This window comes from Pan troglodytes, chromosome 3 (assembly GCF_028858775.2).
Source record: "Pan troglodytes isolate AG18354 chromosome 3, NHGRI_mPanTro3-v2.0_pri, whole genome shotgun sequence".
Taxonomy (NCBI): domain Eukaryota; kingdom Metazoa; phylum Chordata; class Mammalia; order Primates; family Hominidae; genus Pan; species Pan troglodytes.
Window position 1 is genome coordinate 95,507,825 of NC_072401.2, and position 59,439 is coordinate 95,567,263.

Below are 59,439 nucleotides of genomic sequence, written 5' to 3' on the forward strand. Positions count from 1 at the left end.
ATTCAGCAGAATATTCTAAAACATTTAAGGTACTTACCATCTGACCGAACAATTCCTCTTAGGAGCCTCTATCTGAAGACTGTCATACCCACACACAAAGATGTATACATAAGTATTTTCATTGTGTTAATGCCTAAAGTAGCAAAAACTGAGAAAGTCACTGTTATAGGTTAATGTATGTCCCCCAAAAAAGATGTGTCAAAACCCTAACCCATAGTACTTCAAAATAGGTCCTTGGTTGGAAATAGGCTCATTGCAGAGTAGTTCAGATAAGGTCATACTAGAGTAGGATGGGTCCTTAATCCAATATGGCTGGTATCCTTATAAAACAGAATACCTTGTAAACACAGGCATGCACAGAGGGATAACAATGTGAAGATACACACTGAGAAGATGGTCATGTGACTAGAGTGATGCCTCTACAACCCAAGGAAAATAAAGGATTACTGGCAAACACCAGAAGCTAGAAGAGACAGGAAGAATTCTCCCCTAGACCTGTCAGAGAGAGCATGATCCATTGGGCACCAGGATTTCAGGCTTCTAGCAGCCAGAGTATGTGACAAATTTCTTTGTTTGAAGTGACTCAGTGTATGGTATTTTGTTACAACAACCCTAGAAAATGAATACAGTCACTTACTGTGTAAGGAAACAAGTAAATACACAATGGTACAATTATACCAAAAAATAACACCCTTAAATGTAGACCAACATGCAGGCACAGCAATCATAGCAATGAATTATTTTCAAAAAAGGCAAGCCACTGAAAAACGCATATAAATAAGACAAATATATATACACTACTTGCATATATCTGTGTGTGCATGTGTGTGTATATATATACCTATTCATATATATGGATTATACACAAACATGCACACACATGCATACACACACACACATACACACACATATATATATTTGTAAGTGGATTAGAAGGATCTAAACCAAATTTTTAACTGTGTTTCATGCTATCATCTACATTGTTTCAAATTTTAACAATAATAATGTAGTTGAGCTGGGTGCGGTGGCTCACACCTGTAATCCCAGCAGTTTGGGAGACCAAGGTGGGCAGATTACTGAGAGTCAGGATTTTGAGACCAGCCTGGCCAACATGGTAAAACCCTGTCTCTACTAAAAATACAAAAAAAAAAAAAAAAAATAGCTGAGCATGCTGGCACACGTCTGTAGTCCCAGCTCCTTGAGAAGCTGAGGCTTGAGAATCACTTGAGCCCAGGAGGCAGAGGCTGCAGTGAGCTGAGATCACACCACTTCACTCCAGCCTGGATGATTAGGTGAGACTCTGTCTCAAATAAATAAAGAAATAAATAATGTAGCCGTAAAATATTCATATAACTTTAAAAATAAAAGTATTTTCTTGAAACTTTATAAAAAATTTTATATATTGTTGACTAGATTGACTGGATACTGTAAAACTAAAGTCAAAAGAACTTTACATAAACATTACACCTAGATGGTAAAGTCATTTCTCATGGGAATACAGGTTAATAATTCTGAAACTGCTCTACATGTATACTGGTTGAACAAATAAGTAAAAAGTAGCTGACAGTAGAAGCCAAGCTGCTGCTTATTAGAAAAGAAGGAAATAAAAATGCAAGAGGCAAAGGCAAGAATGAACTATGTGGTACTAGGTTAGATTTGAAGACATCAGTATGAACTCGTTTTAAGTTAACAGGATAAATAATTACAGATATGCATGTATACACAGATTAGTATACATATACACATTTTCCAGTTCTGTTCACTGAAGAGGGTCTAGAAACAATGACACCCCAGTTGCAACAAACATATCTAGTACCCAGAATTTGGTTTCTACTACTATTTGTCAATAAAAGGAGCCAGGGATCATTTGTTGAGGAGACTGTCCTTTCCTGCTTGAATGGTCTTGGTATCTGTGTTAAAAATCATTTGACCATACATGCAAGGGTGTATTTCTGGGCTCTCTATTCTATTCCATTGGTCTATATGCCTTGTCTTTATGCCAGTACCACACTGTTTTGATTACTATAGCTTTGTAATAAGTTTTCAAATCAGGAAGTGTGAGACATCTAATTTTGTTCTTTTTTTTTTCAAGAATTTTTTTATTATTCAGAGTCCCTGAAATTCCATAAGAATTTTAGCACAATTTTTTTATAAATCTAAAAGTATTCTAAAAGTTTTATTTGTAAAATAATTTATTATTTATAAAATATTTTATTATTTGTTAAATAATTTATTATTAATGTTTTTTCTGTCAACAAATAGATATTGCTATTTCTTTTAACAACTACAAAATGCACTATTGTATGTATGCACTATTTACACAATTTTTTATTGATGGATATTGGGTGTTTGCCAATGTTGTGCTCTTTAAACTGCTTCAGTGAACATCCTTGTACATACACCTTTTCTAACAAGTGTAATTATCTTTTCAGAAGTCAGTGCTTGAAGTAGGATTACTAAATCAAAGGATATGCTCATTTTAAATGTTGATTTATACTACCAAACTGCAGTATAAATTACTATTATCAGTTTATATCCCACCAACAGTTCATAAGAGAGATTGCCCTTCTCTCCATGTAAGTTTCATCTTTTTCATCCTTGCTAATTTGATAGGCTAAAATTTGATATCTCTTTCTTGCTTTAACCTTCTTCATTTAAAATCAACTAAAACCTTAAAGTTGAGCATTACATCCTCAGATCATCATATGAACTTAAAGCTTTAACTTTTTCCATTTTCTCCAGTAGAAATGTTTTCAGAGACTAGCTCTTGATCTAGCATAAAGTTATAATTTTATAGAAATCACAATGAGGTTTCTTTGCTACATGCCTTAGAAAGCAACTGTGATTAACTTTAGCAGAAGATAACATATTGAAAGCATATCATAAGGGTCACAGAAGTGACAGACAGCTGGAGAATTAGTTTTCTTAAAATGAGGGGCAAGGACTCCTAAGAGTAAAGCCACAAGAACCCTTAAGCAAGGAGAATGTGACCAGCATATTGCCACAGATGTAATGAATAAACTTCTGCAATCCTTTGTATCTTTCACTCAATTTTCAAAAGTCCTGAGAGAAAGTCTGTAATTGGTCAGGTTTAAATCACATGGCTATCCCTTGACTGCACCAAAGAGAGGGAAAACTGACCCCTTCAGTTTCCACAGTGTCATTGGTGTAAGTACATTATTAAACTAACTTATTTGATGGGCAAAATAAATAACCAACAAATCTATTTAAATATACTAACAGGCTGGGCACGGTGGCTCATGCCTGTAATCCCAGCATTTTGGGAGGCCGAAGTGGGCGGATCACCTGAGCTCAGGAGTTCAAGACAAGCCTGGCCAACATGGTGAAACCCTGTCTCTACTAAAAATACAAAAATTAGCCAGGCGTGGTGGCACATGCCTGTGATCCCAGCTACTCGAGAGGCTGAGACAGGAGAATTGCTTGAACTCGGGAAGCAGAGGTTGCAGTGAGCCAAGATCACACCACTGCACTCCAGCCTGGGTGACAGAGCAAGACTCTGTCTCAAAAAAAAAAAAAAAAACCTAATAAAAAATTAATTATATTTGACTTTATCAATAATCATGAAATATAAATTAAAATATTTCTAATTGGCAAAGTATATTTTAACTCTGAATAAGTAATTCAAAATAGGTGAATATGTGCCTGTTATATATAACTCAAAAAGAATAAATTCAATGTGAATCTCTCCAAATCATTTATGTAGTAGTATTATCAAAAATAATTAACCTGAATTTAATTATGAGATAATCAGAAAAAATCCAGATTGTGTAACTTTACATAAGACAATTGACTGGACTCTTCATAAACACAAAGATCATGATAAAACAATAAATAGTGGGAGCAGGAATATTCTAGACTAGAGGAGACCAAGTAGTGTCCTTTCATCTAACTATATACAATGCACTATCCTTGATTGGACCTTGGATAGGAAGGAAGGAAGGAAGGAAGGAAGGAAGGAAGGAAGGAAGGGAGGAAGGGAGGGAGGGAAGGAGGGGAAGGAAGGAAGGAAGGAAGGAGAAGGAAGGAAAGGACGGAGAAAGGGAGGGGAGAGGAAAAAGGGAGAAGGAAAGGAGGAAAGAAAGGATGGAAAAGAGGGAGGGGGAGGGAAGAAAGGAAGTTATAGCTACATAAAGGGCATTTGGGGGACAACTGAAGAAATTTGAATATGGACTATATATCTATAAACTATTATTATGTTACTGTTGAATTCTTTTAAAAATAGTATTAAGATTTTGTAGAAGAGTTTCTTTGCTTTTAGGAGACACAGGCCAAAATAGTTAAGAATGAAATATCATGATATCTGCAACTTACTTTCAAAAGGTTCAGCAGCAAAAGCAACCACATGAGATTCCAATATAAGGCATTAATCACATTAATACTTATAATACAAAAATAATGGTTATAGTCCAAATGTCCTTAGTGGAAATGTCTACACAATGAGATTATAGACATTAAAATAGTTTTATGATTTTGGTTATTTTGCCTCCAAAGAAAATGTATTATTTAAGGGGTTCTTTTACAAAATGTTGCTTTTTTAAAAGGAAATATTTTTAAAGTGATTTCTTTGAAATACAATAAGCACAAAAGAATCACCAAGCCTAATGCAAAGAACAATACATTTTGGAAGTAGCATTCCAATATTTTATTTATCAATTCTTTCAGATTTAAGGATTGCATACAAACAAATCCATTGGCAAGAATGTGATTTTCAAAACTTATATGGTTTCTTCTAACTTTGGTTTCTGTAGTGCAAACAAGAACTAAGTAGGAAAGACAGAAATAAGAGAGTGAACAGCCAGTTATGTACTATGCAGGTTATGATGGCTGAAATCATAGATGTAAACACCCTTTAAGATATTTTGGAATAGGTCAGACACTAACCATTTATCAGCTAACATTTTACTTCTAAAAGGCAAGAAATATTCAAGAAGGGAAAACATATGGAAGGAAAAAATTAAGTCCTGAGGCATAAAAAGTCATAAAGATAAACTTTACCTACCACACTTTTTTCCTAGGTTCAGTCCTGGCGTTTACATAAAACCCTCCCAAAACTCCTTTCCACTGTACACTTAACAATGATCTCATGTCATCTTTGGTATATGTACATAGGTTACTGATTTGTTCTATCTCCCTGTTGCCAGACAATAGGAAGAGCAGAGAGAGTTGAGTTGCTATGTCTTAGGCCTACAAATGGGACCATTTGGAAAGGCATTTTTCCTGTGGAACCTGTCTTCTCTGACTGAAACCTATTCAGTAAGACTGTTCATTCCTGACCTCCTGGCCCCTTGACACTGATCGGTCCTAAAGAGGATGGCAATATATTGCCTGTCAAATTTATATTAGAAAGCCATAGCATAAGGTCGTTATTTTTATATTGCACACAATGCTTTATGTCAAAGTTTGATAAACATGAAATCACATTTTCAAAGGCTAAAAAACAAGTGTCAGTCAGTCAAAAATAGTTGACCACTGTGAGTGTCTCACTGGTTGACCTTGAACTCCTCCATGACTCGGAGGTCAATAATATGCCATTAAAGAAGAAATCTCTTATAGGTTTGTGATAAGCTCATTTCTTAGACTAAGATCTTGACATTAGAAACAATTTTAAGTTGTCCATCTTTAAACACCTACCTAGTAAATTAAAACATAAACCTATAAAGGGATCAATGTTCCTTTCAATCGTGTAATGAACTAACAATTTTCATGCAATGAAATTGATGTTAGTAGGAGTTAAACATGCATATCTACTACACAAAGAACACTAAGATTTCAATAGAAGTTCAGACCCAATAAGAAAGGCAATAAAGTAGAAGAAAAATAAAGAATGTCCGACATTTCACTTCTATTTTATTTATGCATGATAGAAGAAAATTAGCAGGTAGTATTATGCAAGCATCTTCAAAAGTCTGAAAGAATTGTGAAGTTTACCATTTATTATATTATGTCTATTATATACCATTTAAATATTGTTCTTAGGTTTATAATATATCACACAAATAATTAATGCTATTCAAAGATTTTCAGTGTCAGTTTTTAATATCAGATATTAGGGAATTAAATGTAACCCAAGACAGGCTTACTCTGTTTAGATAGTAGAAAACATCATGTACAATCCTTAATTACTTTCAAAATGCACTTCTTTCCTAGAAATAATGAGTTTTGTTTGCTAGTTTTTTGTTTATTTGCTTGTTTGGTTTTGCCTTTCCGAAAAAAAAAAAAAAAAAAAAAAAACAGAGCGACAAAAGGAATTAATTTGTATTTCCCTTTCTTCAGTTTCTCCAAATATCAAAGTCATGAGCAGAGAGATTTTAAATGAATAACACAGATCTGTTACAGACATTTACAGATTATTATAATGACCATCCTTTTGTGTTTTTCATCCTCTGAAGGCTAAAAGTTAGCTTACCATCCTCCCAGGTATGTTCAATGGACACAAAATATATCTTATAATTTCTCAACTATGATTTTTTAAAAAGTTATATCCACCTGAATATTCTGCAGAAGGACAAGGGCATGGATATAGGTTACTGTCCCTAAATATTTGTCGAGTATGTTTTGCAAATGTTTTCAGCCATGTGATAATCTGTACTGTGTCTTCCATATCAGATGAACTGTGACTGAAAATGCTGGGCAGCTTTATGATTATTTAGCAATCAGAATTCTTTATCCCACTTGAGTTTCCAATTCAGATAATCAAGTTCACTACACTTTAGTGTCTATGTACGTTTCCTTACTCCCATTTGTTCAGACTTAAGTAAAGACAGTCACTGAGGGGAAAACAGCCCTTAAACCTTATACTTAGTAACTTTAGACTCACATCCACTTGCAGGAGAAATACATGACAGATCTATTGTTCTGTATTAGCAGGACATTGTCCCAGTATATGAACACATGCAAACTACTCAGGAAGGCCTTTGAATATTTAAGGCAAGACACTAGTGGCTCATCCCAGTGGGAACCACAGAAAAGGGGAACCTGATTAAATTTAATGTCATTGTCACTTTTTTTTCATTGGGAAGAATTATATAGGTAGCCATAGCTACCACACTGTTCAGACAGCATGACCACAATATTCCCCCTCAGAGGTTGGCGTCAAGGACTGAATTATTCACTCAAAGAATGTGATTCATTGCTGGATCTGGTTCTTACAAGATTAAAAGAGTCATCAGTACATAAAATGCATATACATCCTCTAGGAGCAGAAGTAAAACAAACCATCGCAACCTTTTGATCACTGATTAGGCTTTTAAAGAATAATATGTTAAAAATTATAAATAGTTATTTGTATAATTTAGACTGTGAGCTCAAGTATTTCCTTTCTCCCATTAAAAATCAATTTAAAGTTAAAAAGTTTTCATACAAACTATTGGAGGAGTTTAGAATGAGATCCTCTTCTTATTCTAGTCCTTCTAAAAGGAAAGTTATTGACTCGATATTTAATTATGCTCTTCTATGGTACCCAGTATCTCTGGGTAAAACCTAATTCACAAAATTGTTCAGCAACACCAAGAAGCATTATAATAATAGTGTTTATCATATACATTATCCTTTATTGAAATGTAATTTCTCTTATGTCCCTAAATTTACAATTTTCCTTTGCTTGGATATGTATTTCTAAATGTGCAGTCATTTCTAAACATTAACATTTCACCTGGATAAACCAAATAAATAAGTTTTTTAAAGTAAAACTGTTAAAAATTAAAACTTCAGAGAGTTTTTACTTATTCATCGTATCTAATCAAATAGTATTATCTCTTACAGAAGAAAACATGCTATTATTTAGCCGTCTATGTTAAATTTCTTAGGTGTCATGCCAAATTTCATATTATTTTTTATAAACATCAGGCCCTGCTCTTTAAAAGGTAATATAAAAGTGAATGCTAGCTGCTGCATAAGGTAGTCCACCAAGGAAGTAATTGATGGCTTTTGATAAATTCAAGGGACTAATAAGAAGCCTTCTCTTGCAGAATGTCAGTTCATCAGTTTAAACCCAGTCCATGTGGGCCTGAGTGAAAGCTACACCACCTGAGTGTCACTCGCTGGAGTTTATAATGTGAACTGGAGGCAGACCCAGTCTGATTAATCACGGACACAAGTCTACGACCCAGCACCCACCATCATAATTGGCTCCCTCGTTTGAAGTCTCAGGAGACTGAATGTGCTATGGAATTTGAACTACCAACTCATTCTGGTCTCACTAGGGATAGACGAAGGCTCCCTGGTGGGAATACTTGGAGAAGCTAGTAATGCTGCTATTGTGCCTTAAACCTGTCCTATAGATAGAGAGCTTCCTCTGTACAAGTACACACTTAAGCACCTTTAAAATACCAAATAATTCACTCTGCATACATAGGCTTAAAGCAATATTATTTTATGGTTGCCTAAATAAAAATGTATGTGAGCTCCTTTATTTTTTTAATCTGCTTGGTAACAATTTTTTAAGATATTAATTATATAATGAAGACCTTAATTTGTACTCTAAAACATAATCACAGTATCATCCAGTAAAATTTTATTTCCTGAGATTGACCTCACATCTAGAATTTTTTAATACAATCTTATTCCACAGTATAAAAATATGCTAATGTCAAATTCAGAGACTATAATTATTATTTAAATTAGATGCCTATAGAGAAATCACCTTATGGAGAGTAGGTTGTTTACAATGGAATTTATGAGAAGACAACTGTAAACAGAGAAAGCTTTGGAGATGCAACTTTGCCCCTGAAATACCAAATGATATTTTCCTCGGTGAAATGTTAAACAATGTGCCTTCAACAATAAACTGACAATGCCTTTCCTGAGGCTTGTGGTGTGGTCACGGTGTTGATCTTGCCTTTTCTTCTTAATGTGCTCCCATACCAGAGACATTACAATGGTCATTCACAAAAACTACAGTACAGAGAAGTTTAAGATGCTTTTTCTGTAATGTTTTTTTCTTCCAACTGCAGCTGGGGGTTTACAGCTGGTGTCTTTTTTTTTTTTTTTTTTTTTTTTTTTTTTTTTTTTTTGGTTACCTGAATGGATTTCCGCTTAACTGTACCAGCTTGCCATTCATTGCAGCAATAGGTCCAATCAGAATATTTTAGTATCTTCTGGCTTCTGAGTTACCTTTTACTCTTCAAACAGTTTTAAGGCTAGTTTTGCTAATGTGAATATTTTGTTCTTTAATGTCTTAGTAATATTCCTTTATAATTATCTGAAACCCATATAATAACTAATACTTGCAAACAAAAATGATTGAGTAAATTTTAACTAGGGTCTATTTGTAGGAAATTTTTCTTTTCAAATTGGCTATAAACAGAAAAGAGATTATTAAAAATAGAATTAACCACAGATAGCTTCCTAATATTGCAGCTGTAAATGTTTATGATAGTTACAGAAATTGGGAAAAAAAACGAGGCATAAAATAACTAAAATTAGGCTCTCTGCTTCTTAGTCTATATTCTATCTGGGACTAGCGATGCAAATGACAGTCCAAGGCCACTACTAGGATTGTCCAAAACCAAATACTAAAACAGCATAAACAAGTGTTTTAATGACTCTGTAACATGCATTTTTATAAAAACAATCGCTACCATTTATGAAGTTTTTCCTATGTGCCAGGCATTATATATAATACTTTATATTGTATTAAATTGTATTAAATTGTATTAAATTAATTCACACATTATAAAGCCTATTGGTGTATATATAAATAGGCCCATTTCACACTGAGGAAACTAGTGATTAGGCAGGCTGGGTAAATTATCTAAGATCTGAAATGATCAAGTAGAATTTGAATTCACATCTTCCTAACTTCAAAACCCTTGCTTTTGTATGCTGTATTATACAGCTTCTCCATATGTACATAATTGGATAGTCATCACCTGTGGATTTTTTATATACTACTATCCAAATATTTTCCCTTGGAAGATTTCTCCTGGCATTTGTTAACATTGGCTTTGATTTACTTGACAAACTTCATACTTACCTGATAAGTGACCTTGGGTATCATTTTATCTCTGAATTTCAACATCTCTCTGATCTCCAAAACAAGGTAAATGAACTGGATAGGTCTCTAAAAGTCTGTATCAGTTAGCTTCTACATCATAACAAACTATGCTAGAAAAAAAAAAAACTTATGTATGTATTCACTCATGATTTGGGGGTAAGAAAACTGGGTTGAACTCAGACAATGGCTCTTGTGCTAGCCTTGGCTGGGCTCAATCATGTATCTGGGGTAATCGACCATCTCAGTTTTCCTGCCAAATGAAGATGAGTTGGACACCCTACATGTGTCTCTGATCAGCTGGTATTCAAAGTTTTACTCTCATGTAGGGAGACCAGTTGATTGTCTACTGAAGCAACATGGTAAGTGAGCCATGAACCTGATCATCCTGCCAGGATTGCCAGGCTTATTGATATTGTAGTAGATATAGGATTGACAAGACCAGCAAGAGAGGCAAGCCCCCAAAAGCCAAGTCCCTATCTCTATTACATTTGCTTCTCTCCTACAGTTCAAAGCAAGTCACATGGCCCAGATTCAAGTCATGAAGAAATAGATTCCACTCTTTGTGGAAGGAAATGCAACGTTACACTCTAAAAAAAGTGGGGGGGGGGAGTATAAAATAAAAGGGGGGGAGAGTATATAAATGGATGGAAAGAAATTGTAGCCATTTTTATAATCTACTACAAGATCATTTCCTGCCCTAAAATCAGAATTTCTATGTTCATCTACAAGCTCTATGTCAAAACACCCATGTGAGTAACGGAATTCAAATAACAGCAATTATAGTTTACTTCAGCCAGTTCCAGCTGCTATAATAGAATACCACAGATTGGCTAGTTCAGACAACAGAAATTAATTTATCACAGTTCTGGAGGCTGGAAAGTCCAAGATCATGGTGCCAGTATGGTCAGATTCTGGCGGAGGTCCCTTTTCTGATTTGCAAATGGCCTTCTTTTTGTTGTATTCTCACACAGTGGGGAACAGAGAGAGGGGGGAAGCTCTCCTGTTTCTTCTTGTGACAGCACTAATCCCATTCATAAGGCTTCCATCCTCGTGATGTACTCACCTTCCAAAGGCCCCACCTCCTAATTCCATCACATTGTGGGTGATTTCCACATATTTCAACATACGAGTTTAAGAGAAACACAAACATTCAGTCCATAACATAATCTGTCTGTGGCTATACTGCTCTAAATAATAAGTAAACAATGTAGCTAGTTTAACTTGTCCCAAAACTGGTTATTCCATTGGATGAGTTTGTTTGGACCCCTTATGTGGGAAGTGGACAAGGGTTAAGTTTGCAATTATGATCTTAACATCATCTTTCTTCTTTTAACTTCTGTTAAGATTAAGTATGAAAATACATTCAAAACCAGGATATCTACACTGAGTAGCATTTTTTATGTAGTTTACAGTGTCATCTAAAGGGGCCCCAAAAGGCTCAGGGACCCCAGGCTCATAACTGAGGGCAACCCAACAATAATTGCTTCCCCAATTAGAAAGTTCTTTGCAACATGAAAGGAAAAAAATGCTAAAAAGGGAGTTTTTCATAAAGTGAAATGGATTGGATTATATTTATAACTAATGTATAAGTATACAAGTACCATATATCTACACATACAAAAATTTATGTATATTGCATATATAACATATTTTTTATATAGTACTTATAATTTATCTCATTTGTTATACAGCAGTCAGGCAGATAATGCAAATGGGTGAAATGAGAGAAGTATCTTGGTGCAATTTTTAAAAACAGCCTAAGGGGATATAGCAAAATGGAAGCAGAAGTTTCATTTAAAGGAAGAAACTAAGTTCTTGGTCTAGGTAATTATTTCCAAATAGAATCAAGGCTCACTGTTCCTTTTTGTTTTTAAAGAGAAGCCAGAGCCAGGCGCAGTGACTCACACCTGTAATCCCAGCACTTTGGGAGGCCGAAGCGGGTGGATCACTTGTGTTGGGAGTTGGAGACCACCTGACCAACTTGGAGAAACCCCATCTCTACTAAAAATACAAAATTAGCTGGGTGTGGTGGTGCGCACCTGTAATCCCAGCTACTTGGGAGGCTGAGGCAGGAAAATCACTTGAACCTGGGAGGCAGAGGTTGCAATGAGATGAGATCCCGCCATCGCACTCCAGCCTGGGCAACAAGAGCGAAACTCTGTCTCAAAAAAAAAAAAAAAAAGAAGAGAAACCAGACGTAGACATTTTTTGTGCCAGGAATAATTTCTCAATTTTAAGATACTGAAAACTGAATTTTTTAAACATGTTTTTAACAGTGCAAGCTAAACAGTATACATCTAGTGCTGAATTCAGGCCACGGGCACCAGTTTTCAACTTCTATAATAGTTGTTACTGTGGATTATTTCCTTACTTGTCAATGTAGAAAGTTGGGACAAATATTTTGAGGAGATTTATTGGTCTGTGTAGGTTTTCCAAGCACAGTATATTTGTTATCTCTTGCTGTGTTATGTATTACTACAAATTTAACAGCTTAAAACACCCATTTTTCTTACCTGAATCCGTAGTTTAGAAGTCCAGCATGGCACTGCTGGTTCTCTGTTCAGTGTCCTACAAGGCTAAAGTCAAGGCATTAATGGGACTGCAATCTTACCTAAGTTTCAGGTTCCTTTACTAAGCTCACTGGTTACTAGCAGAATTCAGTTCCTTGCAGTTGTAAGCCTGAGGTCCTCCTTTCTTGGAGGCTGCCAAGTGGTAGCCCTTCTCAGCTGTCACTCAGGCTGGAGTGCAGCGGCACGATCTTGGCTCACTGCAACCTCCGTCTCTGAGGTTCAAGTGATTCTCCTGCCTTAGCCTCCCAAATAGCTGGGATTACAGGTGCCTACCACCACACCTGGCTAATTTTTGTATTTCTAGTAGAGACGGGGTTTCACCATCTTGGCCAGGCTGGTCTTGAACTCCTGACCTCGTGATCCACCCGCCTCGGCCTCCCAAAGTGCTGGGATTACAGGCATCAGCCACCACGCCTGGCTCCTTCTCAGCTTTCAGAGGCATCCCACAGTTGCGTGTCACATGGCCCTCTCCACAACATGACAGCATGCTCCTGTAAGGCCAGGAGAAAAATCTCTCCACCTTATTTAAGCACTTAACTTGATTAGGTCAGGCCTACCCTCAATCAACTGACTAGGGACCTTGATTACATCTGCAAAATCCCTTTTGCCAGGTAATGAAACATAATCAAGGAGTGACGTCCCATTATATCCACAAGTCCCAGCCTCATGCAAGCAGAAGGGATTATTCAGAACGTGTGCACCAGAGGATGGGAATCTTGAAGGACATCTTAGAATCCTGCCTACCACATATGGCAAACACTAGTTTATAATTCTCTTGTATAAGAATTTCTATTCTTCTGTTTTGTCATTAGCTTTTAGTGAAAAATGATCTAAGATACAATCTAAAAAAGATACAGTCTTTTTTTTCCTCCTTGAGATGGAGTTTCACTCTTGTCGCCCAGGCTGGAGTGCAATGGCACAGTCTCTGCTAACTGCAACCTCCCTGGTTCAAGCAATTCTCCTGCCTCAGCCTCCTGAGTAGCTGGGATACAGGCACGTGCCACCACATCTGGCTAATTTTTGTATTTTTAATAGAGATGAGGTCTCACCATGTTGGTCAGGCTGGTCTCGAACTCCTGACCTCAGGTGATCCACTTTCGGCCTCCCAAAGTGCTGGGATTACAGTCATGAGCCACCATGCCTGGCCTAATCTAAGATACAGTCTTTTAAAAAACTGTTTCTTGGGACAGGCGCAGTGGCTTATGCCTGTAATCTCAGCACTTTGGGAGGCCGAAGCAGGCGGATCACGAGGTCAGGTGATCGAGACCATCCTGGCTAACATGGTTAAACCCCATCTCTACTAAAAATACAAAAAAATTAGCCAAGTGTGGTGGCACGTGCCTGTAGTCCCAGCTACTCGGGAGGCTGACGCAGGAAATTGCTTGAACCCGGGAGGCAAGGGTTGCAGTGAGCTGAGATGGTGCCACTGCACTCCAGCCTGGCAGAGTAAGACTCCATTTTAAATAAATAAATAAAATAAAACTGTTTCTTTATGTTTTGCTGCAATAAGAAAAAGATTGCCCAAACTATATTCTGTTGTCCCTTTATGGAGTTCTATGTGAGAAATTTCTTGTAAAGCTTACTAGGAGATGTCTTGCTTTTCCTGAAAAAATAAGATTTTTTTTCTCTTTTACACTAGAAATATATAATGGACTTTATCTCTTTTCCCTTTGGCTGCCTTGAAGCTCAAAGCCAATCTAAATGGACCTTTTTTGTCTGTATACAGTGGAGGAAAATTCCTCTCTATTCTTAAATTCTTATTCATATTTTTATAGTGCTGGCTTTAGTTCTTGATTTTATATATATGTTTTCTCTGTGCTCATCTCAAATAAAAAAGAAGAAACATGACAAATATATAGATTAGATAGATAAAAGAGGGATAGAAAAATAATAAAGATAAATGAAATAAGTAGTGATAAGAGAAAGAGACAAAGTAATGATCATGTATTCTTCCTATTTTATAGGCTACCTATTCAATTCCATAAATGTGTATACCTGTCGTTGTACCAATATCCCACCATTTTATTTTAATAGCACTATAAGACTTTATTGTCTAGCAGGGCCTTGTTTTCACATTGCAAAATTTCTTTCGCAAAAAAAAATCAGTGATAAAATCAACAATAATCGATGACTTTAAATATTAATTTTAGCATTTAATATTCACTAATAAATTCTCTTCACTTTGAGCTCTTAATCAATTTTGTACTCTTTTGAAATATATTGGGTCTGATGCCTTACAGATGTGACTTGGCCAAAATTTTGGAGGTATGATCCTTTCCTTGCTACATTCATATCTCTCTACATGCATTAGGCCAGTTTTAAATCCACAGAGTTTATATCTTTTTCAGACTATTTCTACCTTGCACTTATATAACCATATTCATTTGGCATTAGACTCCATCCTTTTATTATATGTGAACTGTTCACCTCATATAAGGTCTCAGAAGAATTTAAGCATTAGACCTGGGATGGAGAGAGACAGAAAGGACTTGAAGGAATTAATGGTGATCCCATAAGGAAAGTGGAAGATTTCATACAAAATTTGGGTTCACCTATACACTTCTTGGAGAACCCGGTGAGAATGCCAACTCACAACAAGACATTGTTTGGGACAAATATGTTCTGGGAAACAACTAAGCTCAAACTTGTTTGCCATCAGTTTAGTGATGATCTTGGAAGGAAGAGTAATATTTCCTTTAGGGTAATTTTGAGGACCAGCCAAATCTTAAACCTAAGAGGTAACCTGCTAAAGATTTAACTTCTATTTTCTCACCATTTTTATAGATAGTTGGTTGAGTCTGCTGACTGTTGGGCAGGGTAGTGGCAAGGGACAATAGGCACAGAAGAGCAAATACAGATAATGATATTTACTGACCCAGGGAAACCAAGAAGGCAATTTGAGTGCCCAAGATCTAGGCCCTTCTTGTCTTCGAGAAAGATATAAAGAACTTTATGACTTTCTAAGTCCTCCTTTTGTACTCAAAGACCTGGAGGGAATGTGTATACATAGTAAGGAGGTAATGAATATTATTATTATAAAAAATATAATTATTCAAATCACTCTTCTATAATATACACATACCTATAGAAAAAGTATCAACACTAACTTACTGTACTCCAACTTGAGACCTTACTTAAATATCCTATTAATACTTCTGTATTGTTAGAAGAGTTGAACAGTGAAGTGTTCTACTATTAGGGTTTTCATTTTTTTTTTTTTTTTTTTTTGAGACGGAGTTTTGCTCTGTAGCCCAGGCTGGAGTGCAGTGGCGCCATCTCGGCTCACTGCAACCTCCACCTCCCGGGTTCAAGCAATTCTCTGCCTCAGCCTCCCGAGTAGCTGGGATTACAGGCACCCACCACCACGCCCAGCTGATCTTAAACTCCTGACCTCATGATCCATCCGCCTTGGCCTCCCAAAGTGATGGGATTACAGGCGTGAGCCACCGCGCCCGGCCAGGGTTTTAAATTTTTAAGATATTACTGATTGCTTAAGGAGAGCATCCCCCCCCACCCCAAGACATACACCAGGCTGCTGCCCTGCACCCTTGACCTAATTTTTTAGCAGGATCCAGATCTAAACACATTCTAACTTTCATCAACGTGCAGCCGTGTATCTTACCTCTAACTTTTAAAAAGAATTCTGAGGATTTCATTTATTATTCTCCTCAATGCCTAGATGATGCAAACCATATTCTTGCTGCTCAGTTACATTGACTGCCAGCAATTTTTTTTCTGGATGATTTCTGATACAGATACATTTCCTAGAAAATGAGAGGGTTAAAGGTAAAGTGTATCATTAAGGCAGAATCCACTTAACTCTTAGAATTCAATGGAAATAAGTTACAGGACAAATTATAGTATCTCTACCATACTTTCATCTTTCAGATGAGGAGAAAAAGTGTTTTTTGAGGACTCCAAGTCCCCAAGATTTCTTCATTTCTAAATAGCCCTTTGGGCTTTTTAATGTATACTATTAAATAGTTAATAGTGTATACTATTAAAGATACTCATAGAGACACTAGAATTTACAGACAAAATCTGTTCTTAGATCAGCTTTTAGGAGGTGTCAGAATTATCTCGCTTTGTTTACTTGAGCCCTTTAAACAGAGCCATGTTTGGATTAATTTATTTCTTCAAGTTTCCTTGGGAAAATGACCACAAATTGTTTAAGTTTCCCACTTGATGAAGTATTTAACAACAGATGCTATGTTTGTGGGAAAAAATTACTAGGAATGAAAAAACGGTAATTTATTTTGATAACCTCCTATTGTATATATACAGATTATCTAGATTTTCCAAACAAAGCAATTGCATTGATTTGTTTGCTTTTTGTTTGCTGTTGTCATTGTTGTTTTAGATTGAAGATCTGTTTGGTATTTTCCTCCTCTCTAGAATTGATTGGCCAATAGTTTAGTTTAGTTTATGTCAGTTACAGAGAGAAACAGGGGTGAAGAAGAGAGAGAGTCTTCCATACAGGTTACAAAGAAAGGGACTGATCTGAAGATTAATTTTCAAAACACATTAATTTAGAAAAAAATACACACTAAGTGGTAAAATTCACTAGCTACTTCAACAACTGAAGTCAGATTAGGTACAGTTTTTTAAATTCACTGCAGATTTCTTAGTGATTGGATATAGTGATGAAATCCTCAAAAGATTTTGGAAGTAGGGAAAACACAGTGCCATAAAGTTATAATTGCTCTAGGGAAAAATTGCTTAGGTGACTGGTAATCTGGAGGAAGACAGAAGACTGGCCTCACACTATCACATGATTAAGATACATTATTTATTTTATATCATCAAATGCTAATCTCAGATTCAATTTCCATGGAGATGTCATAAATGACAATTCACAGCTACATCAAATACTTGTGGTTCAAGTTCAGTGTAAATATTCTCAATACTTAGTAGTCCCGTTAGCCTTGTTTCATAACATGGGGTGGGAGCTTGTGGGATAATGCCTTGTACTTCTCCTATTTACTGATTTCTATTCATTTTATTATTGAATTCAACCTACGAAAAATGTCAAAGAAAACGGAAAGACTGTTATTTTTTTCCATTTTAATGATCTCTGAAAACAAAATAAATGTGTCTCTAAAGACAATTTAGTCAGTTTCATTCAACGTAGTTTTCCAAAAAGTTAAGTTACTTCTCCTTATTATATTTTTTAAAAATTGGCCTTTCTATGTTTTTCTTGAGGGAGGAAATAGAGAATATGTATACAAAATGAAAAAAATAACATGTAAATTTAAAAATCAAATGGTCGGAAGAAAAAAGTCTTTAGCTGTCATCACAACACACACACACACACACACAGTGCTCCAAAATGAGGGATGTTAACTCTGACTTGATCTTTAAAGTCAGCAAATGTAATTCTCTGTACTTGTGCCTAAGAATCTCAGCAGAACTTTATAACGTACCACTACTAAGCAAATTTTGGATGATTAGGTATATCATAGTAGGAGCGAAAGAATGTAAGGGAAAAGACAATTGAGTTGGGGTCCTGTTACTGTTACCAAATACAGTAGCATCTGCATAAAGCTTGTCAGGAGTCAAAGTACCGCTTAACTCAGCAAAGGAAGTGTGGCATCTAGTGGACATTTAGTTTCTGCAATATTTTTCTGTATTTTGCAGAGAAATAGATCTGATACATGATAGATCTTTGTGGTTTAATGGTTTTGTCGTGATTGTTTTTGTTGTTTTAAACAAGTCATGTTTTTATTTTCCACATTGTCTGATTTTTTTAAATGAATTTGGCAGTAAAATTCAAGCTGCTCATATAAAAATAAATTGTTTAGGACCTATAGTTCTACACAGTGATACTTTTCTGTGTGCTCACTTTTTATTTTGAAAATTATTGCAACCTAAGTTTCTTAAATTATACTTACATGACATAAAATATTTTTATTTTTCTTAGAATATTTTCACAAAATATGAAAATGCTTTCACATTTGTTAGAACATTTTGTGAACTATGCAAAATATACTGCTTCATATCATGAAAATCTTACAAATCAGAGATTTCAAGTAATAACAGAGATAGTGAACTTAAAATTCACAGAGTCCTAAGATACACATGAACTTTATTTTGGAAAACAATATTTTCAAACCATGGCATTTTAAATTACAGAAATACAAAAATGTTGTAGGCTTTATTAATTTTAAGTTATTCACTGATAAAATTGTCCCAATAAACAACATTGTTCCAACAAAATCTTCTGTATATTTATCATGACCCCAAATACATTCACATACTACATTATGGAGTCATATTTCAAAATTCACCTTCATCTTCTTGTCAAATAAGTCAAGGTTTTTAAAAAATGTATAAATGTGGTATTTATTAAAAGTTGAGCAATTTCAAAATAGTTTATTGTTTTTCTAAGAATTGATAAATTTTCAAGTTATCAAAGACTCTTGGCAAGCTTTAGCTTTACTCTAAAATATTATATGTCTAATATTGACTCCCCAATATTTTCATACATTTGCTTGTATATCCTGATAGAGTTAGCCTTTTAGAAATAGGAAACACTGAAGACTAATTTGTGATTTCAAGTGGGCCATCTGAAATGGCTTGGGTTTTTCACCACCTGGAGAAATAATAGAAGCATATATTCTGTTCGTGGTTTGGTCCCCCCTAGTGGACATCAAGTAACACTGTAAATTAAAATTCTTACGTAATAATCCAGTGGTCAAAGTAATAGAGACTAGTTGTAGGTTAAACTGAGGAACTAAAATGGTCATGTTCCTGTGATACGTGTGAATTTTACAGTTCACACATAACTTAGTATCTTTCCATCTATTGTTCAAAATGTGGAGGAAAGACCCTTAAATAATCTGTAAATCCATGAAGAAAATTATATACTCCCAAAGTTAATGTCTTAATGACTTGAGAAAATTTGAAATAAGACACTTATTTATTTGGAAACCCTCTTGTTCATTTCCGAGGTAGATAAATAATCATCTATACGTTGTTCCATGAGACTTTTGTAAATTTGGAAATATCTCTTCTGCTTCCTAAAAGACACCTCACTCTAAAAGTTTTGCAGTGGCTTCTTAAGTGCACAACAGTATTTCTTAAAGGGAAAGCTCTGTGTTCCCTTATAATGATATCCCTTTGCACATAATCTTCCACATCTTTCTGAAATAAATGAATAAATGAGAAAATTTAATGGAAAGACTCAGTGAATGTTTAAGGTAATATTTGTGTTTAACAAAATTTGCTGTTAATCTACCATTTCTAAAAAACACGTTATTCCTGACCTTAGGGACATACAGTAAACTAAATGAATAGTAATTTTATCTCTTTAAATTTAGCAGCCAGGAGTGGTGGCTCATGCCTGTAATCCCAGCACTTTGGGAGGCCAAGGCGGGCAGATTGCCTGAGGTCAGGAGTTCGAGACTAGCTTGGCCAACATGGTGAAACACTGTCTCTACTAAAAATACAAAAATTAGCCAGGTGTGGTGGCAGGCACCTGTAATCCCAGCTACTTGGGAGGCTGAGGCAGGAGAATCGCTTGAACCCAGGAGACAGAGGTTGCATTAAGCCGAGATTGCTCCACTGCACTCCAGCCTGGGTGACAGAGCAAGACTTCATCTCAAAAAAAAAAAAAAAATTAAATTTAGCAAACATTCTAGCTAATTTTCACAACTCCTTACCAAAAAAAAAGCAGAAATAAGGTTTAATGATTTCAAACTTTCTGAATATTCAATTTACCTTAGAAAAGACAATAAAAATAGTCAAAAAGTTTATAGTGGTAAGCCTGCACATTAGGATCTTGGAAAGGTCATCTTCATAGAGCAAAAGAATTCCTAGAAACAAGACTTTAGGACAATTAAAATGAGCAAAATTTAGTTATAATGACTATAATGTTAGCAAAGGTATACTTTGAAAAAAGGTGACGGTCTCAAGCTATGAAAATATTCATACACTTTTTCTTAAGAATTGTTGTCTTGGAAATTTGTCCCAACAGAAAGAAAATTAGAGAGAATGCTGTAAACATCAAAATATTGCTCACAGCATTATAAAGTAAGAAATTAGAAACAACCTAAACAACAAAAGAAGAATGATTATGTGATTATGAAACTAGGTGAAATTTACTAAAATACCTATTATTATGAAAACTTAATAGCATTATAAATAAACACATTAAAAATAAAATTAGGCAATTTCTTGGGAATTAATTTTAGAATTTTTTTTTCATTTCTTTCAGCTTCAAAAAGAAAAACTTAAAAAAAAAAAAGCAGGAAAAAAAGACTACAAAATACTTAGGTTAAGTAGGGTTTTTGTAGGTAGAAGGAAAAAAGTGATGAACTGCCAGAGCTTGTGTTTTCTTCAGCATCCAAGAAACATCCTCTGCACCAGAAAGTCAATGTTTCTGTAGCTGATGGAGTGATAATGAAAATGAGTACACAGGGCCAGGTGCAGTGGCTCATGCCTGTAATCCCAGCACTTTGGGAGGCCGAGGCAGGCAGATTACTTGAGGTCAGGAGTTTGAGACCAGCCCAGCCAACATGGTGAAATCCCGTCTCTACCAAAAAATAACAAAAATTAGCCGTGCATGGTGATGCATGCCTGTAGTCTCAGCTACTAGGGAGGCTGAGGCAGGAGAATCCCTTGAACCCGGGAGGCAGAGGTTACAGTGAGCCCAGATGGCACTACTGCACTCCAGCCTGGGTGACAGAGTGAGACAATGTCTCAAAAAAAAAAAAAAAGAAAGAAAGAAAAGAAAAAGAAAAGAAAAGAAAAGTGAGCACACAGCACATGGTGGTCATATAGCTAGACTATGCTCATGAGTTCAAGGCCTGCATACCCTTAGTTCACGATGAGATCCCCCAAGTATACAAGATGTTGAAGGATGAAAAGAGAAGGAAAGAAGGAAAAAGGAAGGGAGGGCGGGGAGGAGTGAATGGAGTTGCTCTGTGACATTGGGAATGGGAGGGATTGCTCTACTTTGGCCATTTCAGCACTCTCCTATGCAAGCAGCCATGGCAAAATGCTGTAACGTAACACAAATGCATTTTATACACATAGCTACAAATTATTTTAGTATTTAGTATTAGCTGGGGCTCAGAAAATACTACCCCAACAACTTTGAGCTGAAAGAGATTGGGAGAGCCTCAGAAGCAAGATGATCACCCTGACCTTCCCCTACCTTTCTGTGTGAGAGCTGGCCATAAAGAAAAGAAAAGAAAAGAAATTCTCTGACCTACCTTCTGTGAAAGTAGGTCATAAGACCCTCATTCCAGGGAGGTCCTGCCCCATACTTTTTTTTAAAAAAAAAAAAAAAAGGTCTAGGGTCTCACTCTAGAGTGCAATGGCACCATCATAGCTCACTGCAGCCTTGACCTGCCCGCCCCATACTTTAGGGAAAGGAATCCTGCACAGAGAGGCCAAGAAGAATCTGAATAGACAGGCCTTCCTGGGTTTCCCCTGCTCAATCTATTACCATTAGATCATACCCTTTTATCCAATCATATTTCTACACTGCTGTTTATTTTTCATCAAACCTAACCATAGAAATAAACAGTTTTCCCTGGGTCTTTGGGTCTTCATTTCTGAAGGCTCCTGTGTCACATAAAACTTTGATAAAGTAAATGTGTTATGCTTTTCCCTTGTTAACCTGTCTTTTGTTATAGGAGTTTCAGCTGTTACCCTGATGGTGAATTAGGAAAGGTGTCCCACATTGGGACCCCTATACCACAGGATTTCTTTAGGTCTCAGGTATGAGAGCCTTATGTAATGTCTAAAGCACTACACAAACATGGTAGCAGTATTAGTAGAGCAGTACCCCCTTCTTCATGGAGGATATGTTCCAAGACTCCCGGTGGATGCCTGAAACCATAGATAGTACTGAATCCTATATAGACCATGTTTTTCCTATACATACATACCTATGAAAAAGTTTAATTTCTAAATTAGACATGGTAAGAGATTAACAATAACTAATAATAAAATACAATAAAATAAAAAACAATTCTAATAATATTCCAGCATCACTTCTCCTGCACTGCAGGGCCATTATTAAGCAAAATAAGAGTTGCTTGAATACAACAACTGTGATGCTGTGTCAATCAATCTGCTAACTGAGAGGGTTAAAGCAAATAACAGGCAGGCAGCCGGTTGCATCTGCAGTGTGGATATGCTGGGGAAAGGGATGATTCACGTCCTGGGAGGGAGACAGCAGGATAGCAAAAGATTTTATCACACTATTCAGAACAGTGTGCAATTGAAGACCAAACAATTTATTATTTCTACAATTTTTCATTTAATATTTTCAGACTGCAGTTGATCACAGGTAACAGCAGAAAGCAAAACCGCACAGAGGGGGAACTACTGTACTGCTGTTTTTGCAGCAGCAATAATAGCTGGGACTTAGAGAGTGCTTACAAAAAAATATAGATAGAGTTTTAAGTGGTATACATACCTAAATTAGTTCATTTAATCCTTACAACAACCTTACAATGTGGGTTCTATTTTATCCTTATTTTACATATAGGAAAATGAGGCACAGAGAGAGGTTAACTGCCCAAAGCCACACAATTAGGAAAAGGTAAAGTTTTAGCCAGTAATCCTAACTCATAAATCTGTGTGCTTCACCTCTGAGTCTCTTGAAAATAATATTAGTAATACAGGAATAGTAATAAGAATCTGATACGGAAATGCAGTCACGGGCTACAGAATGACATTTCAGTCAATGATGAACCGCATATACGACAGTGGTCTCTTAAGATTATAACGGAGCCGAAAAATTCCTATCACCTAGTGACGTCTAGCTGTCATAAAGTTGTAGCACAGTTACTATTTTTACAAATTTAGTGTAGCTTAGGTGTACAGTGTTTCTAAAGTCTATGCTAATGTACAGTGATGTCCTGGGCCCTTACATTCACACACCACTCACTCACTGACTCACCCAGTGATATAGTCTGGATGTTTCCCCTCTAAATCTCATGTTGAATTGTAATCCCCAGTGTTGGAGGTGAGGCCTGGTGGGAAGTGATTGGATCTTGGAGGCAGATCTCTCATGATGTGGTGCTGTCCTCACAATTGTGAGAGAGTTTTCATGAGATCTGGTTGTTGAAAAGTGTGTGGCTGCAAGGAGCTGTGGCTGACGCCTGTAATTGCAACACTTTGGGAGGCTGAGTTGGGCAGATGGCTTGAGCTCAGGAGTTTGATACCAGCCTGGGCAACATGGCAATACCTTGTCTCTACAAAAATAAAACAAAATAGCCGGTCTTGGTGCTGCACACCTGTAGTCCCAGCTACTCAGGAGGCTGAGGTGGGAGGATTATTTGAGCCTGGAAGTTCATGACTTCAGTGAGCCAAGATCATCCCACTGCACTCCAGCCTGGGCAACCAAGCAAGACCCTGTCTCAAAATAAATAAATAAATAAAATATAAAAAACATAAAAAGTGTGGGACACATTTTCCCCCCACCCCCCACCACTGTCTCTTGCTCCCACTCTTGCCATATAATACACTGCCTCCCTCTTTGCCTTCCACCATGATTGTAAGCTTCCTGAGGCCTCACCCAAGGCCAAGCAGATGCCCGGCACCATGCTTCCTGTATAGCCTGCAGAACTGAGAGCCAATTAAACCTCTTTTCTTTATAAATTACCCAGTCTCAGATTTTGGGTTTGTTTTGTTTTGTTTTGTTTTGTTTTGTTTTGTTTTGTTTTGTTTGAGATGGAGTTTCCCTCTGTCGCCCAGGCTGGAGTGCAGTGGCTTGATCTCAGCTCACTGCAACCTCAGCCTTCCAGGTTCCGGCAATTCTCCTGCCTCAGCCTCCCAAGTAGCTGGGATTACAGACACATGCCACCATGTCCAGTTAACTCTTTGCTTTTTTGATTTATTTTTGTTGGTGGGGGATGGAGTCTTGTTCTGTTGCCCAGGCTGGAGTGCAGTGGCGCGATCTCGGCTCACTGCAAGCTCTGCCTCCCAGGTTCACGCCATTCTCCTACCTCAGCCTCCCGAGTAGCTGGGATTACAGGTGCCCTCCACCACACCCAGCTAATTTTTTTGTATTTTTAGTAGAGACGGGGTTTCACCGTGTTAGCCAGGATGGTCTCAATCTCCCGACCTCGTGATCCGCCTGCCTCAGCCTCCCAAAGTGCTGGGATTACAGGCGTGAGCCATGGCACCCAGCCAATTTTTTGTATTTTTAGTAGAGACAGGGTTTCACCATGTTGGCCAAGCTGGTCTCGAATTCCCGACGTCAGGTGATCCACCTGCCTCGGCCTCCCAAAGTGCTAAGATTACAGCCATGAGCCACTGCGCCCTGCCTCAGGTATTTCTTTATGGCAATGCAATAATGGCCTAACACACCCAGCAACTTCCAGTCTAGTAAGCTCCATTTATGGTAAGTGCCCTATACAGTTCTGCCATCTTTAAACTTTTATATCATATTTTTACTGTACCCTTTCTGTGTTTAGATACACAAATACTTACCATTATGTTATAATTGCCTATAGTATTCAGTTCAGTGACATACTGTACAGATTTGTAGCCTAGGAGCAATAGGCTATGCCATATAGCCTAGGTGTGTAATGGACTATGCCATCTAAGTTCGTGTAAGTACACCTTATGATTGATGTCCACATGACAAAATCACCTAACAACACAATTCTCAGGATGTATCCCTGTCATTCAGCAACACATGACTGCTTATTAAGTGTATACAGTAGAACTAATTATTATAACCCAATTTTGGATAAACTCTACTTTAAAATAACAAATATCACTAACATACATTGTAGACACTGATATTATGTTTTAGATTCATTTTTACATTTGAGAAACCAACCAGCAAAAAAATGCCCTCTTGCAGAATCACTGTTTCTATACGTTAATATTTAAAATGAAACAAAAAATATGAAAAGGCTCTGCACCAACTTGTAACAAGAAAATAATGTATTTAATCCAAGATCTTCATTTATTTATTTTTTAAACTGGTTTTTTTAAGTAGTGAACCCCTTATAACCTTTCAAAGACATTGGATTAAAGGGAGATTTATCTTTTTCTTTAAAAACAGCTTGCATGTAAAAGTCTGGAAATTCCCCAGCTCTGGGTGATAAAAGTTCAAGTTTATACAAATGTATCATCCTTTGAATGTGAATTAATTATATCAAACATTAAATAATAAGAATTTCAGCGTATTTTCAAAGTAAAAGTATCAAATCTGCATATTAACACCATTGACACAATTTAGCACCAATCTTTGTTGTATTTGCTATCATTATTTTCCCTTCAATTAAAACGTTTTCCTATTTTATGATTAATTGATTTAGATTTATCTACTATAAGAACATTAATTTTAGTTATATGATCTTATATAGAGCTCAAGTTACATGAATGTCTTATACCAGAAAGGATAAAAATTGATCTTTTACAAATTTTATCTTTTGCGATTGGTGTGTTTCTAATTTCTTTATACACAGGCTTATTTGTTTTTAATAAACCTCAAAAATATCAATATAAACGTTAGAGCCAACACCAAAACTATGACAACAGAGTATGTTTTTCAAAGAATGAATGACTTTTGAGTAATAGAATAGAAGCAACAGAATAGAATCAACAATTATGAGGTACCTAGAACTGCATTAGATATTTTAATGTATCATCTTATTTCCATGATTCTCAAAGTGTGGCTACTAGTGCACTTACATAATCAGCAGGGTACTTGCTAGAAATGAAAATTCTCAGACTTACTCAATCTGAAATGCTGGAGGTGAAGCCCAGCAATCACTGTTTTAACAAGCCTTCTAACAATCCAATTTAATCTTAACAATTCGAAATTAATAATTTCTGCACTTTACAAACAAAAGTTAACCAACATTCCAATGGTACAAAATGACAGAGAGAGAGAGAGATCCAATTGTATGCTGCCTATAAGGGACACATTTTAGATTTAAAGACACAAACAGGTTAAAAGGATGGACCTGGCACAGTGGCTCATGCCTGTAATTCCAGCACTTTGGGTGGCCTAGGCGGGTGGATCACCTGAGGCCAGGAATTTGAGACCAGTCTGGCCAACCTGGTGAAACCCCATCTCTATTAAAAATACCAAAAAAAAAAAATTAGTTGGGTGTGGTGGCGCATAGTGGTAATCCCAGCTACTCGGGAGGCTGAGGCAGGAGAACTGATTTAACCCAGGAGGTGGAGGTTGCAGAGAGTGGAGATTGTGCCGCTGCACTCCAGCCTGGACAACAGAGTCAAACTCCATATCAAAAAAAGAAAAAAAGTAAAAGGATGAAAAAAATGCTATACATGCTATACAATTAATAGCCACAAGAGAAGTGGAGTGGGTATGCTAATACCACACAGAACAGAATTTAAGACAAAAGGTATTACTAAAGACAAAGAGTAGCATTTTATAATGATAAAAGCATAAATTCATCAGAAAGATATAACAGTTATAAACATACATATCTAACAACTGAGCCCCAAAGTATATGAATTTAAAGAATTAAAGGGAGAAAGAGACACTTCAAAAGTAATAACGGAGGACTCAAAATCCCTTTCAAAAATGGATAGAGCAACTAGATAGAAAAATCAACACGGATATAGAAGATCAGGATAATACTGCCAACAATCTTGACCTGACATTTACAGCAAACTCCAGCCAACAACAACAGAATGATGCTCAAGTGCACATGGAACATTTCCCAGGACAGACCATATGTTAGTTCACAAAGCAAGTCTCAGTTAATTTAAAAGAACTGATATCAGCCAGGCACAGTGGCACACACCTGTAGTCCCAGCTACTCAAGAGACTGATGTGGGAGGATCATTTGAGACCAGAAGTTCCAGGCTGTAGTGCACTATGATGATCGTACGTATGAACAGCCATTGCACTCCAGCCTCGGCAATTCAGCAAGACATCATCTGTAAAAATAAAAATAAGAATAGAAAAAATTGATATCATACAAAATATATTATCTGATCATAAGGGAATTAAATAAGTCATAAATAGGAGAAAATATGGGAAATCTGCAGATATTTAGAAATTTTAAAATGTACATCTGAATAACCTATGAATCAAAGAAGAAATCACAAGAGAAATTAGAAAATATTTTGAGCTGAATAAAAATGAAAACCTGGGCAGGCATGGTGGCTCTTGCCTGTAATCCCAGCACTTTGAGAGGCTGAGGTGGGAGGATCACTAGAGCCCAGGAGTTTGAGACCAGCCCTGGCAACATAGTGAGACTCCAACTCCACAAAAAATTAAAAAATTAGCCAGGCATGGTGGCTCATACCTGTAGTCCCAGCAACTCAGGAGGCTGAGGTGGGAAGATTGTTTGAGCCTGGGAAGGTGAGGCTGCAGTGAGCCATGATCACATGACTGCACTCTAGCATGAGCAACAGAGCAAGAAGAAAGAAAAAGAAAGAAATCAAAAGAAAAAAAAGGAAAGAAAGAGAGAAAGAAAGGAAAGAGAGAAAGAGAGAAAGAAAGGAAGAAAGGAAGGAGGGAGGAAGGGAAGGAGGGGGAGGGGAGGGAGGAGGGAGGGAGGGAGGAAAGGGAAAGAAGGAAAGAAAGGAAGGAGGGAAGGAAAGCAAGCATTATATATCACAATTTATGAGATCATAATTTAATTTATCACAGCTTAAATCAGGAATAACTAAAATGTGTAGAAAAGCTAAATAAACCTAACAAGTGAGGAAATTGAACTAGTAATTAAAAATCTTTACACAATGAAAAGCCCAGGTCCAAGAGGCCTCACTGATAAATTCTACCAAACGTTTAAAATACGACATTAATTCTTAACAAAATTCTTCTAGAAAATAAAAAAGGAGGTCAAACAGTTCAATCTGTGAGGTAGTATCTTCATATTCGAAGAGAAGAAAAAGTGACCGAGAAAAAGGAAGATACAAATGACCAAATCAGAAAGGAAAGAGGAGACATCACTAATGATGATAGGGAAATACTGTGAATGATTTTATGGCAATAAATTAACTTAGACCAGGTGCAGTGGCTAACACCTGTAATCCCAGCACTTTGGGAATTCAAGGTGGGCAGGTCATTTGAGGCCAGGAGTTCAAGACCAGGCTGGGCAACATGGTGAAACCCTGTCTCCACTAAAAATACAAAAATTAGCTGGGTGTGGTGGTGCGTGCCTGTAATCCCAGCTACTCGGGAGGCTGAGGCATGAGAATTGCTTGAGCCTGGGAGGTGGAGGTTGCAGTGAACAGAGATTGCACTACTGTACTCCAGACTAGGAGACAGAGTAACACGCTGTCTCAAAATAAAAATAAGAAAAAGAAAAAGAAAAAGGAAAGAAAAGAAAAGAAATAACTTAGAGGAAAAAAAATTTTTGAAAAAAGAAAAATATTACTAAAATTGACTCAATAGAAAATATGAATATACCCACAGTAAAAAAGAAATTGAATTTGTAGTTTAAAACCTTCCCACAAAAATAAAGCTCAAGCATAGATAACCTCACCGGTGAATTCTACCAGACATTTAAAGAAGAAAGCATATCAATCCCTCATAAACTCTCTCAAGATAGAGGAGAAGCTTTCCAACATATTGTATGAAGTCAATATTACTCTGATAGCAAAGCCAGACAAAAATATCACAAGAACACTACAGACCAATATTCTTCATGACTATACATACAAAATCTTCAACAAAATATTAGTAAATCAAATCCAAGAACATATAAAAAAAGAGAATGTACCATGACCAAGTGGTATTTAAACCCAAATGCAAGATTGGTTTAACATCCAAATATTAATTCGTATGACACCTTACTAATTAGAATTAAAAATGCACTCACACAATCCTCTTAATAAATGCATGAACATCACTTGGCAAAATCCAAGATCCATCCGTGATTTTAGAAGAAAACTATCAACAAATAAGAAATAAAAAGAAACTTCCTCGCTCGATAGAAGAAATCCACAAAAAACCTAAAGCTTTCCCCCTACTGTACTATAGGGAATAAGGCAAAGATGTCTGCTCTCATCACTCCTATTTATCATTGTACTGGAAATTCTAGCCAGGGTAATCTGGCAAGAAAAAAATAAATAAATGAATGAATGAATAAATAAAATACATAAAGATTGGGTTAAATCTTTATTTAACAAAACCAGTAAGTTCAGCAAAGTTGCAGGACAAAATTTCAATATACAAAAATTAATTGTACTTCTAAATATTAGTTATAAACCCAAAAATAAATTTTTTTAAAAAATTCCATTCACAGTGACATTAAAAAAAAATACTTAAGAATACATTTGGCCAGGCATGGTGGCTCATGCCTGTAATCCCAGCACTTTGGGAGGCCAAAGCAGGAGGCCAGGAGTTCGAAGCCAGCCTGACCAACATGGTGAAACCCCGTCCCTACTAAAAATACAAAAATTAGCCGGGCGTGGTGGTGCCCACCTGGAATCCCAGCAACTCAGGAGGCTGAGGCGGGAGAATTGCTTGAACTCAAGAGGCAGAGGTTGCAGTGAGCTGAGATTGTGGCAGTGAGCTGAGATTGTGCTACTGCACTACAGCCTGGGTGACAGAGTGAGGCTCTGTCTCAAAAACAAACAAAAAGAGAATACATTTAACAAAAGATATGCAAGACTTGTACACACAAAATGTTAAAACATTGCTGAGAAAAATTAAATATCTACATAAATGGAGAGATATGCCATGTTTGTCAATTGGAAGACAAGATTATCAACATGGCTATTCTCCTCAAATTGATCTAAATATTCAACACAATCCCTATCAAAATTCCAGCAAGCTATTTTACAGATGCTGACAAGCTGATCCCAAAATGTATGCAAAAATGCAAAGGATTCAGTATAGCAAAATAATCTTGAAAACAAAGCAAAGCTCATACTACCCCATTCCAAAACTCTCTATGAAGCTACTGTAATCCAGGCAGTGTAGTTGGCATGCAGAGAGACATTTAGGTCAATTAAACTAAGTTGAGAGTCCAACCATAAATATTTTTGGTCTATTGGTTAAAACTAAGACAAAGGTGCCAAGACAATTCAACAGGGAAAGGATAATCTTTTTAACAATTGAAATGTACATACAAAACAGTGAATTTAGACTGTTAACTCACACAATAACACAAAAATTAACTCAAAACTTATCTCAGCTCTCAACACAAGACTAATTAAACATAAACTAAAAATTCTTGGAATAAAATATTTTAAGAAAATTTGCATGGCTTTGGGCTATTCAAACTTTTAAAGCTACATCAAGAGCATGATCTGTAAGAAAAAAAAAACTGGAGACAGGTTCAAGATGACTGACTAGAAATATTATTTGCCAGTTCTCCTCAGAAATAAGAACCAAAATTACAAACAGATTATCGTAACTCGAATAGAATATCAAGGAGACAGTACTAGAACCCAATGGAGAGCTCATGGGGAAAAATAAACTGAGGCACAAAAAAAGAAGGAAGGAAGGGGCCAAGTTGGGCCATCAGACGTTGTCTGGAATCCCTGAGGGACCTGGCATTGGGTGGAAAGGGTAAGTGGGAGGGTTTGGGCTCCCCTCACCTCCATGGCAGACTGCTGGTATATAAACAGTAGGAGAGCTCTCTGCACTCATGATCCCAGACACTAGTCAGGGCGGTGATTTGGGGACTTCTTGAGGTCATTACACTAGACAGTGATCTTTTGCAGGGGCACTTGCCTTTTCCCCAGACTCGAGTGTCTGCAGCGAGGCACCATTGTAGGGGCGCAGCTGTTGGGGGACTGAATTCTGCCCAAAGAACCTCAGCCCTTGTGTTTCCATGTCCTGGAAGCTCCCATAGACGTTCGCTAGCACTCGCTAGGAGGGTGGTAATGGCACAGTAGTGTCTGGACCCAAGGGAGCTTCAGGGTTCCCAGTCATCTAACCCTCCGTGAAGCGCTGCTCCTAATGGAAGGGAAAGTACACCACACCAACGGGACAGCTCTTGGGACAAAGGAAACCAAAGTGTATGTTTCCCAGTACCCAAAAGCTCCCTGCTTGGGGCTGTGATTGGCAGCCCTCCTTCCAACAGACACACTCTATGCTGGGCTCTGCCAGTGAGGAATGAAATCCCATTTCACCAGCTGAGCAGCCTCAGTACTTGAGCCTGACATAGAGAAGGAGATTTCTCCTCTCTCTCTGCTCACAACTGCTGACGCGACTGTCGCTGCCAACAAGAAGTTAGCACAAGCAAGCAGAGGGGGCAGCCTGCCTGGGCCTGTGAGGGGAGACTGCATCCCCACGGGCAATGTGACCTCTGGGCCCAGATTAGCAAGAAAGGCAGAACCCCTTCCTCTCTCTGCACAGAACTGTGAAGGACAACAGGAGGGCCAAGGAGCTGTGTGTTTGGGACTGTGGGAGAAGACTGCACTGCAGCCATTTCCAGACAGCACAGAGGCTTAGTGTTGAGCCACAAGGTAGGCATCTCCTACAGTTCTGGGCTACATTGCAGCCTAGTAATAAACAGCTGTGTCTGACCAAACTGAATATCCAGAGCATCTGGATGGAAACATGACAGGGAAATAAATCACATTAATGTATGCTGAGGCCATGGTACTGGGACACCCCCTATCTGCCCTGCAGAGAGCTCAGTGTGTTTCACCAGGGGTCCAATGACTCCTCTGCCACCTTTGTCAGGGCTGGTGCTTGCACCCACCATTGGAGGACCAGAGGGCAGGCCTGCCTGGTCCAGCTCTACCCAGCTTCACCGTCACCTCCCTGAGGATGAGCATGGAGCCCAGGCCACTGTGCTTTCACAGACCAGTCCATTGCCAGAAGCATCAGAGAGCTTCTCCCAGTAAACAAAGATCTCCCCGTTAACAAAGCATAATTCCTACTGCTACTGCTGCAGCTAGCTGTTACCTACAAGTATCAGTAACTGACCTGGAGGTTGAACTACACAATCCAATACAAAATATGCTGACACAAGTACACAGTGCTTGTGAATGAGATAAGCTTCTCAAGACCTCTGCAACTCCAGTTCTTCAGGAGGTTATAAGCCTGCTCACATGCCCAGTACACAACTACTACAACCAACATTTGATAACCTCACCACACTGAGGCTATCTATAAAGAAGGAATTTATACAGCATTTTTGCCACTGAAAGCACCCAGAAGCAAAGCCGAACAACCCTGTTCAATGTACATTGCAGTCACATACTCAAGGGGAATAAAAACAAGTCATGTCCAAACGACAATAAATTCAAAAATAACAAGAAATGAATTTCTTCAGATGAGAAGGAGCCAGCATAACAATTCTGGAAGTATGAAAAAACAGGATGTTACAGCACCCACTAAGTATCACAGTAACTCTCCAACAGTATATTCTAACCAAAATGAAAATTTTTTGTTTTGTTTTATACTTTTTCATTTTTTATTTTTCCAAATGAAATTTTGGATATACAAAATAAAGACTTCAAAATATTTATTTTAAAGATGCTCAGTGAGATCCAAGAGAAATCTGAAAACCAATACAAAAAAAAATCACAAAATCAATTCAGGATATGAATGAGAAATTTACTGAAGTGATAGATTAAAAAAAAAAGAACGTCTGGAAATGAAAAATTCATAGAAGGAATAACAAAATATAGTTTAAACCTTCAACAATAGGCCAGGTGCAGTGGCTCACGCCAATAATCCCAACTCTTTGGGAGGCTGAGGCCAGGAGTTCAAGACCAGCCTGGCCAACACGGCGAAACCCCATCTCTACTAAAAATACAAAAATAAGTCAAGCACGGTGGCACATGCCTGTAGTCCCAGCTCCTTGGGAGGCTGAGGCAGGAGAATCACTTGAAAGGAGAAAGGAGTTGCAGCAAGCCAAGATCGTGTCACTGCACTCCAGCGTGGGTGACAGAGCAAGACTCCATCTCAAAACAAAACACAAAAACCTTCAACAGTAGACTAGACCAAGCAGAAGAAAGAATTTCAGAACTTGAAAACAGATCTTTCAAATTAATTCAGTCAGACAAAAATAAAGCAAAAGAGGATTTTTAAAAATGAAGGCTTCCAGGAACAATGAGACTACGTAAAACATCTGAACCTACAAATCATAGGTATTCCTGAGAGAGAAGAAAAAGGCAAAAGTTTGGAAAATGTATTTGAGGATATAATTGTGGAAAACTTCCCTAGTCTAGCAAGAGATCTAGACATGGAGCTGTAAAAGCCTCAGAAAACTCCAGGAAAATACATTGCAAGAAGGACTTCACCATGACATTTAGTCATCAGACTGTCTAAGTTCAATGTGAAGGAAAAATTTTTCATATCAGCAAAAGAAAAGCATGTAATCACCTATAAAGGAAACCCTATCAGACTAATAGCAGATTTCCCAGCAGAAACCCTACAAGCCAGAAAAGATTGAGATTCTATTTTCAAAATACTTAAAGAAAAAAACTGTCAAGCAGAAATTTTATATCCTGCTAGAATAAGCTTCATTAAGAGACGGAGAAATAGTCTTTTCCAAACAAGCAAATACTGAGGGAATTTGTCACCACTACACCAGTCCTACAAGAAAGGTTCAAAATGTTCTAAACATGGAAACAAAAGGTCAATAATCACCATCATAAAAACACATGAAAGTATAAAACTCATATGTCTTATAGAGCAATTACACAAATGAAGAAAAGAAAGAAATCAAATGGCAACATGACAGAACACCAGACCACAAAGACAAAACAAACAGAGGAAAAGTAAATAAAGAATCTGCAAAGCAACTAGATAACAAGTAACATTATGACAGGGACAAAACTTCACATACCAATATTAACCTTGAATTTAAATGGATTAACTGCTCTATTTAAAACATTCAGTTTGGCAGAATGGATATAACAACATGAATCAACTATAGATGGCTTGTAAGAAACTCACCTTACTCATAAAGACACTTATAGACTGAAGGTAATGGAATGGGAAAAGATATTCCATACAAATGGAAACCAAAAGTAAGCGGGAGTAGCTATACTTATATTAGATAAAACAGATTTTAAATCAGAAACAGTAAAAAAAAAAAAAAAGATAAAGAAGGTCATTATATAATGATAACGGGATTAATTCAACAAGAAGACATAACAATCCTAAGTATATATTTAGCCAACACTGGAGCACCCAGATTCATAAAACAAATATTACTGGACTATTGTACTTTAGACTAAATGGACACAACAGACATTTACAGAGCATTCTATCTAACAACTGCAGAACATAAATTCTTCTCATCAGTACACTAAACATTCTCCAAGAAGACTATATATGTTAGGCCACAAAAAAGCCTCAATAAATTTTTAAAAATCAAAATCACATCAAGTATCTTCTCAGATAATAGTGAAAAAAAACTAGAAACCAATTGCAAGAGGAACTCTCACAACTATATATACACATGGCAACTAGATTACCTGCTCCTGTACAATCTTTGGGTCAATGACAAAATTAAGACAAATTTAAAAAATTTTTGAAACAAATGAAAATGGAGACACAATATACCAGAAAAATCTGGGGTACAGCCAAAGCAGTGCTAAAAGGAAAGTTTATAGATAGCCTTCAATGCCTGCATTAGAAAATAGATCACAAATTAACAACCTAGTGACACACTTCAAGCAACTAGAAAAACAAGAACAAACCAAACCCAAAGCTAGCAGAAGAAAAGACATAACAAAGATCAGAGCAAAACTAAACAAAATGGAGACCAAAAAAAAAAAAAAAAAAAAAATACAAAAGAACAGTAAAATGAAAAAATGGTTCTTTGAAAATATAAAACAAATTGATAGATTGTTAGCTAGACTAACCAAGAAAAGAGAAGATTCAAATAAATACAATCAGAAATGAAAAAGGAGATATTACAACTGACACAGAAATTTAAAAGATCATCAGAGACTGCTATGAACAACTCTGTGCTCACAAACTAGAAAACCTAGAGGAAATGGATAAATGCCTGGAAACATACAACCTCCCAAGGTTGAACTAGGAAGAAATAGAAAGCCTGAACAGACCAATAATGTGTAGGGAGATTGACTCAGTACTAAAAATTCTACCCGCACCCCCGCCCCCAAAAAAAAGAAAAAACAGGAGCAGATAGATTCACAGCCAAATTCCACCAAACATACAAGTCCTGAGACTTTGCTGAAATTGCTTATCAGCTTAAGGAGTTTTTGGGCTGAGACAATGGGGTTTTCTAAATATACAATCATGTCATCTGCAAACAGGGACAATTTGACTTCCTCTTTTCCTAATTGAATACCCTTTATTTCTTTCTCTTGCCTGATTGCCCTGGTCAGAACTTCCAACACTATGTTGAATAGGAGTGGTGACAGAGGGCATCCTTCTCTTGTGCGGGTTTTCAAAGGGAATGCTTCCAGTTTTTGCCCATTCAGTATGATATTGGCTGTGGGTTTGTCATAAACAGCTCTTAATATTTTGAGATGCGTTCCATGAATACCTAGTTTATTGAGAGTTTTCAGCATGAAGTGCTGTTGACTTTCGTCGAAGGCCTTTTCTGCATCTATTGAGATAATCATGTGGTTTTTGTCGTTGGTTCTGTTTATGTGATGGATTACATTCATTGATTTGCAAATGTTGAACCAGCCTTGCATCCCAGGGATGAAGCCAACTTGATCGTGGTGGATAATCTTTTTGATGTACTGCTGTATTCAGTTTGCCAGTATTTTATTGAGGATTTTCGCATCGATATTCATCAGGGATATTGGTCTAAAATTCTCTTTTTTTTTGTTGTGTCTCTGCCAGGCTTTGGTATCAGGATGATGCTGGCCTCATAAAATCAGTTAGTGAGGAGTCCCTCTTTTTCTATTGATTGGAATAGTTTCAGAAGCAATAGTACCCAGCTCCTCTTTGTACCTCTGGTAGAATTCAGCTGTGAATTCGTCTGATACTGGAATTTTTTTGGTTGGTAGGCTATTAACTATTGCCTCAATTTCAGGGCCTGTTATTGGTGTATTCAGAGATTCAACTTGTTCCTGGTATAGTCTTGGGAGGGTGTATGTGTCCAGCAATTTATCCATTTCTTCTAGATTTTCTAGTTTATTTGTGGAGAGGTGTTTATAGTATCCACTGATAGTAGTTTGTATTTCTGTGGGATCTGTGGTTATATCCCCTTTATCATTTTTTATTGTGTCTATTTGATTCTTCTCTCTTTTCTTCATTATTAGTCTTGCTAGCAGTCTATCAATTTTGTTGATCTTTTCAAAACACCAGCTCCTGGATTCAGTGATTTTTTGAAGGGTTTTTTGTGTCTCTATCTCCTTCAGTTCTGCTCTGATCTTAGTTGTTTCTTGCCTTCTGCTGGCTTTTGAATGTGTTTGCTCTTGCATCTCTAGTTCTTTTAATTGTGATGTTAGGGTGTCAATTTTAGATCTTTCCTGCTTTCTCTTGTGGGCATTTAGTGCTATAAATTTCCCTGTACACACTGCTTTAAATGTGTCCCAGAGATTCTGGTACGTTGTGTCTTTGTTCTCATTGGTTTCAAAGAACATCTTTATTTCTGCTCTCATTTCATTATTTACCCAGTAGTCATTCAGGAGCAGGTTGTTCAGTTTCCATGTAGTTGTGTAGTTTTGAGTGAGTTTCTTAATCCTGAGTTCTAATTTGATTGCACTGTGGTCTGAGAGACAGTTTGTTGTGATTTCTGTTCTTTTACATTTGCTGAAGAGTGCTTTACTTCCAACTATGTGGTCAATTTTGGAATAAGTATGATGTGGTGCTAAGAAGAATGTATATTCTGTTGATTTGGGGTGGAGAGTTCTGTAGATGTCTATTAGGTCCACTTGGTGCAGAGCTGAGTTCAATTCCTGGGTATCGTTGTTAACCTTCTGTGTCATTGATCTTTCTAATATTGACAGTGGAGTGTTAAAGTCTCCCATTATTATTGTGTGGGAGTCTAAGTCTCTTTGTAGGTCTCTAAGGACTTGTTTTATGAATTGGGTGCTCCTGTATTGGGTACATATATATTTAGGATAGTTAGCTCTTCTTGTTGAATTGATCCCTTTACCATTATATAATGGCCTTCTTTGTCTCTTTTGACTTTTTTTTGGTTTAAAGTCTGTTTTATCAGAGACTAGAATGGCAACCCCTGCTTTTTTTTTTTTTTTTTTTTGGCTTTTCATTTGCTTGGTAGATCTTCCCCCATCCCTTTATTTTGAGCCTATGTGTGTCTCTGCACATGAGATGGGTCACCTGAATACAGCACAGTGATGGGTCTTGACTCTTTATCCAATTTGCCAGTCTGTGTCTTTTAATTGGAGCATTTAGCCCATTTACATTTAAGGTTAATATTGTTATGTGTGAATTTGATCTTGTCATTATGATGTTAGCTGGTTATTTTGCCAGTTAATTGATGCAGTTTTTTCCTAGCATCAATGGTCTTTAACTTTGGCATGTTTTTGCTGTGGCTGGTACCAGTTGTTTCTTTCCATGTTTAGTGCTTCCTTCAGGAGCTCTTGTAAGGCAGGCCTGATGGTGATAAAATCTCTCAGCATTTGCTTGTCTATAAAGGATTTTATTTCTCCTTCACTTATGAAGCTTAGTTTGACTGGATATGAAATTCTGGGTTGAAAATTCTTTTCTTTAAGAATGTTGAATATTAGCCCCCACTCTCTTCTGGCTTGTAGGGTTTCTGCAGAGAGATCCGCTGTTAGTCTGATGGGCTTCCCCTTGTGGGTAACCTGACCTTTCTCTCTAGCTGCCCTTAACATTTTTTCCTTTATTTCAACCTTGGTGAATCTGACAATTATGTGTCTTGGGGTTGTGTTACTCTTCTCGAGGAGGGCCTTTGTGGTGTTCTCTGTATTTCCTGATTTTGAGTATTGGCCTGCCTTGCTAGGTTGGGGAAGTTCTCCTGGATAATATCCTGCAGAGTGTTTTCCAACTTGGTTCCACTCTCCCCATCACTTTCAGGTATACCAATCAAATGTAGATTTGGTCTTTTCACATAGTCCCATATTTCTTGGGGGCTTGGTTTGTTTTTTGTTGTTTTTTTTTTAATCTTTTTTCTCTAACCTTCTCTTCTTGCTTTATTTCATTAATTTGATCTTCAATCACTGAAACCCTTTCTTCTACTTGATCGAATCCGCTATTGAAGCTTCTGCATGCGTCACGAAGTTCTCATGCCATAGTTTTCAGCTCTATCAGGTCATTTAAGGTCTTCTCTACACTGTTTATTCTAGTTAGCCATTCATCTAACCTTTTTTCAAGGTTTTTAGCTTCCTTGCAATGGGTTCGAACATCCATTTTTAGCTCGGAGAAGTTTGTTATTACTGACCTTCTGAAGCCTACATCTGTCAACTCATCAAAGTCATTCTCTGTCCAGCTTTGTTCAGTTGCTGGCAAGGAACTGCAATCCTTTGAAGAAGAGGCACTCTGGTTTTTAGAATTTTCAGCTTTTCTGCTCTGTTTTCTCCCCATCTTTGTGTTTTTATCTATCTTTGGTCTTTGATGTTGGTGACCTACAGATAGGGTTTTGGTGTAGATGTCCTTTTTGTTGATGTTGATGCTATTTCTTTCTGTTTGTTAGTTTTCCTTCTAACAGTCAGGTCCCTCAGCTGCAGGTCTGTCGGAGTTTGCTGGAGGTCCACTCCAGACCTTGTTTGCCTGGGTATCACCAGCAGAGGCTGCAGAATAGCAAATATTGCAGAACAGCAAATATTGCTGCCTGATTCTTCCTTTGGAAGCTTTGTCCCAGAGGGGCACCCGCCTATATGAGGTGTCTGTCGGCCCTTACTGGGAGGTATCTCCCAGTTAGCCTACATAGGGGTCAGGCACCCACTTGAGGAGGCAGTCTGTCCGTTCTCAGGGCTCAAACGTCATGCTGGGAGAACCACTGCTCTCTTCAGAGCTGTCAGACAGGGACGTTTAAGTCTGCAGAAGTTGTCTGCTGCCTTTTGTTCTGCTGTGCCCTGCCCCCAGAGGTGGAGTCTATAGAGGCAGTAGGCCTTGCTGAGCTGCAGTGGGCTCCGCCCAGTTCAAGCTTCCTGGCCACTTTGTTTACCTACTCAAGCCTCAGCAACAGTGGACGCCCCTCCCCCAGCCAGGCTGCCACCTAGCAGTTCGATCTCAGACTGCTGCGCTAGCAGTGAGCAAGGCTCTGTGGGCGTGGGACCCACTGAGCCTGGCACGGGAGAGGATTTCCTTGTCTGCTGGTTGCTAAGACCTTGGGAAAAGTGAAGTATTTGGACGGAAGTGTCCCGTTTTTTCCAGGTACAGTCTGTCACGGCTTCCTTTGGCTAGGAAAGGGAAATCCCCTGACCCCTTGTACTTCCCAGGTGAGGTGATGCCCCACCCTGCTTCAGCTCACCCTCCATGGGCTGCACCCACTGTCCAACCAGGCCCAGTGAGATGAACCAGGTACCTCAGTTGGAAATGCAGAAATCACCTGTCTTCTGCATTGATCATGCTGGGAGCTGCAGACCGGAGCTGTTCCTATTAGGCCATCTTGGAATGGACTCCATGAATAATATATCGTGTAAAAGATTTCTAATCAATAATTTTTTAAAAAGCACTCCTGAAATCCAAAGGCAAAAAGACAAATTACTCAATCTAAAAATAGGCAAAATACTTAGACATTTCACCAAAGAAAATATATAAGTAGCCAACATGATAGGAAATATTAGGTGTCAACTTGATTGGACTAAGGGCTGCCTAAATAGGTAGTAAAGTATTGTTTCTGGATGTATCTGTGAGGGTATTGCTAGAGGAGACTGACATTTGTGTCAGTGGGCTGGGAGAAGAAGACCCACCTTCAATGTGGGTGGGCACACTAGCCACTGCCAGAGTGGCAAGAATAGAGCAGGTGGATGATGGTGGGATAAGTTTGCTTGCTGAGTCTTCTGGTTCTCTTTCTTCTTCTTATGCCAAATTATTGCTTTTGTTCCTCCTGTCTTTGGACATTAAACTCCAGGTTCTTCAGCCTCCGTACTCTGGGACATGCACCAGCAGCTTTCCAGGGGTTATCAGGTCCTCAGGCACAGGCTGAAGCACTGTCGGTTTCTCTGGATTTGAGGCTTGTGAACTTGGATTGAGCCACTACCAGCTTCTCTCTTTCCTTGGCTTGCAGATGGCCTATCATGGGACTTCACCTTGTGATCATGTGAGCCAATTCTCGCTAATAAACTCTTTCTTATATATACATATATCCCATTTGTTCTGTCCCTCTGGAGAACTCTGACTAAAAGAGATGTTGGTACCAGGGGTGGTTCTAGAGGAACAGAATTTTAAGGATGAATTTCCTTAATTGGTTTTGTCATTTCTGGAGTTAGCTCTCTAATCTGATTAGACCTAAAAATGCTAAGGACTTTACTTTGTTTTTTCTTCTCATTTTACTTTAAGTTCTGGGATACATGTGCAGAATGTGAAGGTTTGTTACATAAGTACGCATGTGCCATGGTGGTTTGCTATACCTATCAACCCATCATCTAGGTTTTAAGCCCCACATGCATTAGGTTTTTGTCCTAATGCTCTCCTTCCCCTTGCACCCCATCCCCTGACAGGCCCCTGTGTGTGATGTTCCCCTCCCTGTGTCCACGTGTTCTCATTTTTCAACTCCCACTTATGAGTAAGAACATGCAGTGCTTGGTTTTCTGATCCTGTGTTACTTTGCTGAGAATAATGGCTTCCAATTTCATCCACATTCATGCAAAGGGCATGAACACATTCTTTTTTATGGCTGCATAGTATTCCATGGTGTATATGTGCCACGTTTTCTTTATCCAGTCTATCATTGGTGGGCATTTAGGTTGGTTTCAAGTCTTTGCTATTGTAAATAGTGCTGCAATAAACATACGTGTGCATGTGTCTTTATACTACAATGATTCATAATTCTTCGGGTATGCATCCAGTAATGGGATTGCCGGGTCAAATGGTATTTCTGGTTCTAGATCCTTGAGGAATTACCACACTCTATTCCACAATGGTTAACTAATTTACACTCCCACCAACAGCGTAAAAGCGTTCCTATTTCTCCACAGTCTTGCCGGCATTGGTTGTTTCCTGACTTTGTAATAATCACCATTCTAACTGGCATGACTTGGTTTCTTATTGTGGTTTTGATTTGCATGTCTCTAATGACCACGGATGATGAGCTTTTCTTCATATGTTTGTTGGTTGCATAAATGTCTTCTTTTGAGAAGTATCTATTCATATTCTTCTCTCGGTTGTTGATGGGGTTGTTTTTTTCTCATAAATTTGTTTAGGTTCCTTGTAGATTCTGGAAATTAGACCTTCATCAGATGGGTAGATTGCAAAAATGTTCTCTCATTCTGTAGGCTGCCTGTTCACTCTGATGATAGTTCTTTAGTTTAATTAGATCCCATTTGTCAATTTTAGCTTCTGTTGCAATTGTTTTTGGCGTTTTTGTCATGAAATCATTACCCATGCCTATGGCCTGAATGGTATTGCACAGGTTTTCTTCTAGGTTTTTTTTGGTTTTGAGTTTTACATTTAAGTCTTTAATCCACTTTGAGTTAATTTTTGTATAAGGTGTAATTTTGTATAAGGTGTAATTTTGTATAATTTTATATAAGGTATAAATTTTGTATAAGGTGTAAGGAAGGGGTCCATTTTCCGTTTTCTGCATATGGTTAACCAGTTTTACCAGCACCATTTATTAAATAGGGAATCCTTTCCCCAATGCTTGTTTTTGTCAGGTTTGTTGAAGATCAGATGGTTGTAGATGTGTAGTGTTATTTCTGAGGTCTCTGTTCTGTTCCATTGGTCTATATATCTGTTTTGGTACCATTATCATTCTGTTTTGGTTATGTACCCTTGTAATATAGTTTGAAGTCAGGTAGCATGATGCCTCCAGCTTTGTTCTTTTTGCTTAGGATTGTCTTGGCTATACCGGCTCTTTTTTCGTTCCATATGAAATTTAAAGTAATTTTTTCTAATTCTGCGAAGAAAGTCACTGGTAGCTTGATGGGAATTGCATTGAATCTATATATTACTTTGGGAATTATGTCCATTTTCAAGATATTGATTCTTCCTATCCATGAGCATGAAATTTTTTATGAGGCCAGCATCATCCTGATACCAAAACATGGCAGAGACACAATAAAGAAAAGAAAATTTCAGGTCAATATCCCTGATGAACACAGATGCGAAAATCCTCAATAAAATATTGGCAAACCTAATCCAGCAGCACATCAAAAAGCTTATCCACCATGATCAAGTTGGCTTCATCCCTGGGATGCAAGGCTGGTTCAACATTCGCAAATCAATAAACATAATCCATCACATAAACAGAAACAATGACAAAAAACAAATGATTATCTCAATAGATGCAGAAAAGGCCTTCAATAAAATTCAACATCCCTTCATGTTAAAAACTCTCAATAAACTAGGTATTGATGGAACATATCTCAAAATAGTAAGAGTTGTTTATGACAAACCCATAGCCAATATCATACTGAATGGGCAAAAGCTGGAAGCATTCCCTTTGAAAACCGGCACAAGACAAAGATGCCCTCTCTCACCACTCCTATTCAACATAGTATTGGAGGTTCTGGCCAGGGCAATCAGGCAAGAGAAAGAAATGAAGGGTATTCAAATAGAAGAGAAGAAGTCAAATTGTCTCTCTTTGCAGATGACATGATTGTATATTTAGAAGACCCCATTGTCTCAGCCCAAAAACTCCTTAAGCTGATCAGCAACTTCAGCAAGCTCTCAGGATACAAAATCAATGTGCAAAAATCACAAGCATTCCTATACACCAACAACAGATAAGCAGAGAGCCAAATCATGAGTGAATCCCCATTTGCAACTGCTACAAAGAGAATAAAATACCTAGGAATCCAACTTGCAAGGGATGTGAAGGACCTCTTCAAGAAGAACTACAAACCACTGCTCAAGAAAATAAGAGAGGACACAAACAAATGGAAAAAAACGACTCTACTTCTAAGAGTACATAGAGCACTGGTAGTCCTTGGCATGCATTGTTTAGAGAGTTATGCAAAATAAATGCATTTGATACTCCTGATTCACCACTACTGAGAGGCAAGGAGTTTAGTGACTCTATACATGATACCTTTGAATGTTTACAGAGAACCAAGGAACGTAGTGAAGTTGGTTGGCTGCTCCTAAGTTTGCTGGACAAAATGATGAAATAAAAAGATGAGCTCAGAGATTATATATCTCAGCTCCAGAAGTGCATACTTAACCTCAATCTTCTAAGATTGCCCTGGGTTTTTTTCAGGTTTGTTTGTCTTGTCTTCTGCAGACAAAGGGCTGAAATTGCTGAAAATAAGACCAAGCTCTTATCATGTGAGTGACTGACATACAATGAAAGGCACATACTCAGCCTCACCAGGTGTCTACTGATAAAGTGAGACCATTGACTAGGAAATAATGGAACTCTACAACTTCAGATGGGGATGTGTGGAAGGACCCTGATGAAGCTGGGGACACTAAGTTCCTGAATTCCCATGAGTTTATTTTCCAGAGGAAATGGCCTTCACCTCCCTCACAACCCACTCCCCTGTGAGGGCAACATCCCCTCCCTCACCCAAGCTGCTATCAGCCTCTCCACCTTTGTCTGAGATTAACCCTGCACAGGCTGAGCAACAGTGATGGCCTCCCCTGAGGCAGTTGCCAGGCAAGACAATGCTGATTCTCCTCAGGACCCACCCCTAATACCTCTCTTTGCTTCTAGACCTGTAACCAGACTCAAGTCCCAGCAGACCCCTAAACGTGAGGTACAAAGTGTGACCCATGAGGGGGTGCACTATACTCCAAAAGAACTACTTGAGTTTTCTAATTTATATAAGCAGAAGCCTGGAGAATAGGTATGAGAATGGATATTAAGGGTGTGAAATAATGGTGGTAGGAACATAAAGTTGGATCAGGCTAAATTTTTTGATATGGACCCACTAGGCAGAGATTCTGCATTTAATGTTGCAGCTCAGGGAGTTGTGCTTTTGTTTTTGTTTTTGAGATGGTGTCTCACTCTGATGCCCAGGCTAAAGTGCAGTGGTGTGATCTCGGCTGATTGCAACCTCCACCTCCCAGAATCAGGCAATTCTCCTGCTTTAGCCTCCTAAGTAGCTGGGGTTACAGGTGCCCGCCACAATGCCAAGCTACTTTTTTTAAAATTTTTTAGTAGAGATGGGGTTTCACCATGTTGGCCAGGCTGGTCTCAAACTCCTGACCTCAAATGATCCACTCACCTCAGCCTCCAAAGTGCTGGGATTACAGGCTTGAGCCACTAAGCCCAGCCAGCTAAGGGAGTTTTAAAAGGTTCTAATAATTTATTTCTTAGTTAGTTGAAACATGGATCAAAAGATGGCCCACTGTGAGTGAGCTGTAAATGCCTGATCTCCCTTGGTTTAGTGTAGAGGAAGAGATACAAAGGCTTCGGGAGACTGGAATGCTAGAGTGGATTTTTTCACGTTAGACCTACTCACCCCAAACGGGAGGGTTCAGAGGGCATACCCTTCACCAATACCCTGTGAAATAGATTTGTGAGGGGAGCACCAGCATCTTTAAAGAGTTCTGTGATTGCTCTTCTCTGTGTGCTAGATCTTACAGTAGAAACCACAGTCACTCAACTGGAAAACTTAAACACAATGGGAATAATCGGATTCCAAGTGGTAGGAGCCAAGTGGTAGCACTCAATTTTCAAGGCAACGTGGGAGTAGTTACCATAATGGACAGCACAGGCAAAGCCACAATCAGAATATTCTGACCCATGTAGAGCTCTGGTATTGGCTAATTAATCACGGCATTCCTAGAAGTGAAATTGATAGGAAGCCTACTATGTTTTTACCTGATCTATAAAAAGAAAACTTCCAGGTCAAGTAGAGAAAAGTCTAATTTCAGTTATAAAAGCAGATAATCATAGCCTTCAATCAGTTTCCACACTTGAGCCAGTTTACACACCCAGAACCCCTTGAATGAAGAGGAGGCCAGGTCCCTTTGAGGAAGGACCCCACTATACTACTAAAAATTTATACTGTTAATCTTTCTTCCATCCTTTCCCAAAGAGACCTCTGGCCTTTCACCAGGGTAACTGTGCACTGGGAAAAGGGGAATAATCAGACCTTTGGGAATTACTAGACACTGGCTCTGAACTGACATTGATTCCAGGGGATCCTTGGCCTTCCAGTTACAGTAGGGGCTTATGGAGGTCAGGTAATTAATGGCATTTTGGCTCAGATCTGACTTACAGTGGGTCCAGGACCTGTCCTGTGGTCATTTACCCAGTGCCAGAATTCATAAATAAATAGACATCCTTACCAGCTGGCAGAATTCCCACATTGGTTCCCTGACCTGTGGAGTGAGGGCTATTATGGTGAGAAAGGCCAAAGGGAAACCATTATAGCTGCCTCTACCTAGAAAAATAGTAAATAAAAAAACAATATTGCATCCCTGAAAGGATTGCAGAGACTAGTGCCACCATCAAGGACCTGAAAGGTGCAGGGGTGATGATCCCTACCACATCCCCAGTCAACTCTCCTATTTGGCCTGTTCAGAAGACAGATGGATCTTGGAGAATGGTAGTGGATTATTGTAAGCTTAACCAAGTGGTGACTACAATTGCAACTGCTGTACCAGATGTGGTTTCATTGCTTGAGCAAATTAACACATCTCCTGGTACCTGGTATGTAGCTATTGATTTGGCAAATGCCTTTTTCTCCATTCCTGGCCAGGCGCGGTGGCTCACGCCTGTAATCCCAGCACTTTGGGAGGCCGAGGCGGGCGGATCACGAGGTCAGGAGATCAAGACTATCCTGGCTAACACAGTGAAACCCCGTCTCTACTAAACAAAATACACAAAAAATTAGCCAGGCATGGTGGCGGGTGCCTGTAGTCCCACCTACTCAGGAGGCTGAGGCAGGAGAATGGCATGAACCTGGGAGGCAGAGCTTGCAGTGAGTCGAGAACACACCACTGCACTCCAGCCTGGGTGACAGAGCAAGACTCCATCTCAAAAAAAAAAAAAAAAAAAGTAGCAACTGGGGAGACATTTGCATGTCAGGGGATGAGAAATAAATCTAAAATTCAGGGGCCTTTTACCTCTGTGAAATTTCCAGAGTTCCAGTGATGTGAGGCATGTTGAGATAGTCCTTCCAAGGTGAAGGATAAGTTGTTGTATCTGGCCCTTCCTACAACCAAGAAAGAGGCACAATGCCTAGTGGGCCCATTAGGATTTTGGAGGCAACACATTCCTCATTTGTGTGTGTTACTCCATTCCATTTATCAAGTGACCTGAAAGGCTGCTAGTTTTGAGTGGGGTCCAAAACAGGAGAAGCCTCTGCAACAGATCCAGGCTACTGTGCAAGCTGCTCTGCCACTTGGGCCATATGACTCAGCAGATCCAATGGTGCTTGAGGTGTCAGTGGCAGATAAGGATGCTGTTTGCAGTGTTTGGCAGGCCTAGGTGAATCACAGTGGAGGCCTCTAGGATGTTGGAGCAAGGCCCTGTCATCTTCTGCAGATAACTACTCTCCTTTTGAGAGACAGCTTTTGGCCTGTTACTGGGCTTTAGTGGAAACTGAACATTTGACTATGGGTCATCAAGTCACCATGCGACCTTAACTGTCTATCACAGCAGCATTCCGTCATCAAATGGAAGTGGTATACACGTGATTGGGCTCAAGCAGATCCTGAAGGCATAAGTAAGTTACATGAAGAAGTGGCTCAAATGCCCATGGTCCCCACTCCTGCCACCCTGTCTTCTCTCTGCCAGCCTGTGCTGATGGCCTTATGGGGAATTCCCTATGGCCAGTTGACAGAGGAAGAGAAAACTAGGGCCTGGTTTACAGATGGTTCGGCATGATATGCAGGCACCACCCGAAAGTGGACAGCTGCAGCACTACAGCCCCTTTCTGAGATGTCCCTAAAAGACAGTGATGAAGGGAACTCTTCCCAGTGGACAGAACTTTGAGCAGTACACCTGGTTGTGCACTTTTCTTGGAAGGAGAAATGGCCAGACATGCATTTATATGAACTCATGTGCTGTAGCCAATGGTTTGGCTGAATGATCAGGAACCTGGAAGGAACATGATTGGAAATTGATGACAAAGAAATTTGGGGAAGAGGTATGTAAATAGACCTCTCTGAATGGTCAAAAACTTTGAAGACATTTGTGTCCCATGTCAATGCTCACCAAAGGGTGACCTCAGCAAAGGAGGATTTTAACAATCAGGAGGATAGGATGACCTGCTCTGTGAACACCACTCAGCCTCTTTCCCCAGCCATCCCTATCATTGCCCAATGCGCTCATGAACAAAGTGGCCATGGAGGCATGGATGGAGGTTATGCATGAGTGAGAAACATGGACTTCCACTCACCAAGGCTGACCTGGCTATGGCCATGATTGAGTGCCCAATCTGCTAGCAGCAGGGACCAGCACTAAGCCCTTGATGCGGCACCATTCCTCGGGGTGATGAGCCAGCTACCTGGTGGCAGTTTGATTACATTGGACCTCTTCCATCATGGAAGGGGCAGCAGTTTGTCCTTACTGGAATAGACACATACTCCAGATATGGATTTGCCTTTCCTGCACCCAATGCTTCTGCCAAGACTAAAATTCACGGGCTCATTGAATGCCTTATCCACCTCCATGGTATTCCACACAGCATTGCCTCTGACCAAGGCACTTCACAGCCAAAGAAATATGGCAGTGGACTCATGCTCATGGAATTCACTGGTCTTACTATGTTCCCCATTATCCTGAAGCAGCTGGCTTGATATAGAACGGTGGAATGGCCTTTTGGCATTTCAGTTACAATACCAACTTGGTGACAATACTTTGCAGGGCTGGGGCAAAGTTCTCCCAAAGGCTGTGTATATACGAAAGGGAGTTTATTAGGGAGAATTGGTTCACACAATCACAAGGCAAAGTCCCACGACAGGCCACCTGCATGCTGGGGAAGAAAGAAGCCAGTGGTGGCTCAGTCTGAGTCCAAAAGCCTCAAAACCAGGGAAGCTGACAGTGCAGCCTTTAGTCTGTGGCTGAAGGCCCAAGACCCCCTGGCAAACCACTGGTGTAAGTCCAAGAGTTCAAAGGCCAAAGAACCTGGAGTCTGATGTCCAAGGGCAGGAGGAGCAGGAAGAAGCATCCAGCAGGTAAAGTTATCCCACCTTCTTCCTCCTGCTTTGTCTTTGCTGTGCTGGCAGCTGATTGCATGGTGTCCACCCACACTGAGGACGGGTCTTCCTCTCCCAGCCCACTGACTCAAATGTCAATCTCCTCTGGCAACACCCACACAGACACACCCAAGAACAATACTTTACCAGCCATCTGGGCACCCCTTCATCCAATCAAGTTGACAAATAATATTAACCATCACAGTACTGTTTCTTTCAGAGCCAGTATTCACACGTCCAGGAATCAAGCAGTGGAAGTGGAAGTGGCACCACTCACAATTGCCCCTAGTGACCTGGCTAGCAAAATTTTTGCTTCCTGTTCCTGCCACATTATGTTCTGCTGGCCTAGAAGTCTTATTTCCAGAGGGAGGAATGCTGCCACCAGGGGACACAACAATGACTCTATGGAACTGGGAAGTTAAGATTGCCCCCTGGCCACGCTCCTCCTACCTCTAAGTATACAGATTAAGCAGGGAGGTACAGTGTTAATTGAGGTGATTGACCCAGACTATCAAGATGAAATCAGTCTACTACTCCACAGTGCAGATAAGGAATACAGAGTATGTCTGGAATACAGGCGATTACTTAGGGCATCTCTTGCTATTACCCTGCCCTGTAACTACGGTCAATAGAAAACTACAACAACTCCATCCAGGCAGGACTACAAACAGCCCAGACCCTTCAGGAATGAAAGTTTGGCTCACTCCATCAGGTAAAAAACCATGACCAGCAGAGACGCTTGCTGAAGGGAAAGGGAATACAGAATGGGTAGTAGAAGAAGGTAGTTATCAATCCCAACTATGGCCATGTAACCAGTTACAGACATGAGGACTGACTGTCGAGAGTATTTCCTCCTTATTTCATTAAAAATATGCTTGTGTATATATACCTGTACTAAGGAAATATCTAAGTACAGGTATATATACCTGTACTAAGAAAAAATCTTAATGATTTCACAGTAAGTGATGGACCTGGCATTTAAATTCAGGCCCACCTGCCTTCAAATATGTGTTCTCCTTTATGATGACTTAATTGCCTAAAAATGGACCTTTTGGATTTGGAGGTAGCTGAAAGGTAAAATATTTTAGCAAAAGGTACCCTTCAATACAATTAGTTTGTGAGGCTTTTTTCACATTTTCTTGCCCAAATATTTTTCTTTAAAATTGTGATTAGTCAATGATTACTTTCAGGTTATTATCCTTTATTTGCTAACTTTACTAACAGAAAGTCATTAAAAAAATTTTAAATTCAAAACATAACACATTTTAAAGTGACAGGTTTTCTTTTATTCAACAAAAGTAACAGATTATATCAGCAGCCTAGTCATCCTGATTTCTACTCTCTACATTGTCTAGAACTTCTCGGAGCCAGAACATCACAGACTGAAAAGTGAGTCACCTTATCCAACACCTGCATATAACAGGATCACCTCAATACTAATTCCACTGAGATTTTTATCTAGCACATTTTTCTACACCTCTAATGATCCTGGCTTAATAACTAAACACAGTAATATATCAGAAAAACACAATTCCTTTACAAAAAAAAAAAGTTTCCTGTATTTCACAAAGCAGAGCAAAGCAAATTTCTAATCTCACAATTGTGACACTCATGGCCTTTCCCTCCTTTAAAAGCTTCCAAAAGTTCCTTGCAGAAAAGTCTTTCCAATGCTTCCCTCCTACACACAACCTTTGCCTAGCTAAGTCCTAGTCATCACCCTTCTGGCCTTAGTTTAAATGTTACTTTATTTATATACCCAGGTTTTTTTGGCGGGGTGGGGGGGTTGTTTTGTTTTGTTTTTAAGTATAAGTACCACATGCATACTAGAGGCAAGGCACTGCGTTGTGCTGGATTTTGAGGGGTGAAAGAACAAGCATGGATATAATGTTACTTTATTTATATATTCGGGTTTTTGGGGTTTTTGTTTTTGTTTTAAGTACCACGTGCATACTAAAGGCAAGGCACTGCGTTGTGCTGGATTTTGAGGGGTGAGAGAACAAGCATGGATATCTATCCTTTGAAAGCTTCTGGGAAGTTGGGGGTAGGGACAGAGAAACATTACAATTTAAAACCTATTTATAATGATATAATTATAATCACTAAAGGATAAGTGCTATGAAGGAAAGGTTCAGGTTACAAAGAGAAAGTAAAATTAGGGAATCTAATTTAAAATGAGATGTCTCTGAAGGCCTCTTGGTAAGTGACATTTAAACTGAAGCCTGAAGTAAAAAGAATAATTATTGTGAAGGGTGAGGAGAAGTGTTGACTAAACCAATAAAGTGAGGAGACACTAAAGCTTGGGAGGGCCTGAAAGTAGCCTAATGTGACTCTAGGACAGTGAGCAAAATGGAGAAAGGCATGCATGAAAGTGAAAAGATAGGCCAGGTGCTTGGTGGCTCACACCTGTAATCCCAACACTTTGTGAGGCTGAGTGGGGGGGGTGAATCACTTAAGGTCAGGAGTTCGAGACCAGCCTTATCAACATGGTGAAACCCCGTAACTGCTAAAAATACAAAAAAATTAGCCGGGCATGCTGCCGGGCACCTGTAATCCCAGCTACTCAGGAGGCTGAGGCAGGAGAATCACTTGAACCTGGGAGGTGGAAGCTGCAGTGAGTTGAGATCGCACCATTGCAGTCCAGCCTGGGTGACGGAACAAGACTCTTGTCTCAAAAAAAAAAAAAAAAAAAAAAAAAGTGAAAAGATAGACCAGGCTTGTAGGCCTCCTTGAGAATATCTAAATTTTATATTTTATTTTAGTACAATGGTAAGCCTGTGACTGGTTTCAAACTGGTAAATAACAAAATCTGATTTACATTTCAAAAAGATCTCTACTGCTATTGTGTGAAAATTGGATTAGGCCAATTAAATTCAGAATGTTTAATCCCCAGATTCTTTTTTTTTTTTTTCATTTTACTTTAAGTTCCAGAATACATGTGCAGAACATGTAGGTTTGTTACGTAGGTATACATGTGCCATGGTGGTTTGCTGTACCTATTAACCCATCATCTAGGTTTTAAGCCCCACATGCATTAGGTTTTTGTCCTAATGCTCTCCCTTCCCTTGCCCCCGACCCCCGGACAGGTCCCATTGTGTGTTGTTCTCCTCCCTGTGTCCATGTGTTCTCATTGTTCAATTCCCACTTATGAGTGAGAACATATGGTGTTTGGTTTTCTGTTCCTGTGTTACTTTGCTGAGAATGATGGTTTCCAGCTTCATGCATGTCCCTGTAAAGGACATGAACTCATCCTTTTTTATGGCTGCAAAGTATTCCATGGTGTGTATGTGCCACATTTTCTTTATCCAGTCTAACATTGATGTGCATTTGGGTTGGTTCCAAGTCTTTGCTATTATGAACAGTGCTGCAATAAGCATACATGTGCATGTGTCTTTATAGTAGAATGATTTATAATCCTTTGGGTAAATACCCAGTAATGGGATCATTGGGTCAAATGGTATTTCTGATTCTACATCCTTGAGGAATCACCACACTGTCTTCCACAATGGTTGAACTAATTTACACTCCCACCAACAGTGTAAAAGCATTCCTATTTCTCCACAGCCTCGTGAGAAATGAGAGAATCACTTGAGCTCAGGAATTCGAGACCAGCCTGGTCAACATAGTGAGACCCCATCTCTATTAAAAAAACGGGCAGTCTGGATCGGGACGCTTTTCCGTCAACATCTTTCTGTTGAACCACTGAAGGGACAATATTAACTTTGGGTAGGTGCTGGGGTCTGGTAACATCTTTCTTTCTTCCAAATTTCTGGTGCCCTCTACTATCTCCCACTTGATGGAAAAACAAGTAATCTCTGGATCACTTCCCTCGGGATGGGATGACCTGTGATGGCTGTCATGCTAACAAACGTTTTGTTTGTTTGTTATTATGGATCATGGTTTTGTTACTCGTGGACCCCAGATGGTTTTATGAGCATGGAGCAGTATCAACAAGCTAGCAGGATGCATACCTCACCACAGCATCCTCAGGGCACTGTCCTTCAGTAGGAGTTCTGTCACCAAAACCAGGGGGCTGCTCCTCAATGATGCATCTCATCCTAGAGTGGGAGCTTATTTCTCATTCAATAAACAGTTTCTGCATTAACGAGAACAGCAGCATAAATAAAGAGCCACATCAGAAACTAGTATGTGTTGAAAGCCAGTGATTACTAATACTTCAAAATAATTCTGGGAGTAAAAGTAAAATGTGTTCAACCTTTCATGTCTTCCCTGAAGTCTTACAGGAAGCTTTTAGTGTTCTGTTTTTTATTTTCTCACATTTAGAGATAAGAATGGGAGAAGAGCAAACATCATCATATTTATATATTGTTAGAAGAAAGCAGAATTAGAATAATTGAAGATATAAAATATCTACTTTGCATGGGAAAATGTCTAATATCTGCTTTAAAATAATTCAACAAGAAGGAATAAAAATAAAGTTGATGATTATTGAAATGGGATGTTGGGTTTATGGGAGCTCATTAGACTATTTCCTATTTTTGCTGTATTTAAAATTTGTCGTAACAATAAAAAGCGAAAAAGAATTCATATGGGGGCCGGGCGCGGTGGCTCACACCTGTAATCCCAGCACTTTGGGAGGCTGAGGCTGGTGGATCACCTGAGGTCAGGAGTTTGAGACCAGCCTCAACATGGGGAAACCCCATCTCTACTAAAAATACAAAATTAGCCGGGCGTAGTGGTGCATGCCTGTAATCTCAGCTACTCGGGAGGCTGAGGCAGGAGAACTGCTTGAACCTAGGAGGCGGAGGTTGTGGTGAGCCGAGATCGAGCCATTGCCCTCCAGCCTGGGCAACAAGAGCGAAACTCCATCTCAAAAAAAAAAAAAAAAAAAAAAGAATTCATGTGGATTGAAGAAGACATTCTCTGACATATTACTGACAGCACAAATTAGTACAACCTTTTTTCTTTTTTGAGACAGTGTCTTACTTTGTCACCCAGGCTGGAGTGCAGTGGGGCAATCTCGGCTCACTGCAAACTCGACCTCCCCGGTTCAAGCAATGCTCCCGCCTCAGCCTCTCAAGTAGCTGGGAAAACAGTCATGTAACACCACAACCTGCTAATTTTTGTATATTTTTTAGAGACAGGGTTTCACCATGTTGCCCAGGCTGGTCTCAAACTCATGAACTCAAGCAATCTGCGTGCCTCAGCCTCCTGAAGTGCTAGGATTACAGGCGTGAGCCACTATGCCCGGCCTTGCACAATCTTTTAAAAAGTAATGTGGAAGTATCTATTAGAATTTAAAATGTGCATACCTTTTGATTTATCATCCCAGTTGAAATTTAACCTACAGAAATAATAACATTAATATTTATGTGCAAGGACATTCACTTTACTATCATAATAGCAAAATAATAGACACACAAATGTTTATTAAATAGACCAATAGTTAATAAGACAAAAAAATACTATATCCATCTTAGTACATACAAGTGTCAGAGGCGTTTGAACTAGAGCAACTCCATCTTGAATAGGGGCTTGGTAAAATGAGGCTGAGACCTCCTGGGCTGCATTCCCAGATGGTTAAGGCATTCTAAGTCACAGGATGAGATAGGAGGTCGGCAAAAGATACGGGTCAAAAAGACACTGCTGATTAAACAGATTGCAGTAAATAAGCTGGCTAAAACCCACCAAAACCAAGGTTGCGATGAGAGTGACTCTGTTCATCCTCACTGCTACACTCCCACCAAAGTCAAGTGACACTTTACAAATGCCATGGCAACGTCAAGAAGTTACCCTATATGGTCTAAAAAGGGGAAGCTTGAATAACCCACCCCTCGTTTAGCATATGATAAAGAAATAACCATAAAAATAGACAACCAGCAGCCTTCAGGGCTTCTCTGCCGATGGAGTAGCCATTCTTTATTCCTTTACTTTCCCAATGAACTTGCTTTCACTTTAGGGACTCTTCCTGAATTCTTTCTTGCATGAGATCCAAGAACCCTCTCTTGGAATCTGGATTGGGACCCCTATCCAGTAACACAAGATGATTAGTACATACAAGATGAATATGTATGTACTACATGGCTCATTTTAGATCACTGAATGATGTTTTTAATTCCAAACCAGTATTATTGGCATTATGCATCTGTCCATTATATACTGATGTGTATAACTTTTGGGGAAAAGTTGAGAAGGATACATATTACATGTAGAATGGTTAATGGAGTATGGGTTTGCTTTCATACTTTACTGTAAATACTTTGTATTTTTTTAAGTAGTAAGATTACAGGTGGTTTTGTTTGTTTACCCAAGTGGCAAAGCTGAGCGATAAACCCAGGCAGCCTGGTTCCAGATGCCTGGCTTTTAACAACTCACTAAATTGCCTTTAACTGGAGCAGTATATAAAGTGTGAACTTAATATTCTTAGAATTTATTTTTATTTAGTTCTTCATATCATATCTTCATCTCTCCTATCATACTCAGAGTGACTATATGTTTCTGATTCCAAACATCCCTTACCATCCTTGCATCAAGAGTACCTTCTGTTTCATGAAGTATTGACCCATAATATTGCAGGCCCTGGGTACGTCCCTTAGAGATCTGTTTACAAGAAAGAAAAAAAGAAAGAACAAAGAACTACTTAACAGAACTTTAACATAAATCCCTGTTAATTGTGGTGCCCTTGAAATTATAACTTAGTTTGATAGTGTAGTTAAGCCAATTATTTTGAAAATGCTACCGAAATGTTCGGTAAGCAACAACCCCTCTGGCCCCCTTTGCCTGGTTTCTTTGTCATTGTTTGGAGCTTCTGCTTTGAAGTACAATAGCCTCTTTGTTGCGGAGCCATAGGTAAAAAGTACTCATGCTCAAAGGTGACAGATTCCTTTCATCATTAATCCCAGGATGACCCCACCCCACCCTCCAGAAGTTCTTAGTCTATAAAGGTTCTCATGTATATGCCTGTTAAAACCAAGTTCTTTTAGCCTTGTTCTTGCCTTTCTTGCTACCTCCTTTGCAATTGCTTTTTCCTTAAGGCATTTTATTTAAGTGGAGACACTAAGTTATATAAGAGAGGCAAGGAACATTTTCTTGCCTAGCCAACTAAAGGAATCTTCTTGAAGTAAATTGAGATAAGATTAGTGAAAAAAGGCAAATTTTCTGCCAAAAAAACAAAAAATTATTGTTAATATATTACCCAGAATTAATTAGATGGGCAGTTTAGCAACAGCATTACATTACTAATTTTTTTCCTTACCTCCAGCAGCTTTTAGAAGACTGATTTACCAAGCGTATTTTCTGTCCAAGCTTTCTTTCATGGAAAAATTTGCTTTACCTAGACAAAGCACATTAAAGCAAATTAAATCACATGTAAGATTAAGGAGGCTCTTGTTTGCTTTCAAAGCATATTCTTTTTTTTTTTTTTGAGACAGAGTCTCGCTCTGTCGCCCAGGCTGGAGTGCAGTGGCGCGATCTTGGCTCACTGCAAGCTCCGCCTCCCGGGTTCAGGCCATTCTCCCGCCTCAGCCTCCCCAGTAGCTGTGACTACAGGCCCCCGCCACCACGCCCGGCTAATTTTTCTGTATTTTTAGTACAGACGGGGTTTCACCGTGTTAGCCAGGATGGTCTCAATCCCCCGACCTCGTGATCCGCCTGCCTCTGCCTCCCAAAGTGCTGGGATTACAGTCATGGGCCGCACCTGGCCACACCCGGCCTCAGAGCATATTCTTAAATTATCCTGGTCTTTTCTATTCAGAAGCTTCGTGCACCAGGTATGTTTACTAACATGAATATGAAAATATTTCTGCTCGTAAACTTCAGTGTAAAACTCCAGAGCAAATATAATGAACTTTTTAAGACTGATATTGGTCTTATTTGTAATTTGTAGAATTTAACTCTGCAGCAATAGATAAGCCCATGCACATCAGTATGCAAATGAAAATGGTGGCTATCTTAAAATCTTCCCTAAAAGAAATATGCCCTGAGTTAGCACATACAGTGTTGATACCATGATGCCCAATAATACTTACCAGGTTCTTTCATCCACTAAAATTATTTAGAATATTTCCACCAGGGCAAAATGAATAAACAAACTTTTATCCGATCTTCATATTAAATAGTTGAGAAAAACTGCCTACCATGGCCACTCCCAATAAGGACTGTGATGATAATTTGACCTCAAAAGAGTACCCCATCAACCCCACTTGTTCCCCACTTGTTCCCCACCTTTTCCCTGAAATGGTCACTTTCATGCGCGTCCGTGTGAAGAGACCACCAAACAGGCTTTGTGTGAGCGATAAAGTTTTTAATCACCTGGGTGCAGGCGGGCTGAGTCCGAAAAGAGAGTCAGCGAAGGGAGATAGGGGTGGGGCCATTTTATAAGATTTGGGTAGGTAAAGGAAAATTACAGTCAAAGGGGGCTTGTTCTCTGGCGGGCAGGAGTGGGGGTCGCAAGGTGCTCAGTGGGGGAGATTTTTGAGCCAGGATGAGCCAGGAAAACGACTTTCACAAGGTAATGTCATCAGTTAAGGCAAGGACCGGCCATTTACACTTCTTTTGTGGTGGAATGTCATCAGTTAAGGTGGGGCAGGGCATTTTCACTTCTTTTGTGATTCTTCAGTTACTTCAGGCCATCTGGGCGTCTATGTGCAAGTCACAGGGGATGCGATGGCTTGGCTTGGGCTCAGAGGCCTGACAGTCACCAAGGAAAACTTTCCGCCTGTAACATTGAACAATTCTTCCTGTTTTGAAATGATGCCAACTGCTTGCCCCTTTATGGCCTACCAGCTATTGCCAGATGAACTCAATGACCACTCAATAAAATTCTCCCTTGCTTCTAAAATTCCTACCTTAATAAATGCTTGCCAATCAGAGGCTTAGTATTTTCTTTACACACTATAAACTCATACTTGTCCAATACCATTGAAGACCTGCTGAAATAAAACATTGCTAAGGGCTTTCTTGCTACAAGTTTATGAATAAATAGACTTTGTTAATTTTGCCTCATGCTTAGTTTTGTCTTTAACCATAATTGTATATGATATGTTAAACTATCTCCTAAATATCTCTGAATCCATCTTTTTCTCCCCATCCCCACTAATATTCTTTTTTTTTTTTTTTGAGACGGAGTTTCACTCTTGCTGCCCAGACTGGAGTGCAATTGCACTATCTCAGCTCACTGCAACCTCTGCCTCTTGGGTTCAAGCGATTCTCCTGCCTCAGCCTCCCAAGTAGCTGGGATTACAGGCATGTGCCACCATGCCGGACTAATTTTGTATTTTTTAGTAGAGAGGGCGTTTCACCATGTTGGTCAGGCTGGTCTCGCACCCCTGACCTCAAGTGACCCACCTGCCTCGGCCTCCCAAAGTGCTGGGATTACAGGCGTGAGCCACCGTGCCCAGCCAGTACTAATATTCTTATTATGCATCATCTAGAATGAGAATTAGTCCAGGAAGTGATCTCTTTGCCTCCAATGTCCTCGGATTCATCCTTGTCTTGCTGACAAAGTATTATTGGTAGAAGGCAAATGCATTCACACCCTTCTCTTATTTTAATGGCATCCCCAAAGCTAACTAACGTAATAATACCCAAATGCTTTCCAAAAGACTTGCAATAATAGTAATAGTAGTAGAATATTCTAATGAAAATAAATTAATACGTGTTAATTTATAATAAGAGTTTCCATTAACGTTGACAAATAATCTGAAGGGTAGAAAGGCTTTGTTATCCTAGCTGAGAAATCTAAGATTCAAGGAAGCTAAATGAAATTGCTCAAGGTAACTTAGCTAGTAAGTAGCGGATCCAGAATCTAAAACTGTGTTTATCAGATTCCAAAGCCCATGCTTTCCTGAATGCCCTCCCCAACAGCCATACTGAATTCTTTCCATCCTTTCAGTATGCTGTGCTGGCTCATACGTCCTTCCCTCTGTACATGCTTCTGTCACTCTCATCTTCTGTGAAACTTTCCCACACCTTCACTCTCCCCAGGCAGAGATGACTGTTTCCTCTCCCTACTGCTGCTTTAGCTGAAACTTGCCTCTTTCATAGTCTTCATCACACTTTAATATTATATAAATAATTCCTTACATTGGCATTTCACAAAATTGTAAGCTCTTTGAGAACAAGGCATTCTACTCCATTTTCCAGTTTTAAAAAAATTGTTAGGCCAGGAGCAGTGGCTCACGCCTGTAATCCCAGCATTTTGGGAGGCCGAGGTGGGCGGATCACAAGGTCAGGAGATTGAGACCACGGTGAAACCCCGTCTCTACTAAAAAAAAATACAAAAAATTAGCCGGGGGTGGTGGCGGGCACCTGTAGTCCCAGCTACTCTGGAGACTGAGGCAGGAAAATGGCGTGAACCCGGGGGGTGGAGCTTGCAGTGAGCCGAGATGGCGCCACTGCACTCCAGCCTGGGCGACAGAGCGAGACTCCATCTCAAAAAAAAAATTTAAAAAAAAAGTGTTATTCTGACATACCAAATGACAGAATTTTCAGAGAATGAAAAAAAAACCTTTTTTTATTGCTCATTAAGGCTCTTCAACAAAGAAAGGAAACGGAGATGATAATTAGTTATTTCCTCAGTGAGTTAGTTTGAATACTAAATCAGTGGTTCTAAAACCTGACTGTAAACTGAAATTCCCTTAGGAGAGTGGGATAATGTGAATCTCCAGATCTTATGCCATATCTTGTGATTCATAAATTGTATATGATTCATGATTCTATGTGCATGTGGATATCCAGGGGGATCTACTAAGCAACTAGATTTGGCTACCACAGAATTTAATGTTATAAGCTATTTAAACACTCATTAAACACAATGCCCAGCCCATGGTAAATGCTCAATAAATGTTAAATGATAA

General features: G+C 38.9%; 1 long non-coding RNA gene across 1 annotated transcript; it reads right to left on the reverse strand.

Moving 5' to 3' along the window:
- Window positions 1-9,033: 9,033 nt before the first annotated feature.
- Window positions 9,034-55,924, reverse strand: LOC107974094 (uncharacterized). The gene is made up of 8 exons (XR_001716639.3): window positions 55,839-55,924; window positions 55,123-55,183; window positions 53,896-53,927; window positions 52,594-52,718; window positions 27,336-27,471; window positions 16,208-16,349; window positions 9,995-10,125; window positions 9,034-9,315 (listed from the first exon to the last, which is right to left on the reverse strand). It is a non-coding gene; the product is annotated as an uncharacterized LOC107974094 (long non-coding RNA).
- Between the last annotated feature and the right edge of the window lie 3,515 nt (window positions 55,925-59,439).